The sequence below is a fragment of the Zingiber officinale genome, chromosome 1A, assembly GCF_018446385.1.
Source record: "Zingiber officinale cultivar Zhangliang chromosome 1A, Zo_v1.1, whole genome shotgun sequence".
NCBI classification, from domain to species: domain Eukaryota; kingdom Viridiplantae; phylum Streptophyta; class Magnoliopsida; order Zingiberales; family Zingiberaceae; genus Zingiber; species Zingiber officinale.
The window spans coordinates 180,013,760-180,085,484 of record NC_055987.1 but is presented as its reverse complement, the minus strand read 5'-3'; the positions used below and the strand labels follow the sequence as shown (position 1 = coordinate 180,085,484).

The 71,725-nt window shown below is 38.5% G+C and overlaps 5 protein-coding genes across 6 annotated transcripts; 1 reads left to right on the top strand and 4 right to left on the bottom strand.

Moving 5' to 3' along the window:
* Positions 1-9,530: 9,530 nt before the first annotated feature.
* LOC122038548 (protein FAF-like, chloroplastic) lies at positions 9,531-11,209 on the bottom strand. The gene is made up of 2 exons (XM_042598345.1): positions 10,942-11,209; positions 9,531-10,858 (listed from the first exon to the last, which is right to left on the bottom strand). Exon 2 carries the CDS (start codon positions 10,856-10,858, stop codon positions 9,641-9,643), a length of 1,218 nt encoding a protein of 405 aa, XP_042454279.1. The 5' UTR covers positions 10,942-11,209; the 3' UTR covers positions 9,531-9,640.
* Positions 11,210-26,249: 15,040 nt separating this feature from the next.
* LOC122038547 (DDRGK domain-containing protein 1-like) lies at positions 26,250-34,197 on the bottom strand. Its single transcript, XM_042598344.1, has 8 exons — positions 33,984-34,197; positions 32,243-32,330; positions 29,449-29,552; positions 29,260-29,361; positions 29,015-29,176; positions 28,128-28,184; positions 26,931-26,967; positions 26,250-26,572 (listed from the first exon to the last, which is right to left on the bottom strand). Exons 1-8 carry the CDS (start codon positions 34,110-34,112, stop codon positions 26,373-26,375), a joined length of 879 nt encoding a protein of 292 aa, XP_042454278.1. The 5' UTR covers positions 34,113-34,197; the 3' UTR covers positions 26,250-26,372.
* A 10,629-nt stretch (positions 34,198-44,826) lies between these two features.
* On the top strand, positions 44,827-47,758 carry LOC122038545 (protein NEOXANTHIN-DEFICIENT 1-like). Its single transcript, XM_042598341.1, has 11 exons — positions 44,827-44,936; positions 45,019-45,136; positions 45,224-45,307; positions 45,369-45,432; positions 45,556-45,602; positions 45,681-45,735; positions 45,842-45,880; positions 46,341-46,488; positions 46,875-46,923; positions 47,008-47,064; positions 47,227-47,758. Exons 2-11 carry the CDS (start codon positions 45,051-45,053, stop codon positions 47,477-47,479), a joined length of 882 nt encoding a protein of 293 aa, XP_042454275.1. The 5' UTR covers positions 44,827-44,936; positions 45,019-45,050; the 3' UTR covers positions 47,480-47,758.
* LOC122038546 (phospholipase A2-alpha-like) lies at positions 46,084-49,178 on the bottom strand. 2 transcript variants are annotated; one of them, XM_042598343.1, is made up of 5 exons: positions 48,882-49,178; positions 48,762-48,807; positions 48,498-48,620; positions 48,210-48,403; positions 46,084-46,244 (listed from the first exon to the last, which is right to left on the bottom strand). In XM_042598343.1, the coding sequence occupies exons 1-4, from the start codon at positions 49,011-49,013 to the stop codon at positions 48,228-48,230; spliced, it is 477 nt and encodes a 158-aa protein (XP_042454277.1). In that variant the 5' UTR covers positions 49,014-49,178; the 3' UTR covers positions 46,084-46,244; positions 48,210-48,227. The 2 variants fall into 2 exon arrangements, with proteins under 2 accessions (XP_042454277.1, XP_042454276.1); XM_042598342.1 differs by lacking the exon at positions 46,084-46,244 and having other exon boundaries at positions 48,091-48,403.
* A 1,860-nt stretch (positions 49,179-51,038) lies between these two features.
* LOC122038544 lies at positions 51,039-65,135 on the bottom strand. The gene is made up of 9 exons (XM_042598340.1): positions 64,777-65,135; positions 64,597-64,666; positions 55,750-55,817; positions 55,583-55,644; positions 52,237-52,318; positions 51,924-52,157; positions 51,566-51,694; positions 51,428-51,489; positions 51,039-51,323 (listed from the first exon to the last, which is right to left on the bottom strand). Exons 1-9 carry the CDS (start codon positions 64,912-64,914, stop codon positions 51,206-51,208), a joined length of 963 nt encoding a protein of 320 aa, XP_042454274.1. The 5' UTR covers positions 64,915-65,135; the 3' UTR covers positions 51,039-51,205.
* Positions 65,136-71,725: the final 6,590 nt, after the last annotated feature.

Below are 71,725 nucleotides of genomic sequence, written 5' to 3'. Positions count from 1 at the left end.
AATTATGATTTTAATAAAAAAAAATTATTTGATGGAAAATTTTAAAAAATTAATACTAAGAGATTTTATATTCTAGTAAAAAAAATTCAGAAATAATAGTAAGCATACGAACTTGGTTTTGCAAATTAATATTTCTAAACATGCATAATCGTTTATTTATTCTAAAAAAGATTTGGGACTCAAAATAAATTTTTATCTATGGAGATAATAAGAAATTTCTTTAGATATATTTTTGTGATATTTTTCTAATTTATCCCTTATGATAGTTAAGATAACAATTTAGACTTTTATAATTTTTTCAGACATTTTGATTAAGATATGCAGAATTTCTAGATTTGTTAATTTGGTCCTTTAATTTTTTATTTTCTTCCTTTAACTTATCATGCATTTCTAAAGGGTAAGTTTTTGCTAAGATTGTTTTTAATTCAAGAACTTCTCTTTTTAAGTTATTATTTTTTGATTTTAGCTTACATAGTGATCTAGTCATTGATGTAATATCGCTCTGAAGTCTGTTTCTTCCTCCTCACTGCAACTTTCTTTTGAGGAGCCTCCCCCTTCATCTATGCTCTCCTCCTCTTGGTGGCTTGCCATCAGTGCAAGCCAAGTGTACTCCAGATCAGATTTTGATGACGACTCATCCCAAGTCGCCTTCAAGGTTTTGCACTTTGTTGTACTTTGTCCCTTCTTATTGTCCTCTTCTTCATCTTTGGGTAATCCTCCTTGATGTGTCTCTCTTCGTTGTAGTTATAGTATCTTATCTTCCTTGTTTTTCTTTTCTTTTCCTACACTTGATTGAACTTATTAGTTTTAAAAAATTTCTTAAATTTTCTTACCAAATAAGTTGTTTCATCATCGTCCAGCGAGGTGTCAACATTTGATTCGTCCTTCTTGGCTTTTAGAGCAATGTTGTTAGATTTTTCTAATTCTTGAGAATCTACACAACGAGTCTCGTGAAGTTTAAGAGTTGGAAATAGAATTTCAAGAGTACATACCTCTAGGTCCTTAGAGATGTAGTAAGCATCTACTAAGGCTGACCACTCCTGAGTTCTTGGAAAAGCATTAAGTGCGTACCTTAAGGAGTCACGATTTATTACCTTTCCTTCAAGGTTGTTGAGTTGTGTGATCAGGTCTTTGATCCTTACATGGAGCTGGGCTACCTTCTCTTCCTTGTTTATCTGGAGGTTCATCAGTTGGCTTCGGAGGATGTCCCTCTTGTCCAGTTTGACTTCTGAAGTACCTTCATGAAGCTCCAGGAATTTCTCCTAGAGATCTTTGGCGGAGTCGTAGCTTCCAATACGGTTGACCTCCTGGGGCGAAAGAAAGCTAAGCAAATGGAACTATGCTTTTCCATTAGCCATGAAGTAGGCTTGCTCCTTCGTCTATGCGTACTCTTCTTTCTCGGCTCCATGCTGATCCATAGGTACTACAAAATCGTATTTTATAATTAATAGAATTTCGAAGTCAATTTTGAAGAATACCTCCATGCACTTCTTCTATGTTGTGAAGTCTCCCTCAAATTTCGACGGGAAGATGCTAGATCCGACCATTTCTTTTACTTTGGATGGCGGTTAGTCCTTCTAAAGCAAACTTGGTTCTGATACCACTTGTTAGGACTCATGTGACCGACAAAAAGAGGGTGAATTTCCTGTAAATTAAAAATGGGTCTTTCTCGATCTTTCAAACAAGATTAGTAGCACAATTAACTTAAAGCAATTTAACAACTAATAAAATAAAGAGACAGAGAAAGTTACTTAGTTACAACCTACGTGGTTGTTAATCCAAGACAAAAGAAAATACTAAAGATCTCCTTCGGTGAAGGCGGAGAAGACTCTTACACTCGTTGAATACTCAGAAAGTTACTAGGAAATGAATACTTGAGTTATTGAATATTTCCTAACTCTAGGGGTCTTTTTATAGCCCCTGAAAAATTCTATCTAAGCTTGGAAGGCGCCTTCAATAGGCTTGAAGGCGCCTCCAGCATGGCAAGTTTTATCCTTGCGAAGATAAACTCTATCTTCGCTAATGATTATTATTTGCCCAGTCGAAGACGCCTTGAAAGAGTTAAAGGCGCCTTCTATAAAAGTGTGAAGGTGCCTTCAAGGGATTGAAGGCACCTTCCACCAAAAAGGTGCGAGGGCACCTTCAACGCTGTTGAGGGCACCTCCAGCAGCTCCACAGCACTCCGTTTGCTTTTCCGCTGCTCTGATTGACTGGGTGATTTCGTCCGTCCGAAATTGGGTTCACCCGAACCCATCTTTCGACCTTCTCCTCGAGCAAGCTTCCGCTCTAATTTCTCGTCCCTCAGAAATGTCATGCGCTTCCTTATCGTCTGTCAGTGTACCCTTCCATAGCACCTCATCCCTCGAACGCACCGAGCCCGTCGACTCTCTCCCCATGTCGTCCTTCTCACTAGTTGCATCTTTCTCTCAACTTCTTATGCTCCTAAGTTCCTGCACACTTAGACACAATGTATCAAATAGACACATGACCTAACTTAATTCGGTTAACCACATCAAAACTACCTCGAGATACTAATAGTGTCTATTGGGGTTTCCTGCCTGCGATGGTAATCCTTCCATAAACGGGCCTTAAAGATATGAGGAAGGAAATGTTGGTGAAGGGATGTCTGTAGATGGTGCAGGCAAAAAAAAAACAAAAAACAAAATAAACAACTTAGGATATGACTTTGAAAGTTCTTTTGAAAACACAAGCCTTCAAGATCATCGAATAAAATAACATAAATATAAATATTCAGCTAAAGAAATAATAAAATAAAAACTAAGTAAAATATCATAACTCAAACTCAAGGGGCAACCTTGAGTTCATAATAGGGCAACTGTATCAATTTGGTAGTCTCTATCAAATTAAGTTCATAATGTCTTACATCTCATCTATGAAGGGTGTTAAGAATTCTACATACCTCTACATCTAATCCTATTAAATTTTGTTGACGGCCTTCTTTTTAATTCACCTACCAAGTATATTCATAGAACAACGGGTACATACTCGAAATCAACATCTGACACATTCGTCCCATCTGCCATTTTAGTTGTATACGTGCTTTGCAAAAGTAGAGTTAAGGACGTGAATGATGTGACTTTAATATGAGTAAGAGGAAGAGTCAAGAGGAATTGAGCCTCTATGGAAGATCATCATGTTAGAGATTCTTTGTCACTCTTTGAAGTTGTGGGGCTTAATAGATTCATTTCTCACTTTATGCAGAAAGCCTAATATTGCTATGTGCAAGTTAAGCAGAGTGAGAATTAAATGTAATTGATCACTTCTTAGTATTGCCATCTCCACTGACGTGCCCATTTCATTTGATGTATGGAGGAGAAACGGTAGTTTCAGTGGAGGTTGAAGTAGAGTCCAATCGGGTGCAGCTTTACGATCAGGGGAACATCGAGCGGAGACTCATGGAGCTCGACTTGGTGGACGAAGCGTGGGATAAGACAACCGTCTGGCTGATGGTATACAGGCAGTGAATGAGGCAAAACTATAACTGGAGGGTGATCCTAAGGTCATTTCAGGTCAACGACCTGGTGTGAAAATGAATAAAGTCGGTGGCGACGTCACTAAGCTGGAGGCTTCCTGGGGAGGACCTTTCAAAGTCGTTCAGAAGCTTCGCTTGGGATCCGTCTACCTATAGGATGAAGATGGGAGAAAGCTTAAGCGATCCTGGAGCGCGAACCATCTCGTGTGAGAGATGCGTGGTTAAATCCAAATGTACTTGTATAAGTGTTTATCTTGTGAATGTAGGAAGACAATGAATAAAAATTTGAAGTGTTCTATACTCTTGTGTCGTTCGGCCAAGTTAAAAGTCGAGCGACGACTATAAAGCCTAGTCTGCGTCAACAGTCGAGTGGTGACTATAAACTCTTATATACATCAATAGTCAAGCGGCAACTATAAACCCTTGTCTACATCAACAGTCGAGCGGCGACTATAAACCCTTGTTTTCGTCAGCAGTCGAGCGGCGACTATAAACCCTTGTCTTCGTCAGCAGTCGAGCGGCGACTATAAACCTTTTTCTACATTAACAGTCGAGTGACGACTATAAACCCTCATCTACACCTTCAACAGTTGAGCGACAACTATAAACCCTAGTCTACGTCAGCAGTTGAGTGACGACTATAAACTCTTGTTTTCGTCAGTAGTCGGAGCGACGACTATAAACTCTTATCTTCGTAACAGTCGAGCGACGACTATAAACTTTTATCTTCGTCAACAGTCGAGCGACAACTATAAACCCTCTTCTACGCCTTCAATAGCTGAGCAACGACTATAAACTCTCGTTTACGCATCAACAACCGAGTGACGGCTATAAACTCAACTCCACTACAAATAACAGTCGAGCAATGGCTCTAAAACTAAGGCGGCGATAAACAAGGCTGAGTGGCTTCTAAAGTCATAAAGTAAAGTTAATAGGTCATGTAGTGACCAAATCAGGGATGCATCGCTATGATATGGTCGTTCGGCTTATGCTAGAATGAGCATGTGAAAGTTTCTGAGAGTAGCTACACTAATGATCGGGAAAGCGGGGAGTTATACTTAGAAAATTTTCATGAAACGCTAAGTGGTATAAAGCCTCACCGGAGCTGAACAGTGATACATGAAGGAATGCTAGTAAAAATTAACAAAAGACAGATGCATCGAACGGGAGATCATGCATTGACACTTGAAATAGAAAATTTTGCTAAGTATTGTTGTCAATCATCCCGATCGGTATAGATGTCTTACTATCATGAAGCCAAGCGACCGACCCACCATCAAGCTTATGAGGGATGATCGAAGCGGTAGTTACACATTTAGGTTAGTAAATAAAGTAGAACGGCAATTTAGACCTCCGAGTCAGCGATAAACTTTGATGTTCATTACGTCCGAACGGCAGTTAAGAGATATGAGCCGACCAACATCTAAGCACAAAGAGTGTCCGATCGATGGAGGTCACCCGAGACACTACTCGTCCAGTCAGTCGGACTTGCAGCCTCCTTCGACTAAACTTGAGGAGAAGGATTGTGATGCGGTGATAAAAGGGGGCACACTAAGTACGGGTCAAAGGACGAAGATAGCAGTTGACGTGGAGGTTAAAGTCAAGGTGGTCAATGCTAGGATATCAAAGGGCTCACCTATGGTGGTCGAGCAGAGGTTGACTACAATGGTCGATAGGTGTGGGCAGTGTCTGATCAACAAGAGGCTTGTCCGAGCCGACCCCCTTTCAGCTCGGAACAATAGAGCAAGATCGTCAGACGCTCATTATAGATCGGCAGAATGCTAAGGTCACCGAAGCACTTATCCGAGCGGAAGGAGATAAGCTACTATATCCAGTTACCACAAGAAAGAATAGCTAAGGTCGACCGAACGGGCGAGTCCCAACCGAGCGGCTATCTCGCTCCGCCGAACAATATGATCATTGTCATATCTCTCAATATCCTTTTGAGAGATAGTATGACAGAAGCTTCTATTATCTTGTCAAGGATCGGATATGCATGCTCTGTTAAGGTATGATGTCAGAGGTACTTTCCTAACATATCTTTTCATAGGATAAATTGGAGAACGTACCCACGACCTATTGGAGAACGTGCCCACGTCTCGAGAAAAGTACGCACGTCACAAACGAGGTACTATATAAAGGGGGTTCATATACCGGCGGAGGTACACGTTATTCACTATTCATGTTTGTCTCTACTGTTACTCCATCTGTTTCCTCTTTTGGTGACTAACTTGAGTGCTGGAGGGCCAATGTCGAGACTCTTTCCCTGGCTCGACATTAACGTTTCTTGTGTTGCAGAGCAGAGCGGAGTCTATATCCAGTCAACATAACAGTCACATTCTCAGCTTGTCATCTCTAATTTTCAGACAAGATCATCGGTAAATATCTATTTTCACAAATATCCTTCGTTTTTTCTCCATGAATGATTAAACGATCTCAGATTAAGAGTTAAATACATAATCAAACTTGGCATAGATAATAGATCTTAATAATAAAATTATATTTTCATGTCGACCGTTTTTGATATCAAATTTTGAAATATTTTCTATGCAAATACACCTAATATTTTTAATGACAAAATTAGTTATACAATAAAATAAAAGGACAATTTTCTATATACAAACAACACATGTTAAGAGTGGTCTATTGTTGGTGAAAGTCAGCAAACAATAGGTGAGTACATTAATAGCCAAGCCAAGCAAGCAGTGAGAATTTAGAATTGAAGTTAAAGCCAAAGATCAACTTGGCATCCACACGATCTTCGTCTAGCCGAACACTGAAAACAGACATCGAGTAGAGATTTCCATTCTTCACTTAACAACCCTCAGGTGACTTCAAACCCCCCGAAACAGCGAGATAACATTCACAGGTAACTTTCCTACTGGCTCTCCCAATAAGAAAATTCGCCCTCTTAAAGGATGGAGACCAAATGGTCCCTCGCAGATTCTCGACGCCGAAACTTTCATCCCGAATCCCAATCATTGGCTGGAATATGAAGGAAACGGCAAGGATTGGAAATGAGCCGCCATCCTGCTCCAAACATGTCCAAGACACTGAGTTAAGCATCTCTCAATCCAATCAGCCAGCAATGCAGAAGGCAGGCGAACATTAACAATTAAAACTTTTTCGGTTCTTGTTTCATTTTGGAAACATTTACACTGAATTGGAGAATGGACTCCGACGTCAATCACACTCTCACAGTGTCCCGATTTGCACGAAGCAGAGCTGCGAGATCCGGAGCCATCATGGCACCCTTTTTGGCGCAAGCAAACAGGGGAGAGCCAGTGTCAGAGAATGGACCAGATTCCCCTTGTCCATGGACCATGCATGGCTGCTGCTTTATTCTCAACTTTCTATATCTGCGTCGAGCATATGGCACGAGTCGATGAGGAGGAATGAGGGCATTAATTAATCAAATCCCTGATGATGCTGAAGCTGAGTTGATTACTGGATCGCTCATTCTCGCTCCCCTGCTTTACCAAATGCCTTGTTCTTTCTCCTTTTCTCCTTTTCTCCTCTGCTTTTCAACTTTGTCGTCGCATCGCATCGCATCGCATTGATCAGTTCAACATCCAATACATCATTTTGTTCCTCATAGATTTACTAAATAGAGGAGTCGCTTCGTCATTACGCAATTCTTCCCATTTGTTTTCAAGCTTCAACCTCTTTAATTAGCCACTGTCTAATCTAGTTTAATTTAAAAGCGCAAAGGAATAAGTTAAAAGATTAAGAATGAGTATTTTGGTTTTATACAAAGTCAAACCATTGATTCCGTAACGCCTCCATTATGGTATAACTAATACTTTTATTTTTTCCAACAAGAAAATAATGGCTTTATTGGTTAAAAATGAAAAATAGTGGAAAAGAATTCGAGACAAGATTTCACCCTTTTGGCATAATGTTGCCCTCCTTTTTTACCTAAATATGGCATCCCTTCGTTTTGTTTTGTTCTCTAGAACATGCCATGATAGCATGGAACCTGAAATGATCAATCTGAGATTGATCAATCTGACTTAATAAAAAAAAATTTCGATTATCAAGATAAATCAAAAAAACGATCATAACCGGTGGCCCAGAAATTAAGTATCCTGTGATTACATATCTCATTTAAAAGAAAATTTTCTACAACTATATTGTAATTAAAAAATAAATTATGAATATCTGGATAACACTCTGTAATCCATGGAACTAAACAAACTTAGCTATCTTTTTATCATTATTTAAGCATAGGTAACCTTTTGACACATGATATTGCTTTTAGCATAAGAAGTGTTGCAAATGGATTCCGCAAAGTTAGTTATTTGATTAATACTATAATATCTCTATTGTCACACTAAATCATCATTCGAGTAGCAATTTGAATTTTACTTTTATATAAATTGTTCCTACCATTTAGTAAAATTATCACACCAATATTAATATAGAAACATATGTGCCACAAATCAAAGGTTCTCAACGAAAGACGATCATATAGAAAAACACTCAAGTTGTTACACACAGAAACACAATAAAAGATAATAAAGATGTATATTGTATATGTCTAGGTGGTCACATGATGACATATACATCATAAGAATTGTAGACAGCTTGAAATCAAACTCTAGGTAATTACTATTTTAAGAAGACGAACGCAGAGTTACTAGAGGGGTAACTATACCATTAATGGAAATGTTAGGTCTTCCTAAAGCTAGCTTCTTAGACATTCAACCTTCATAGGTTGGGCAAGTAGCAACAAATGAACAAAGAAATAATTATAAATTTGGGTCTATTTGCAAGATCTCTACCCTATCAAATTTGCCTTTAGTGAAATATATTTGAAAAACAGTTATTTAGTGAAATAATTTTGATTATTGTGATATCCAAGTAGACAAGGAAGAAAAAAAGTATCGTTGGTGCAATTTCTACGTTTAGCTCTTGATGTGGAGATAGAAGCTTACGTGGCAGTCAATGGTCACAATATAGGTCAAATTCAAAGCGTTCAGCATTAAGGTTTAAGGCTAATCCGCCATCCGTCGATCGGAAGGATGCCGTCCGACTGGAGGAAAATCAGTCCGAGCGGGTCACCCTTCCGGTTGGATACGGTCCCGACATCAGTTAGGCGAAGTAATAAAGAAGAAGACTAAATTCTTGAGGAAGAGAAAGCAAAGAAGAATACTCCATCCATTATTAAATATACATAGACCAAGACAAAAATATCTTCTATAGATAATTAATATAATTAAAAAGAGGAAGATGGAATGTCATCAAAAAAAAAAAAAGTATAAAAAAGACACGCCAGATATGAAGAAAGATAGAAAATTCTTGATCTTTAGTACTTACTTTTTCCTCTTCTGTTTCTTACTTAAGCGTCGGAGGGTCAACGACAAGACCCCTTTCATGGTCTTAGTTTTATTTTGCAGATAACGAGGTCTTTATCCCGTCAGCATAACTGTCACCTCCCCGACTTTTCAACTTTATATCTTCGTGTGTGTGTATATATATATATATATATATATATATTCTAGATTGTTTGCACCCCTCGGATTTGATATGATAGTAAATAGACGTAATGCAAATAAATGTTATATGTGCTTCTTGGATTTATCCAATAGTAATGGGAAACTCCATGGAAACTTGGGAAACTTCCATAGACCCTATAGATAAATGAAAGGTATAAATATTTGGACTTAAAGCCCCTGTGCTTGGTACGATGGTAAACAGATGGTAAATGAAAGGATAAATTTTCTAAGCAATGAGAGTTGGATTCCAATATAGCATGAATTATTCGTGGTGCTAGGTCGTCCCTATCATTTTATGATTAATAAAAAATTTCTATAGACCCGGCAGATGAACGGAGAGTAAATATATCTTAACAGCTGGGTTTGTTTGCAACTATTCCGTCGGACACAGCGCACGAGAGAGGAAATGAAGAAGTGTTTGGAACACAAATTGATTTTTTATTAGTAATATAATTTAAAATTTCCATTAAATGCGAAAATAACAGAGTGGACGAGTCGTATATGTCACTCTCCTCCCCACTCACTCCATTTCAAACGCATTAATACTAATTAATTACTTATTAGACCGACAAATACTAGGTAATGATGCCATACTTATATCAAACTTAATTACGTAGATTAATGTCAGATAGTTGGCAGCTGACTGAGATCAAGAGGTTGCGGCAATGCAACAGGGCTCCCAGAAGAAGAGTGGCCGCCGGAGCTGGCTGCACCGCCTCATGCTGCGCAGCATTGCGTCGCGGTTTCCCCGCTTGGACGTGAAGAGCAGGGTGTTATCCATCTGCGCATCGCCGGGCACCGGCCTCGCCCCGTCCTTCATGAGCTCGTTGCGGGCGCTGAGGGTGGAGGCTGCCACCACCGCGGCAGCGGCGGTGGCTGTCGTCGGCCGCTTAGGCGAGCTTTGCGGTTGGATGAGATCGGCGGCAGTGTTGTTGGCCTCTTCGTCGGGTGTGCCGCTGACGAACTTATTGATGACGAGCGAAGAGCGGAGGACCTTCTTGGTTTTGCTGCTGCTCTGTTGCTGCGGTTGTGTGCTCACTTTGACCTCCACCATGGTTCCTCTGTCCACTACTTCCACTTCCTCTTCTTCTTCTTCTTCATCGTCTTCTTCTTCTTCGTCTTCGTCTTCCTCCTCCTCCTCCTCTTCCTCCTCTGGTTCCACTTCTTTTTCTAGTTCAAACTCAGCAAACTCCACCGCTCTGTTTTCTTCAATTTGATCACTCGATCTCGCACCATCGACGGAGGCATCCACGAAGCAGAGGACTAGACGGCCACCCTCACGCTGCGCGTGGAGGTAATTCCGGGATGGCACGGCCACAGCCTCGACCACAAGACGACCGTCGCGGCGGTGGGGTCTCATGTGGAGGCACGGACCATCACGGCGGGAGATGGATGGAAGCGGCGGCGGGAAAGACCTCGGAAGCGACCTCAGACGAACAGAGGAACAATGGTAGTTCACCTCCGTCATCTCCTTCGCTCGGCGTCGTACGAACAGACCATCCTCTATTTCTTCCACGAGCGTGACCTTCTCCTCCACATATTCATACTTCTTGCTCTCTTCGTCTCCCTCCATCTCGACACAGTCAAACTCATGGTCGGAGAGCTCGTCGGAGCCGGTCTCTGACCCGAGTCTCTCGGTGCATATCTGAAGGCTCTTCAGGCTCATCGAGCTGGAGGATCGGCGCACCAGGTGGTGAACGTAAGGCTCGTCCACCGGCACATCGGCCGCCTTCTCCGACTCAACTGCGTTCCCTACGTTCAATTGCGCTGGCCGCTCATCGTATGCGTCGTTATTGAATTTGTCCACTGCCGTTCGCAGGTACTTCTCAAAGTGATGAAAGGGAGTTTGCTTCACAGCCACCGTCATCTTTAATTATACATTCAAAGTCACAATCGTTAATCCAGTACTAAAAATTAAGCAAGAGAAAATTTTGAGATAAATCGAATTACATTTAAATTTAAACAAGACTGAAAGTAATTAGCTCTCGGTTGCAAGGAACAGATAGGAGGTGTTCTTCTCCATCGGTCCACCAGCAAACCCTCTTCTCCAAGAGAGCTCTCAAAAGCAGCAAGTCAGCTGGCTCGAGATCTTTCCCGGAGGAAGAGAGGTTTACTGATGATGAATGAGGAGAGGAGAGGTGGGTATTTGTAGACGAAGGAAAGCCATGCTTTTCCCTCTGCTCCGGCCTCACTCTTGCGCTGCTTTGGAAGCTTTTTGGCCGCCCAGGGCTCCACCATCACTCTCTCGATCCTTTTTCCCGTCTTTATATATAGATAAATATTGCTCCATTTAATTTATCCCCGCCTTTTCTTTCTCCATCACTCGTCGTTAATTCTTAGTCCGGCCACTAGACTAAACTGAACGAATGTATGCTTAAAGAAGCTTCCAAAGTGTTCCTTCACTGGGAAATGCACACTCACTCCATTTTCATGCTGCAATTAAATAACTAAGTTTGGGGTACTTAAAAAAAGAGGAGTAGAGGATTCCTCTCTCCGTCAGCAATTCCTTTTCATCTCCCTGTCTAGGGATCCAAATAACTCGTAGATCACTCCTTTTATTCAGCCATCTCTCGGTGGAGGCCCTCCCCCTGAGCAAAATAGATGCCATTCTTTACGGCAAAAGCGACGCTTTAATTTAATTGTCCACACGGAAGCACTGCGCGGTGGTAGCAATGTGCAGTACTGCCGCATTAGGCTCGACGAGCCAAGTCGAGCCACGTGGGGCGTAACCGGGAGGGCATGTCGTCGTCAAGAGAGTCACTGGAATATTAGCCAGCGTGAAGAGATGAAGGCCGTGGGATGAGGAGGGAGGGCATCGCATCGGGCGGTGCTAGTTTGGAATAATCCTCTGCCCTTTTGGTCGGTAAGTGGATAAAGAAGGATAATTTTGATGATAAGAAGAAGCAAAATGGTGAGAAGGAAAAGAGAGGGCATTCTATTCTATCGATTATATTGAAGTGGTCATGGTTTGATCAATAGTATATTTCAATAAACAAAGACGAATAATCTAATAATAGAGCTAATAACCCTAATTAGTTAACGAGGATGAAAACGGGGGTCGGGAAAGTCTGTTTAGGCAACCCCGTTTAGGTGAGGAAATGTTTTTATTTTCTTTTGTTTTCTCTTTTCTTTTATTCTTCTCCGTTTTCTTTTTCTCCCACGTGCCAAGCCGTTCCCCGATCGTTGCCCATCCTTCTTCTCCTCTCACCGACGGTTCCACCTTCTCCTCTTCATCTTCTTCCTCTGCACCGCACCTCCGCCGGCCACCAGGTTTGACCCAGTGCCGCCGTTGCTTGTGCCCTAGCGCCGGCCTACCCCTCTTCGGAGCACCGGCACGCGAGCTTCATTCCAGCGGTGCCCTAGCACTTGATCCGCCGCCATTCTCCCTACTCAAGCCGTGATTTCGGCTACGAGGCCGAGCGTCGGTGCCTAGGTGTCGCCTTCTTCCCACACAGAGTATCGCCGGCCACGAGGAAGACCTAGATCCGAAGCACCTGTTCACCGGCCACGATTTCCTCTGCCCTAGCGCTGATCTGGTTCCGCGGCTACCAACCGATCGCCGGCGAGGGTGGACATTTAAGGCTCAGGGGGTAAGCTAGCTTCAACCAAACCTCCTTCTCTTGATTTTCTTCGACTTGGTGCCTAACCCTAGTGTTGATTCATTTTTTCTCTCTTTGGTTGATGATGGTAGCAGTAATCTTGGAGAAGGATTGTTTGATTTCAGCGACCACAACACTATGGGCTGGACTTTTACATCGCTAGATTTGGGATCAGCATCTGTAATTGAAGAGGGAGAGTGTGGTGATTCCGGCAGGTGAGGTTGTGCCTTGTGGTTTTGGATTAGTGGGGTATCCGGTTGTTTGATCACCAGTTGAGGTGTTTTCTTGGTTTCCCAGCAGCAGTTACACTATCCTGCAATACCCTACCTGGATGTGGATCAGTATTAGAGGCTGTGAGATTGAGGTAAGATACTAAATTGAGTTAGATAGGTTTGATTCTTTTATATAGTTGATTGCGCTTAAATTTATTTGTTTAGATTAATCTAAGGGGATGGTTAGGGTTAAAGCAAATAACCCTAATTACTGTGAATTATCGAGTGCTGGATTTATTTTAGGAATCAACGGGCACACTGGTTTACTTCGGCACATTTTTCCAGCAGCATCTCCTGTCTAACAGCAACCTTTTTGGGGCATGGATTTAGGTAAGTTATGATGGATTCATGTTTAGCTTAACCTAATGTGATTATGGAAGGCTTAATCTATTGTAGTTGTGATGAATTAAGTACAGTTGATTTATGTTGGATTAGATTTGATCCTTGAATTTATTAGAGATGATCATATTGCTAATTGTAAGTAGATCAGCGAAAGGAAATGATTGGGTTGATTGAGGATTTTTGATTAAGGAGAATAATTCAAGTTAATCATTAATTAGGATTAATTAATGATTGATCGATTAGGGGTTTTTCCTAATTAAGTTGGGTTGGATTTAGCTAGTTGTTGTTTATAAAATTAGCTAAATTATATATCACGTTATCTGCAGGACTTTGATTCGAGACGGTGTCTCGACGAGGGATCTATTTCGGATTGGACCTTTCTATTGGAGGTGGGTACCTTGACTTATCTTTTTGATATGTCTTGTTGATATGTCTAGTAGGTCATAGCTTTTAGTAATAATTATGTTCGTCATTGTTTCGGTATGCCACTTTTGGATACCTGTAACATGCTTGTTTGCTCACCTGATATGCATTTTATGCTAGTACCCACATGATTATATATATATATATATATGCTCAGAGAAGTAGTGACATACCATGCTTGTTATGTTCAGGACCTAGGTTTTTGATATCCTATCTGACCTGTGTACTTTAGATATTCGTATTTGACCATCGATATTATGATACTCATTTTATGTATATGGATATGGTTATGCTGATCAGTTTATTGTCATGCTTAGTGTCATGCATCATGATTGCATGCTGCGCGATTGTCGGCTCCACTATGGTTGAGCACATCGTCAGTTACATGTACTGCACACACCACCACTCATGGGTTAGTGGTATATCAGACAAGTGTGTGGCGGTTCTACTGTTTGGCTCCGTTGGTCTGAGGACTCAGCGTGGTAGCCGGCAGACAGTTCCGCTCTGTTTAGCTCCGCTGGCATTTAGTGTAGCAGCGTGGTAGCTGGCAGACTGTGGACTCTGTTTGGCTCCGTTGGTCAGGTGACTCAGCGTGGTAGCCGGCAGAGATACCTCCCCGTCATCATGTACCGGGAGATGAGAGCATTGAGCTCCCCCATTTATGATTTGGAGTCAGATGACAGGAGTACTCCGACAGCATCCCGTCCACTCAGTCACTCATCAGGTATGGTGATGGTAGAGTGCACGGTTGTCACAGCCCTACCCACTCGGTCTCACCATTGTGTGTGAGATGACTGACTGGCGTCAGGGGTGACCAGGACATCATTTATGCATTTACTGCTTGTGTTTGCTGCACTTATATGCTGCATTTGGATAGATGCATATGTTTGACATGCATACAGGATTTATGACACTTCCGGTCTGACGACCTGATTATTCTGATAGGTGGCCCTGGTGAGTACAGTACTCTTCAGCCTTTTCTATTATGCATTATCTTCTTTTGTTCAGGAGACTGTACTCCATAGTTATTACTATTTGTTATAGTTTATTATACATGTCAACTAGGTATCTGCTGAGTTGTTGAACTCACCCCTGTGGACACTATCTTTTTCAGGTACTAGGTTATTTATGGAGACGCTTGGAGTATCCTGGCTGCCCGTCCCCACGTCACATCAGAAGACCTGTCTCTGCCTTTGTTTATTATTATTTTTGGTATATGTATTTGTGTACTTAGCTTTGTGTTCTGGTTTTGTGTTCGGAGTGTTGTTTTGGTTGTGTGGTGTATGCCTAGCCAGCTAGCAGTGTTTTATTTGGTTTTGTATGGGCTTGTATTTTATGTTTATCCGCTGTATTGGTTTTGTTTCAGCCGTGTAGGCTGATGATATATATATAACTGCGTGGTTATGTGTATATTCCAGCTGCCTGTGGCTAATGTATATTATGCCTGTAGAAATGCTTCAGATTGTTACCCGTACAGGGGAGGTGTTGCCGAAATTTCTTCGGACAGGGACTCCTCTGGGGCGTGATAATTTAGTGGTATCAGAGCAGGTTTACGATACTTGCTATGTGTTCTGGATTTTTGAGATTTATCTGATATCAATTTATTTGGTATCAGAGATCGACTTACGAGTCTTATTTTCCCTGTATTTCGGATTTTGTGTTTTGATCTTCTCGATATGACTTTTCGGGTTTTGGGACCTGGCAACAGCAGGACATCTCCAAGCTATAGGAGATATGTTTGTATATGTTATCCTACCTTGTTGATTAGTTTATGCCCTGTTCACTATTACAGTCTATGACATGTATTAGTATTCTTTATTAGTACCTATCTAGTTGATATAGCATATATTTTATGTGTTAGGTAAATCACTAATTATGGTAGACTTTGATAGAGATTAAGGGTTACAGTTTCTAGTGATTTTTCATATCATACACCAGTAGTTTTTAGTTTCTGTTATTACTAGTTGGTTAACAGATGGAGGCACATACCTGCCTTTGCTATTATTAGCTGTGTAGTGGATAGTATCTATATCTTTATGTTGATCTAGCTAATAGTATACCATGTTATCTTAGTTAATTTCATCCGTAGATAATAGATTTACTCTTGTTAGATCGGTCAGTAGAAGATAGATTGACGTTTGTCGACTTGGGTAGTCGTGATCGATTTACCTTAGATGCTTGTAGAGACTTTATTTATTCTTGATTAGTTAGTAGATGACCGATTAGTTTTGTTGATCCGATCAGTAGGGGATTGACCTACTTTACTTTTAGATGTTTGAATCTTGGGTTATTCGTGCTTAGTTAGATATCTTGAGCACATCGAGTACCTAGCTTATACTGACGTGGGAAAGGATTGAATTAGCCATATACTATTGACGATTTGGTCAGTCGATAGAGGATCGATGTATCCTATTCCATGAGTACTTTAATTTTAGACTGTATGTACCTAATTGGATAACTTAGAAGGTGGCATAGGGTTTGTGTGGTAGATTGGATTAAATATGCTGATTATGCATATCTATGAAGTGAACATATGATTGTTATGAGTTGAAGGAGTTCTATGATGGATAGTTTATTTGTAGATAGTGTGGGTATTCCCATCTAGATATGGTTATTGTAGGTTCCTTGTGGATTATAGCTATTTAGTTAGCTGTACGTGCCTGATTGACATATTGGAGGTATTTTATCAATTTAAATCTGTGTCGTGGTATGTGCACATGGGCGTGAGTGTCATGTTGGAAGTATCTTGTCGACTACATCGGTGTTGTGATATGAGCATGTGTGTTCAGTGTAAGTTTCGAGGTATCTTGTGGATTATATTTGGTTTATGGGTACACTTGTGTTTATTATGAATTGTTGGAAGTATTACGTTGATTATACTCTTGGCATATGTGTATATATGTCATGTGAGTGTTGTTTGAGGAGTATTGTTGATTTTACCTACGATGATATATGCACACGGGTTCGGTATGCATTGTTGGAGGTATCGTGATGATTTATACTTATGTTGTGATTATGTTGGGTGTGTACTAATTGGAGGATTATGTCGATCATACATATGTTGTATGTGCATGTGTGCCAGGTGTATGGTGGGTAGCATCATGATGATTCTACTTATGTTGAATGCGGAATGTGGAGTGTCTGTATTATGTCATTTGTTGGATTACCCTGTAAACTCATATTCTTATAAGTGGGTGACTCACTACGATGTTGATAGAGTTGACGATGAGTTTGATGTGATTGCTGGATTGTTATACCTTTGGCTGGCCACAGTGATATGTGGTTGAGTAATCTCGTGCAGCCTTTAGTTGGATAGTTAGGTGCCTTGAACATATTTTGAATTATTGTGGTGGAGCGTTACTCCCACTTATTACAGATTGTTTGTGGTAGAGCGTTGCTCCCACATATGTGGTATTTCGTGTGATGGAGCGTTGCTCTCACACTAGAGTATCTATTCCTTGATGATTTATGTTGTTGGTAATTAGATTTTCGACTTATTATCAGAGATCTTATGGTTAGGAATGTCTGTGATACAGACATTTTGTGTCTTGATTTTACCATTAGGGCTTGGGAAGCCTTAGATGTTTTCAGAGACTTGATGATTTTAGTATTTCCAGGATATTTGGATCGGTTTCCATTGTCTTTGTTGACGATGTTGTGATCTATTTCGGATCCACGGTGAGTCACGCACATCATCTTTGCATAGTTCTAGAGATGTTTCGATGGAAACGTCTAGATGTGAAGATCAGTAGTGCGTATTTTGGTTGTCTTCTGTGAGATGTTTGAGACACACGGTCACCAGTAGGAGTATACCGTGGTTCCACAGGAGATCGAGGTTGTTACCGTTGGGAGTAGACGGAGTCTATAGAAGAGGCTCGCAACTTCCTTCGTTTGGCTCGATATTTCCGGAGATACATTGAGGGTTTCTCACGGATTGCTATGCTACTTACACGCCTGACCAAGAAAGGCGTGAAGTTCACTTGGACTGAGGATTGCGAGACCAGCTTCCAGGAGCTGAAGCGGAGATTAGTGTCAGCTACGATTTTTGGTTTTACCTTCTGGAGAGGACGAATTCGTGCTCTATACCGACGCATCTCTATAGGGTTTGTGCGCTGTTTTGCTGCAGCACGACAGGGTAGTCTCTTACTTCTCGGCAGTTGAAGGAACATGAGGAGAACTACCCAGTACATGACTTGTCGTTGATCGCCATTATTTTTGCCTTGATGATTTGGCGACATTATTTATATGGCGTTACATTTGAGATTCTCACTGACCATAAGAGTCTCAAATATCTGTTTACTTAGAAGGAACTTAATCTCCGACAGAGGAGATGGATGGAGTTCCTGAAGGATTATGATTGTACCATTAGCTATCACCCAGGGAGAGTTAATGTGGTTGTCGATGCGCTTAGCAGGAAGTCCGGAGGGACTTTAGCTTGCCACCGAGTTGTGGTCACAGACTTGATTTAAGGTTCCTCCGATTTCGGCCTTGAGGGGTAAGGACAGACAGAGCAGGGTACTCTGGTTACCATGGTTGCTCAGTCGTTGATCAGGACGAGATTACGAGAGCCCTAGGCTGCTGATCAGTGTTTGTAGTTTATTGGCAGTCAGATAGCTTCCGAACAGCAGACCGAGTTTACTCGAGACGAGGAGGGTGTTATATATTTCCGAGGCAGATTATGCGTACCTCAGTCTCATCCGGTCTTACAGGAGCTAATTCAGGAGGCTCACTGCTCTCGATTTGCGATCCATCCAGGCGAGACCCGCATGTATCGAGATTTGAGACGTTCCTACTGGTGGAACGGTATGAAGAAAGACATTGCGAAATTTGTAGCTAGATGTCTTGTTTGTCAGCAGGTGAAGGCTGAGCATCAGAGACCTGCAGGATTACTTCAGCGGCTTCCTATTCCTGAGTGGAAGTGGGATCACATTACCATGGACTTTGTGGTGAGTTTGCCGAGAACATGACGAGGCCATGACGAGGCCATGACGCGATTTGGGTAATCGTTGACCAATTAACCAAATCCGCGCATTTCTTAGCGATCCAAAAGACTGATTCCCTGGATCGATTAACAGATCTGTATTGCCGGGAGATTATCAGATTACATGGTGTTCCGTTGAGTATCATTTCGGATAGAGATCCATGGTTTACGTCACGTTTCTGGCAGAGTCTGCAATAGGCCTTGGGTACACAGCTCTCTTTCAGTACAGCTTTCCATCCACAGACAGATGGACAGTCAGAGCGGACCATTCAGACTTTAGAGGACCTACTGAGGTCATGTGTTATTGATTTCAGAGGCAGTTGGGAGGACCATCTGCCGTTAGTAGAGTTTGCCTATAACAACAGCTTTCATTCGGCTATCCAGATGGCACCGTTTGAGGCGTTATATGGTAGACCTTGTCGGACACCCGTCCTTTGGGATGAGGTTGGAGAGGCCCAGTTGTTGGGACCTCATAGGGTTCAGCAGGATGCAGAGTTGGTCCGTACTATCAGACGGAGGATGTCAGAGGCGCAGGACCGCCAGAAGAGTTATGCTGATTGGAGACGCAGACCACTAGAGTTCTCTGTTGGCGACCATGTATTTCTGCGAGTTTCACCCATGAAAGGGGTGAAGAGATTTGACCTTAGAGGTAAGCTAGCTCCGCGATACATTGGTCCTTTCGAGATCTTGGAGAGGATCGGAGAGGTAGCTTACCGGCTAGCACTACCACCGTCCCTGGCAGGTGTCCACGATGTATTCCACGTATCTATGCTGCGGAGATACGTACCTGACCCGACGCATGTGCTGACAGATATTCCAGTTCCAGTTCAGCCTGACATTATTTATGAGGAAATTCCGGTACGGATTTTGGACCGGAAAGAGCGTCATTTACGGAACAAGACTGTCCGGCTGGTTAAAGTCGGATGGCAGCATCATACGGACGAGGAGGCTACTTGAGAGCTCGAGGATACTATCCGAGCTCGATATCCCCATCTTTTCACTTGAGATATGTGATTTAATTTACCGTTCAGCATTTATACTTTCTATATCTGTTGTTAGTACTTGTTAATGGTAGATAACGAAATTTGGGGACCAAATTTTTATTAATTGGGAAGAATGTAAAATACCAGAAAATAAAGAATAATAATACAGGAATTTACCGAAATTTTTGGAAATTTTTCGGGAATTTTTCGGAGCTCGTACGGATGAGTTAACGAGGATGAAAACGGGGGTCGGGAAAGCCTGTTTAGGCAACCCCGTTTAGGTGAGGAAATGTTTTTATTTTCTTTTGTTTTCTCTTTTCTTTTATTCTTCTCCGTTTTCTTTTTCTCCCGCGTGCCAAGCTGTTCCCCGATCGTTGCCCATCCTTCTTCTCCTCTCACCGATGGTACCACCTTCTCCTCTTCATCTTCTTCCTCTGCACCGCACCTCCGCCGGCCACCAGGTTTGACCCAGTGCCGCCATTGCTTGTGCCCTAGCGCCGGCCTACCCCTCTTCGGAGCACCGACACGCGAGCTTCATTCCAGCGGTGCCCTAGCACTTGATCCGCCGCCATTCTCCCTACTCGAGCCGTGATTTCGGCTACGAGGCCGAGCGCCGGTGCCTAGGTGTTGCCTTCTTCCCACACAGAGTATTGCCGGCCACGAGGAAGACCTAGATCCGAAGCACCTGTTCACCGGCCACGATTTCCTCTGCCCTAGCGCTGATCTTGTTCCGCGGCTACCAACCGATCGCCGGCGAGGGTGGACATTTAAGGCTCAGGGGGTAAGCTAGCTTCAACCAAACCTCCTTCTCTTGATTTTCTTCGACTTGGTGCCTAACCCTAGTGCTGATTCATTTTTTCTCTCTTTGGTTGATGATGGTAGCAGTAATCTTGGAGAAGGGCTGTTTGATTTCAACGACCACAACAATGTGGGCTAGACTTTTACATCGCTAGATTTGGGATCAGCATCTGTAATTGAAGAGGACGAGTGTGTTGATTCCGGCAGGTGAGGTTATGCCTTGTGGTTTTGGATTAGTGGGGTATCCGGTTGTTTGATCACCAGCTGAGGTGTTTTCTTGGTTTCCGAGCAGCAGTTACACTATCCTGCAATACCCTACCTGGCTGTGGATCAGTATTAGAGGCTGTGAGATTGAGGTAAGATACTAAATTGAGTTAGATAGGTTTGATTCTTTATACAGTTGATTGCGCTTAAATTTATTTGTTTAGATTAATCTAAGGGGATGGTTAGGGTTAAAGCAAATAACCCTAATTACTGCGAATTATCGAGTGCTGGATTTATTTTAGGAATCAACGGGCACACTGGTTTACTTCGGCACATTTTTCCAGCAACATCTCCTGTCCGACAGCAACCTTTTTGGGGCATGGATTTAGGTAAGTTATGATGGATTCATGTTTAGCTTAACCTAATGTGATTATGGAAGGCTTAATCTATTGTAGTTGTGATGAATTAAGTACAGTTGATTTATGTTGGATTAGATTTGATCCTTGGATTTATTAGAGATGATCATATTGCTAATTGTAAGTAGATCAGCGAAAGGAAATGATTGGGTTGATTGAGTATTTTTTATTAAGGAGAATAATTCAAGTTAATCATTAATTAGGATTAATTAATGATGGATCGATTAGGGGTTTTTCCTAATTAAGTTGGGTTGGATATAGCTAGTTGTTGTTTATAAAATTAGCTAAATTGTATATCACGTTATCTGCAGGACTTTGATTCGAGACGGTGTCTCGACGAGGGATCTATTTCGGATTGGACCTTTCTATTAAAGGCGGGTACCTTGACTTATCTTTTTGATATGTCTTGTTGATATGTCTAGTAGGTCATAGCTTTTAGTAATAATTTTGTTCGTCATTGTTTCGGTATGTCACTTTTGGATACCTGTAACATGCTTGTTTGCTCACCTGATATGCATTTTATGCTAGTACCCACATGATTATATATATATATATATGCTCAGAGAAGTAGTGACATACCATGCTTGTTATGTTCAGGACCTAAGTTTTTGATATCCTATCGGACTTGTGTACTTTAGATATTCGTATTTGACCATCGATATTATGATACTCATTTTTATGTATATGGATATGGTTATGCTGATCAGTTTATTGCCATGCTTAGTGTCATGCATCATGATTGCATGCTGCGCGATTGTCGGCTCCACTATGGTTGAGCACATCGTCAGTTACATGTACTGCACACACCACCACTCATGGGTTAGTGGTATATCGGACAGGTGTGTGGCGGTTCCGCTGTTTGGCTCCATTGGTCTGAGGACTCAGCGTGGTAGCCGACAGACAGTTCCGCTCTGTTCGGCTCCGCTGGCATTTAGTGTAGGAGCGTGGTAGCCGACAGACGGTGGACTCTGTTTGGCTCCGTTGGTCAGGTGACTCAGCGTGGTAGCCGACAGAGATACCTCCCCATCATCGTGTACCGGGAGATGAGAGCATTGAGCTCCCCCATTTATGATTTGGGGTCAGAGGACAGGAGTACTCCGACAGCATCCCGTCCACTCAGTCACTCATCAGGTATGGTGATGGTAGAGTGCACGGTTGTCACAGCCCTACCCACTCGATCTCACCATTGTGTGTGAGATGACTGACTGGCGTCAGGGGTGACCAGGACGCATCATTGGCATCATATACATTTATGCATTTATTACTTGTGTTTGCTGCACTTATATGCTGATTTGGATGGATGCATATGTTTGACATGCATACAGGATTTATGACACTTCCGGTCTGACGACCTGATTATTCTGATAGGTGGCCCTGGTGAGTACAGTACTCCTCAGCCTTTTCTATTATGCATTACCTTCTTTTGTTCAGGAGACTGTACTCCATAGTTATTACTATTTGTTATAGTTTACTATACATGTCAACTAGGTATCTGCTAAGTTGTTAAACTCACCCCCGTGGACACTATCTTTTTCAGGTACTAGGTTATTTATGGAGACGCTTGGAGTATCCTGGCTGCCGGCTCCCACGTCACATCAGAAGACCTGTCTCTGCCTTTGTTTATTATTATTTTTGGTATATGTATTTGTGTACTTAGCTTTGTGTTCTGGTTTTGTGTTCGGAGTGTTGTTTTGGTTGTGTGGTGTAAGCCTAGCCGGCTAGCAGTGTTTTATTTGGTTTTGTATGGGCTTGTATTTTATGTTTATCCGCTGTATTGGTTTTGTTTCAGCCGTGTAGGCTGATGATATATATATAACTGCGTGGTTGTGTGTATATTCCAGCCGCCTGTGCCTGATGTATATTATGCCTGTAGAAATGCTTCAGATTGTCACCCGTACAGGGGAGGTGCTGCCGAAATTTCTTCGGACAGGGACTCCTCTAGGACGTGACATACGTAGTCAACATTTTACTTTCAAACTACTATAGTTGAAGTATCGTCTATACTCCTACAACTTCATTGTGGGAATACCAAAATTCTGTTTGAAGTCTATTGCCATTGATTGGAATGTAAGGCTCCTCCACCTGCACATCAGCCTCCTACTCCGACTCGACTGCGTTCCATACGTTCAACTGCACTGGCCACTCACCGTATGTGGCGTCGTTGAATTTGTCCACTGCCGTACTTCTCATAGTGTTGAAAGGTAGTTTGCTTCACAGTTACCGCCATCTTTAATTACATTATAAGAAACAAACTTTAATCCACTATTCTCGGTTGCATTAAAACCAGACTAAAATTAGCTCTTGGAATTGCAAGGAAGAGAGGAGTGTTCTTCTAGGTCTACTAGTGATGCAGCGGAGAAATCGACCCTGTTCGCGACCACGTCAAGGGAAGATTTTTTTCAGACTGAAGTGTCAATACCTGAGACTAAAGTGTCAAAATCTGAATGATAGCATATGATATATATAAATAATATTACAAGTGAAAATAAGAAAATACATAAATTAAGAAAATAATAAAACTTCCTAATAATAATTATTCTCTAATAGCTAGAAAATAAATAATTATTTTCTAATAATAATTATTTCCTAATAACTAGGAAACAAATAACTATTTACTTATAATAATTATTTTCTAATACACCCTCTCAAGATGGTGTCCCAGAAATAACATTAATCTTATTACAAATAGCAAACAGCCGAGGTCGAGAAAGCGACTTGGTAAGTGCATCAGTCAACTAATCCTCAGCAGAAATATAAGTAACTAGTAGTTCGGAGATCCAAATTATCAGTGAAAAGCATAGCAAGTGTGGTAATCGAAAGAAACCGATCTATCAAAAGTGACTTAATCCATTGGATCTCAGATGTCGTAGAGGCAATGGTGTGATATTCACTCTCAGTCGAAGAGCACGCAACTGTGCCTTGTTTGGAAGATGAATCAGAAGTATTTGTGAGAGACAGCCGACGAGTGATGTCGTCAATGGCAACCATTGTAGAAGGCGACCGATGAGTATTCTTTTAGAGTGAAATCCACCAGTGCGATCAACGAAACGACGATTTGTTAAACTTTGCCTTTGATGAAAGAAGACAACAACTAGAATGAGACGAAGTGTTGTTGTTTGATTAAGGCTGGAATCTGACTTGTCATCGGAAAAAGAGCAACAGAGAGAGAAGGCTGCATTTTGATGGCTGCATATGCTGGAGTAGATGTAAAAAATCTGCTATTGAACTAAACTTGAAAAACAAAACTTGCTATCTGGCCTATCAGAAGATGGCTAAAACAATACTCATGAAGGAAAGACCACTATAATGCTGCTGCTACTTAAAAAAACAAACAAACAAAGGAGAGGAGGAAGAGAAGGACTTAAGAAAAAAGATAATAATATTGCTCTTATTACGAGAAAAAACAAGAAGAGAGAGAAAAGAGGAAGAATTAAACCTCACTATAATGGACTTTTTGAAAGTAGAAAACAAAATTATTATACGGTGGAAAAGAGGAAGTCAAAAAAGAATTTTTTTTTTTTTAGGACAAAAAAAAATATAAGAAAGGAAAATATGTAGGGGTGAGCATTCGGTCAAAACCGAACCAATCGAACCGAATAGATCGAAAACCGAATAAACCGAATTTTTTTTCAACCAACCGAACCGACCGAATTTCCTTATGAAACCGAACCGATAAGATATCGGTTAATTCGGGTTTCGACCGAATTGACCGAATTAACCGAATTTTAAAACCCTATTCGGTTTTACCTTTTAAAAAAAGATTTTATTTAATTAATTATATTTTAAAATAAAAATTAATTAAAATAATACTCTTATTCGGTTTAACCAAATTACAAAATTCAAAACCGAAACCAAACCGAATTAATCGAAAACCGAACCGAATTTTCAAAAAAAAAATCGAAAACCGAATTAACCGAACCGAATTTCTAAATTCGGTTAGTTCAGTTCGGTTAATTCAGTTTTTCCGAATTTTTGCTCACCCCTAAAATTAGGGGAGAAAGAAGATTCTAAGAAAACTAAAGAGATCACAGATGCGGCCAGACAGAAAGTCCGAGAAAAGGCGACACCGATGAAAGATGTGTCATAGGATGGACTTGAACTCGTGAAGGAGAAAACGAAGGAAGCGATGGAGTCGCTAAATTTGTAGGGAAAGGGGGACTGCTAATACAAGGACGTCGGTGGCGGAGGGACAGCAAGAACTTTTTTTTTATGGCGATAAGGCCGATGGTGGACTGCCTTTGGACTATATGACGCCTCCTCTGGTCGCAGCAATAGGTGAACAATAGAAAAGACGCGACAATGGAAATCCCGTTGGCATCAGTGGCAGAGAAAGGAGAAAAATCTAAGGGTTTTTTTTTGAACCGTGAGAAAAGGAAACGCGGAAGAGAGGAGAAAAAAAAAATAAAAAAAAATTGTTGTTAAATTTATCGTGACGATAGAATCCACACACATATTATTAATAATAACATATGATATATATAAATACCATTACAAGTAAAAATAAGAAAATACATAAATTAAGAAAACAATAAGTATTTTCTAATAATAATTATTCTATAATAACTAAAAAATAAATAATTATTTTCTAATAATAATTATTTTCTAATAATTAGAAAATAAATACCTATTTACTTATAATAATTATTTCCTAATAGGGTGCTTTCAGGGCAGTGGAAAACATGACGTTATCTTTGATCATATAATGCACAGATTTGTTGATTCTCTAAATTCCCCTCCTAGAGTAATGCTTTGTTCCTTACATGATGAGAGTCTCATACTTCCTTTAATTTATATGAGCAGCCTCTATGTCCTCCGTTTTAGAAAGTTACAACTTCTGTCATCAGAGATGGTGCAAATATCTGCTAAAGGATGGGTACAACTTTATATGGGTCTTTATACAAACCTGAGGTTAAAAGGTAAACTCCAGGAGATATGTGGTTTGAATTTTGTGTTCACAAGAAATGAATTTTCCGTGACTTCATGGTTAACCAACAAAGTGACCGCTGTTACTTATCGAATATGATACAAGATGCTTGGCTTGAAGCTTCAAACTACGTTGTCGAACCCGCATCAACCAGCAACCCACTTCTCCAAGAGAGCGCTCACAAGCAGCAAGGTTGGCTTGAGATCTTCCACGGAGAAAAGGGTCATTGATGAGGAACGAGGAAAGTGGTGGGTATTTGTAGACGAAGGAAAGCCATGCTCCTCGCTCTTGCGCTGCTTTGGAAGCTTTTCGGCCATTTAAATTAAAATTATCGACTATCACATACTTAGTATTTTATCAAGTTTATAATTATTCCAACAACATAAAATTAGCAAACCAAATTTGATCTGGCAAATTTCATGCCCTCACAAAGTTTAACCTACGCCACAGATATTCCATCCGTCACATGGTCATTTAATTGAGGCTTAGGCTCCAAATCAATGAATTGATTGGATTTACTAGCAAGATGTGAGATGCTGACTCTTCCTTGCCGCTTGATGTAATCTGCCACAGTTTTCATCTCCTCGGGTGATATGTAGATATACTTACCACGGTCATCCATCACGCCCGATAACCTCCCTATTCATGCAAGAAAAAATATGTCCACAGCAGGAAAAACAAAAGTTAGTCATAGATTCATCAAATAATATAAAATATTAGAAAGGGTAATATACAGTGCTGGAGATGTGAGTTCCTCTAATAATATAACATTATAGAAAGGGTAATATATAGTGCTGGAGATGTGAGCTCTCCGGCATGTATTACAAACAATGAGAACGTAGGGTGGAATGATAAGATAACTCCCTCTCCACGGTTCCCATTTCAACATTTGGATGGATCATTTTTGCCAAAAAAAAAAACATTGTTTTAAGAGATGGAATTATGTATTATACTTGCACACAAATTAAAAGAGAGGGAGAGGTGGATGAAAACATACCCGTGTTCTCCAACGAGATTATGCGGTTGATGCAATCCTACAGAAGTATCATACAATTAGATATCTAGAAGAAAAAAAAGAAGTAACCATGTAAACAATCAAAGCTGAAAAATAAGCATCTCAGCAATGCTCTCAAGCAACTATAGCATAGGAGAGCAAACCCTCGAGCATAATCAAAATTAAATCAATCAAATAAGAAAATGAATGAATGTGGTAGGAATGCATCATGGGTTTTTAATGATATATGACAAGAAGAATCCTTTGCTTACATATAATCGGCAGATCGTACCTGACATGTAGAAGCCATTTGAATTCAATACCTCAATTGTGTTTTCACCATTAACACAGGTATCAAAAACAATCAAGGCAACTCAGCGGTATAACTTCTGACCACTATACTAATAGAACCAAGTCACTAGGCACACTGCGCTTATCCCAGATAACTATATAATTATCGCAAAAGGTGGAATCCATCCCCAACAATCCCATATGGCCGGCCCCACGACCATTTGTAAAGAGATAAATCGGAAAGCTACAATTGGCCATTGTCGGGAGGGCATTTTTCTAGGCTTTGCCAATATTCGACCCATTGCCCATTGTAGCTATATCTATCCTGCAGTAGCCAACTCAACTATGACCCAGGGGCCAGATAACTATATCGTGTTTCTATGTATTCGTGCTGTGTGTCATTTAGTCAATGAGTTAAACAGTTTGAATTACTGTCCCTGTATTGGATCTTTGCATTTGTCAACCTATCAACTGAGTCAGTGGCACATACCAAACAACTAATTAACATGAAAAAAACATTAACCTAACGCACCAAAGTAGTCATTTCAAAAACCATGGGTCAAGGCCATGATGTAGGTTCAACTCAATCTCGTAAAGGCCAAATCTAACTCTGTGATGATAGTGCCTTGCTGAATCCTGGAATTACACAAATATATATATTGACACTTATAGACCTAACGACCTTGATATAGAATTTCTACAAGATTGTGACAGTTGCAAACTCCAGTGATCAAGTAATATCATAATATCAGGCACGAAATAGACCACTCTTTACATTGCCAAAGAAAAAGGAAAAGGAGGGAGAGAGAGAGAGAGAGAGAGAGAGAGAGAGAGAGAGCAATCAGTAAACATGCAGTTTTGGGGGGTCCGGTTCCATAACATAAAATTATATTCTTTTAGGAGATATACCTGGGTTCGCAGCTTGAATTCTGCAGCAAGGTCTTCTAGAGGTACACATTTCTGGTTCTGAAACGGTATAAAACAATATTAAAATACCATTTCACCAGTGTAAAAGACTTGCAATTCTTACAAAACCCCATTAATCGCCTTGAATGTTTTGAATATCTAGTATATCCAAGCAATAGAAATTGCATATCTAAGCAATACGAACTGAATAAAGAAATCAACAACAAATACCATATCAAATCTTGCTATAATTGCTCATTTTTTATCAGAAGTCTGTGAACTTTTCGATGCGAACATAACAAACAATAAATCTACAAGCACAAGCAAATCCATTGATTACAAAGACCATATATCCATGATGAGTGTTCTCTCACGATAACTTCCCAACAGTCTAGTAACAATTTTATTCCTAGCATATGTGTGAACCCTTAAAGCGACCTTAATTTCTTTCAGTAAGCTTCACACTTGTACTTGGGAGAAGAACAAAAACTAGTTAAATGGCCACATTAACACTAACTACCCAACTTTGTCAACACCATTGCATTTATAGATACAGATTGCTTTTATTTGAAATTTCGTTTTATTAGTTTTGGGAGTCTTACAAAATTTCTTCACCTTGGTATTACATAGTAGAAAGCCAAGCTAAAAAGGGCTAAGAAGATGCATTGAGCGTATTTTCCTTGTTGTAACTAGGGATTCCATATAATTATGATATTAAAAGGCTAGCCTGTGATGTGAATGTTGTGTTTGCTTTTCATATTAATTAAACAGCAACTCAGATTGTGAAAGACATCTCTACATGAGGACAAAAGCAATCCAAATAATTTCTTAGTTATAACACAATGTAATGAAATTAGACAAGAGACAACATTCAATTATGAAATGCTTACCATGATGTATTCTACAAAAGTAGAAAGCAAACTTTGGTTGTCGTCTTGCATCACATTCTCAGTTGTACCCTCAGCATCAACAGAAAATTCTCCTTTCCACTTTTCAAACTCCAAAACTGCAATTTCTTCCTCTTTAGCTCTCCAAGCCATGGCTTCTTCTTCCTGTATCAATTTATCTGCTTCATAACAGGGGTAAAATGTTCCCCTTGACAAAATGATTAAAAAAAAAATTCAAAGACATCAACCATCAAGCGTTCTTGTGCTTCACGCTCTTCGTCCTTCCTCCTCTGCATTTCAGCATAACGATCTTGCTTCTTTTGTCTTGATTCACGCCCGACATCCTCAGCCTGATACAGTAGATAAATTTGAAAAGGAACACTTAGGCTTGAATCTGAGAAATAAAAATGCAAGCAAATATATGAACAGTAGTTCACTTGTCGTTGTGCTTCCCGCTCTTGTTTCTTCTTTTCTTTTTTCTTTGATGCTTTATTGACATGATCAGCTTCCAGAATCTCTTCATCACTTTGAACAAGAACTTCTGAAGATAAAACTATTTAGCACATTTCTAATTTATTCCCAAAAAAACTAAGACTGGAAGTTCAGTAAAAAGCTTACAGTTTAGGTGCAGCTAAAATTTAAACTTTCAACAGAGTGGATTGTCATTAAAATACAACACTCTTGAGTATATTTTGTACTTTCACCAGAATTAATGTGTAAAATACAAGATTCATGTAGCAGATAACTTTTGTCGACAGTGCCAAACTTTTAACATATTTTTCATGTGGCACATTACTTCTGAAGTGGCACAAAAGAACAGACACAATCAACTAATTTCATTGTGTGAAATTTATCTAATAATTGTAGTAAGAAAATAGAGATAAGATTAAGCCATTAGTAAATACAGAGTACTTGGCCTATATTGTGGGTAATTACGTTTCAGCAAAGTACCAAGTAACAGTCATAATCAGGAAGCTACCATACTTAGCTCTTTAGACTATCACCTAGCCAAAATGAAGAACATTTACCCTCACATTGTCTTCTCTATCTTGTTCACTGGGCCTCTGCTGGCAGTAAGTACAATGGTGAAGGAAAAATAATAGGTGATTATCCCACAAAATGACAGACTTCTGGAAGTTATGAAGTAAATGATGTTAAAAAGGTAATTACCACTATTCAGAATAAAAAAAATATACAATGTATTGGCCAACCAAGCCACCCATGGAGAAAAATAACCTTATAAGCCTACCGTGTAGGTAGTAACCACGTTTAGTTGAAGTACAATCTTACTAATGAACCGAGTTACATCAAATAATTGAGACATTGAAGATATAACTGATCAACAAGATTTAGTATAATTATGAATTAAGCCTACGATGCTACCCACTTCAACAACCATCAGTTGAAGAATTCAGGTATTAACTGATTGATTTGGGATTTTATAACACACAAAACCAGCTATGTCACCGGATTATTATAGTTACATGACTAACATCAAGTGAGGGTGAAAACTCTTCACTTTCGCTTAGTATCCCTGATGGGATAACTCCATGCAAAAATTTTGTGGAAGACATTACATAAAAACAAAGCTAATAGCTTGTAGTTTGAGCCGAACTTAGTATTACAAACAAATGTTGCCAATTAGGGCAACCAATTGAATAGTTATGTTGCAGATTTCACAGAAAGGTGGTAGGATTATTGGTAATACTCTATGTAGCACGGATACTCCGAAATATTTTTTTTCAGATACGGATACAATACGCAAAGTACCCTAGCCATCCACTTGTGACAATTAGTGGCAGTATTTAGGCTATAGTAAAAGTTCATCTTTTGTGTTAAGGACAGCATTGTAAAATCTGATCCCATTAAGCACCAGCCTATAATAATTTCAATCTAGACTTCATGTAACAAATTGGCTTAATGACTATAAAATCAAGATGCTAGTTATTTAATATGATAACTAATAGAGAAATAAAAAAAAATAAAGGATTTTATATTTGATATGTGTTTACTTATAAAGCTTATTGTGGAATCCGAAAAAGTTATTGCAACAAAGAAAAATCTAGGAATTTAATCAATTTGATAAAGAACATGGATGAAATGTCGTTACTAGATTAAATCCAGCAGGAGAGTAACAAGACTTCTTTATACTTGATTATTTATATCAAGGGTTTCTATTCTCATCATATTACATCAGTACAAGTTCTACAACCATATCATACTCAAAACAAATTCTCCTAGTACCTATATTGAGTTAGAGCATCCACATCAGCTACCCTATCCAAAGATTTTACCCTAAATTTTGAATAGAATAACTAAAAACCCTCTGCATCAGTTACTCTATCCATTTCCTAAATTTAGATTTGATGAATAGTGATTCTCTAAATTTAGGGAATGAAACCTCTACCCTAAAAATAAAATAATATTTCTTTTTAATCTCTCTCCTTCCACTCAATCTCTCTCCTTCCACTCATTCCATATATATAATAATAAAAAATAGAAGAAAGAGAAGAAAATAATAAAAAAATTAAGGATGATAGAAATTTTAGGGTATTTGATGTAGTGTATAGTGAAAAGTAATTATCTAAATTTAATAAAGTGGGTCATTTATCCTAAATTTTAGATATAGTAATAGAGAAACTGATATGGATGCTCTTAGAGAGTATAATAGATCAAACTAATAAAGTGGGTCATTTATCCTAAATTTTAGATATAGTAATAGAGAAACTGATATGGATGCTCTTAGAGAGTATAATAGATCAAACTAAAAATTAAATTGTTTTGAAATCTTCATAAAACAAGATTTTTAGGAAAAATAGAACTTAAATTGAATATATTGGAGCACTGATGAAGCCGTCAACTTAGTGGCCCCTTCAGGACGACCCCACACTCTCTGGGGGGAGGGCATTTTGCCCTAATGCAGCGACCCTTTGCATGGGGGAGGTCAGACACCCAGCGAGGCATTTTGCACTAGTTGAGAATTGACCCCAAGGCCAATTGGAGCAACCACCCATGCAGGAACCAACTGCGCCAACCCATGGGGGCAACTAAAATTGAATATATGAAATATAATTGGATAGTGAAAAGATGAAACATCAGAATATTTAATGCTCCCAAAGATAACTTATTAAACAATAACACAGTTGCTTATTTTACTAAAATAAATAGTAAAAGGACCCCATATTGGAGAATGATAATTGCAATAATTTCGTGTGGAGGGGTGGAGAGTACCTTCACTGGTGGAAGCAAAAGATGAGCTGGCAGCAGAAGGCCTGCGACGCATGCGGCGAGCACCTGAAGGACGAACAACTCTTTCAGCCTATATAATGTAAATAATATCAGAGGGATTTTTTTCTCTTAAGAAAAAGTAATCCAATTTAAAATCAAGCATTAAAATTGTACATTAAACATGAAATATTTTTAAGGATTTAGGAGGGCAGGGAAAAAAAATTCCATTCAGCACTATGCTAGAAAAGCATATGATAGTTCTCCAAAGCACGTGAACTGGTACTGAAACTGATTCAACAACCATCAAATAAGGATCATTTATCCACGAGTCGAATTAAACACAATAACATCTACTTAGCAAGGCTATAAGATAAAGAGCTCATAATGTTGGGCATGTAAAGATTGTGGCTGATTAGTTGAACGATCAAGCATTAGGAAACTTCCTCAAGACATTCTTGATTTGTCAACCCTTTTTTAAGACAACTTTAAGGGGGCAAAGCCTATTGTTTAGCTTGTGACATTGAATAATTCAGGTATCACAATGTACACACCAAGGATAGAATGGCGAACCATATAATTTTTGAAGGAATTCAGGGATCTTATTTGATACTGAAGAATGAGCACATAATAGCTAGAATATATAAAAGAGTGCATTGAAATTTAATGATTGAATGAGACCCTTGAAGATCTTGTGGGGGCAATCTCGCACAAGTATTAAGTTCTGCTAAATATTGTTAAGAAATAATAAACCTACCTTAAACACACAAAAGATAAAAAAAAATCATTTCTGTGGCAGGAGGAGATTCAACTACATATTCAAAAATTTAAGTGCTCTGGAAGACAACCCTGAGGTGATCAATCTGATTAAGATATTTAGACAAAAATTTCTCAGTGACTAATATCTAGTCGAAAACTCTGCCATTGTTTTTATTAGGAAAAGATTATCTCTTACATATGCTAAGGTAGTGAGGAACCACCATGCATCAGTTTACAGCCACATAAGATGGTTAAGCAATTGCATACATTTCTGCAGGAAGGGAACACACAGAATATACTTATAGACATATAAGGCTAACGAATCCCTAGTTTGCTAAACAGTTAAAGTTCAATTCAAAACTGATTTGATTAAATCAATTTTATCCATATAGAAAAGAGACGTTAATTATCTAGAGCAAGTAATTTTTGTATGCGTTGCTTAGATTGTTTCATCTGAATTAGTATTATGTTATATTGATCACTTAGGTTTATTCACAACATTTTGTATATGAAATGATTAATTGTTTGTCCCAAACGCTTAACCAGTGCCGGCACACTCCTACAATCATCTAGACTCGTGCGAAACCATTCCCTAAAACAAAGAAAGCAGTCATACTCAAAAGTTTACTACAATTTTTTTTTTTTTAAAAAATGTAGAGATATAGTCTTGTTTCATATCTGTTCCGATCTTTAAATCTGTCCACAATTTCTTAAATATTCCATACCCAATTTTACCAGATCAACCCTATTATCTCTTTAATTATACAAATATTACATTAAAAAAAATTAAAAAAAAACTATACGCATGGCACAGCAACCAGCTACGATTTTCCCCTAAAAAATCCGCTTCTAGCAAATGATTATTCCACGAAATCAAAGGACATGAAAGATAAAAGAATGTTTACCCAAAAGCGTTGATAAGAAAACCCTAAACCATAGAACAGAAAAGATCGAAATGAAAAAGAAAAAAAAAGATGGGAATAATCGCCTGAAGGGGTTGAGGATCGTCTTCGTGGTCGTGAGGTATCCGCGCAATCTGACGACTCCTCCACCAAAGGAGTGGGAAGAGAACGAACACGAGAAGCATCGATAGAATCCCTACAAACATCCCCTCCATCTCTCCCTCTCGCTCGCTCGCTCGCTCCTCTTGCTGCAATCTTGACAAAAGGGAAAATTGAGACAGATTTTCTCGTTTCTTTAACAATGACTAGGTGGCCTGGTTATTACTGGACACCTGGGCTTTTAAAAAAAAGACTAGGCCTGTTAACAATACTTACATGCGAATGAGTCAAGTCCTGCATTCGATCAAAACTCGATTCGAGCTCAAGTTGACTTAATTAAAAATCGAATCAAATTCGAGCTTAATTATTATTAACTCGATCACTCGTCGAGTCAAATGAATCAATAATAATATATATTTTTATAATATATAATTTATTTATTAAATATATAAAAAAAAATCGAATTTGAGTTTGAGTCCATAATTATTGAGCTCAAGTTCAGCACTTCATGCTCGAGTAAACACGAGTTCAAGTCATGTCAATATAAATTGAGCAAACTCGGCCCGTCTCATTTACCCTAGTTACATCTTAATTATATTTATTATTTGTAGCTAATTATGAGATATTTGTTAAATTAAGTATGTCATTTCTCGTTTCTTTTTTTAGGTAAATCACCTTAAAATTCTTATATAAAGTTTCAATTTTCTTGTCAGTCCCTATGTTTTAACTCTTAATTTATACCAATTCATTTAATTTACTATATGTATATAATCTTATAAAATTATATCCAATTAAATTACATATATACTTAATTTCAAATATTTTGTACGTAATAAAATAAATTATGTATCTACATATACCACATACCACATATTCATATATAAATAATATTTATCGATCTATTATATAGTGTTCAATTGAATAGAAGATATATTAAATTTTAATTTAAATGATGTTAAATTTAAAAAAAATTATATTTCACTATGGACCATTTGTACCTATATTTTATCACGTACTTAAAAAATGTGTGCATTGAAATGATGTTGAATTTAGAAAGAATTATACTTCATTATGGACTTCTTATATCTATATTTTATCATGTACCTAAAAATTATATGTATAGATTGTCATGCCCCAGAGGAGTCTCTGTCCGAAGAAATTTCAGCAGCACCTCCCCTGTACGGGTGACAATCTGAAGCATTTCTACAGACATGATATACATCAGCCACAGGCGGCTGGAAGATACACACAACCACGCAGTTATATATATATATATATATATATATATATATATATATATATATATATATATATATATATATCATCATCAGCCCACTCGGCTGGAACAAAACCAACACAACGGAAAATGACAAAAAAACAAACCAAAACACAAAAACTGCTAGCCGGCTAGGCTTACACCACACAACAACACAAAACACTCCAGGCATAACACCGGAATACAAAGTCAAATACACAAATTCCGTATATCAAAACAACATAAATACAAGTGGAGACAGATCTTCTGAGGTGATGTAAGGACCAGCAGACAAGATACTCCAAGCGACACCGAAACCAACCTGGTACCTGAAAAAGATAGTGTCCACGGGGGTGAGTTCAACAACTCAGCAGATACCTAGTTGACATATATAGTAAACTATAACAAATAGTAATAACTATGGAGTACAGTCTCCTGAACAAAAGAAGGTAATGCATAATAGAAAAGGGCTGAAGAGTACTATACTCGCCAGGGCCACCTATCAGAATAATCAGGTCGTCAGACCGGAAGTGTCATAAATCCTGTATGCATGTCAAACATATGCATCCATCCAAATGCAGATACAAGTGCAGCAAACATAAGCAGTAAATGCATAAATGCGTATGATGCCAATGATGCGTCCTGGTCACCCCTGACGCCAGTCAGTCATCTCACACACAATGGTGAGACCGAGTAGGTAGGGCTGTGACAACCGTGCACTCTACCATCACTACACCTGATGAGTGACTGAGTGGACGGAATGCTGTCGGAGTACTCCTGTCCTCTGACCCCAAATCATAAATGGGGGAGCTCAATGCTCTCATCTCCCGGTACACGATGACGAAGAGGTATCTCTGCCGGCTACCACGCTGAGTCACCTGACCAACGGAGCCAAACAGAGTCCACCGTCTGTCGGCTACCACGCTGCTACACTAAATGCCAGCGGAGCCCAACAGAGGGGAACTGTCTGCCGGCTACCACGCTGAGTCACCTAATCAACGGAGCCAAACAGCAGAACCGCCACACACCTACTTGATATACCACTAACCCATGAGTGGTGGTGTGTGCAGTACATGTAACTGGCGATGGGCTCAACCATAGTGGAGCCGACAATCGCGCAGCATGCAATCATGATGCATGACACTAAGCATAGCAAAAACTGATCAACATAACTATATCCATATATATAAAATGAGTACCGTAATATCGATGGTCACATACCAAGATCTAAAGTACACAGGTTGGATAGAATATAAAAAAAAACCTAGGTCCTGAACATAACAAGCATGGTATGTCACTACCTCTCTGAGCATATATATATAATCATGTGGGTACTAGTATAAAATGCATAACAGGTGAGCAAACAAGCATGTAACAGGTATCCAGAAGTGACATACCGAAACAATGACGAACATAATTATTACTAAAAGCTATGACCTACTAGACATATCAACAAGACATATCAAAAAGATAAGTCAAGATATCCGCCTCGAATAGAAAGGATCGTATCCGGTCCAAATCCGTTGTCGAGATACTCATCTCCCGTTAAAGTCCTGTGTCACCAATATATACATTTTTATTTAACTAATATTCTCTGAACAGCTAAATATAATTCCCACTACGTATTTAGAGTAAAGTTCTTATCTTATTTCCATCATCCTACCTATAAGAATTAATCTACATATGATCATCAAACTATAATACGTATCCAAATTCCTATACCATACCTCAAGCTCAGTCGTTGTTGAACATAGAACACGATGAGCTGATTGCTGGCTGGAAACAAGGTATACCACAGCAAGACCTCCTTGCTGCAAATTTCCCCACAGCGCACAACCCTGCAGAACCGAACCTCACTGCTGGAATCACTGTTGGATTCAAACGGATCATACAACAATCCCAACTCACCTTGCTATTTTGTTCAAATCCGGCAGCAAGAGGAAATCTAGGGCACGGGAACCGAAAATCTCCAGCGATGGCGGCGTTACTCCGTGCGACAAGGACCATGAATTGGAAACTAGGGCACGCTCCTTTGATTCTTGGGCACAACAGAGAGGAAGAGAAGAGAAGTCTTCGGCGTCGGCGGTTGTGAACCCAAAATTAGGGCACGGAATTGACCGAATATGGCAGCGGTGGCTTAGCTAGAGCAGAGGAAACCGCGGCTCGGCCGGCGGTCGCTGGAGGGGAGAAGGAGGGGGGAATCTGTGGCGGAAGAGGAGTGGCGTCGGCTGTGGAATCTCCACGACGAGGGGTGACGGTCGGCACTAGGACTGAGGAGAAATTGGACGGTGACACTGCTTCTCGGCACAAGACAACGGCGTCAGGATCGCTCCGACGAGGGGCGGCTATCGGCAGAGGAGAGTGGCGCGATCGAAGAAGAGAGAAGGAGAAGAAAGAGGGAGGAGATGTGGCGCGGGTGGAGAAGAGAAGGGATCGGCGATGTGGAACCGCTCGGCACACGGGCAGAAATAAAAGAAAACAAAAACCAAAGAAAAAGAAAAACAAAAACAAAAAGGAAAAGAAATCAAACTTTTCCTCGCTCAAATAGAGTAACCTAAATAGGCTTTCCCGAAGCTCAAATTTTATCCCCATAAACTTGTTCATACGAGCTTCGAAAAATTTCTGAAAAATTTCTAAAAATTCCGTAAAATTCCCTTATCAATATTCGCCATTTTTCGGTATTTTACATTCTCCCTCACTAATAAAAATTTTGGTCCCCAAATTTTGTTATCTACCATCAGCAAGTACTAACAACAGATATAAAGTATAAATGCTGAACGGTAAATTAAATCACATACCTCAAGTGAAAAGATGGGGGTATCGAGCTCGGATAGTATCCTCGAGCTCCCAACTATCCTCCTCGTCCGTAGGATGCTGTCATCCGACTTAAACCAGCCGAATAGTCTTGTTCCGCAACTGACGCTCTTTCCGGTCCAGAATCCGTACCGGAACCTCCTCATAGTGACGTCAGGCTAAAAAAGAACTGAGATATCTGTCAGCACATGCGTCGGGTCCGGTACGTATCTTCTCAGCATAGATACGTGAAATAGATCGTGAACTCCTGCCAGAAACGGTGGTGGTAGTGCTAAACGATAAGCTACCGCTCCAACCCTTTCCAAGATCTGGAAAGGTCTAATGTATCGCGGAGCTAACTTACCTCTGAGGCCAAATCTCTTCACCCTTTTTCGTGGGTGAAACTCGCAGAAAACACTTGGTTGCATGTAGAGAACTCAAAGGGTCTGCGTATCCGATCAGCATAACCCTTCTAGCGGTCCTGCGACTCTGACATCCTCCATCTGATAGTACGGACCAACTCTGCCTCATGCTGAGCTCTATGAGGTCCCAGCCACTGGGCCTCCCTAACCTCATCCCAGAGGGTGGGTGTCCAACAAGACCTACCATACAACGCATCAAACGGTGCCATCTGGATATCTGAATGAAAGATGTCGTTGTAGATGAATTCTACCAATGGCAAGTGGTCCTCCAACTGCCTCTAAAATCCAATACACAAGACCTCAACAAGTACTCTAGAGTCATAATGGTCCGCTCTGGTTGTCCATCTATCTACAGATGGACAACTGGAGTTGAGTGCCCAAGGCCTGCTGCAGACTCTGCAAGAATCGAGACGTGAACCGGGGTCTCTATCCGAAATAATAGTCAAGGGACACCATGAAACCTGATGATCTCTCGGCAATATAGATCTGTCAATCAATCCAGGGAATCAGTCTTCCGGATCGCTAAAAAGTGTGCAGATTTGGTAAATCGATCAACGATTACCCAAATCGCGTCATGACATCGTCGTGTCCTAGGCAGATCCACCACAAAGTCCATGGTAATGTGTTCCCACTTCCACTCAAGAATAGAGATCCGCTAAAATAATCTGACAGGTATCTGGTGCTCTGTCTTCATCTGCTAACAGACAAGACCTCTCGCTACAAATTCTGCGATGTCTTTCTTCATACCGTTCCACCTATAGGCACGCCTCAAATCTCGATACATGCGGGTCCCGTGTGAACTCGGTCTGCTAACCGGAAGCTATCTGGCTGCCTAAAAATTGCAAATGTTGATCACCGGTCTGGGCCTCCTGAATCCTCATCCTGATCAAGGATTGAGCAACCAAGGTAACCAGCATACCCTGCTCTGTCTGTCCCTTCTCCTCAAGGCCTAACTCGGAGAAGTCCTAAATCAAATCTGTGACCACAACTCGGTGGTAAGCTAGAGTCCCTCTGGACTTCCGGCTAAGTGCATCGGCTACCACATTAGCTTTTCCCCGGGTGGTAGTTAATGGTACAATCGTATTCCTTCAGAAATTCCATCCATCTCCTCAGTCAGAGATTAAGTTCCTTTCTAAGTAAAAAGTTATTTGAGACTCTTATAATAAGTGAGAATCTCAACTGTAATACCATAAAGGTGATGTTGTCAAATCTTTAAGGCAAAAATAATGACGGCCAGCTACAAATCATGTACTGGGTAGTTCTTCTCATACTCCTTCAACTGCCGAGAAGTAGGAGACTACCCTGCCGTGCTGCATCAAAACAGCGCTCAAATCCTGTAGAGATGCATCGGTATAGCGCACGAATCCGTCCTCTCCAGAAGGTAAAACCAAAATCGGAGCCGACACTAGTCTCCGCTTCAGCTCCTGGAAGCTGGTCTCGTAACCCTCGAACCACGTAAACTTCACGCCTTTCTTGGTCAGGTGTATCAGTGACATAGCTATTCGCGAGAAACCCTCTTCAAACCGTCTTTAATATCAAGCCAAACAAAGGAAGTTGCGAGGCTCTTCTATAGACTCCGTCTACTCCCAACGGTAACAACTTCGATCTCCTGTGGAACCACGGTATACTCCTACTGGTGACCGTGCGTCTCAACATCTCAAAGAAAACAACCAAAACACGCACTACTGATCTTCACATATAGACGTTTCCGTCCAAACATCTCTAAAACTATGCAAAGATGGTGTACATGACTCACCTCGGATCCGAAATAGATCACAACATCATCAATAAGACAATGAAAACCAATCCAAACATCCTCAAAATACCAGAATCATCGAGTCCCTGAAAACATCTAAGGCACTATAAGCCTATATGGCAAAACCAAGACACATAACATCCGTATCACAGACATTCCTATCCATAAGATCTCTGATAATAAGTCGGAAATCTAATCACCAACAACATAAATCACCAAGGAATAGATCATCTAGTGTGAGAGCAACGCTCCATCACAGAAAACACCACATATGTGGGAGCAACACTCTACCACAAGAAATCCTCAATATGTGGGAGCAAGGCTCCACCACAAATAATCCGTAATATGTATCTGCAATAAATATGGGAGCAATGCTCCGCTACAAGCAATCCGCAATATGTGGGAGCAACGCTCCATCATAACAATCCATAATAGGTGTGGAAGCAATACTCCACCATAAACAATACATAAGTGCCCGAGGCACCCAACTATCCTGCTAGAGACTGCACAAGATCTCTCTACCACAGATCACTGTGGGTAGCCTAGGGTATAACAACCTAGTAAGCAAATCAAATCCATAGTCAACTCTATCATCATCCTAGTGGGTCAGTCATCCACTAATAGGAGAATCATCATGTTGCTACCAATCATACACTTGGCACACGTGCACACACAATATATGTATAATCGACATAATCCTCCAACTAATACACACCAAACATACACACAACTCAGGTATATCGAGTATGATACCTCCAACAATACACACCGAACACGTGTGCATAATCAACGTAGTATAATCAACAATACACCTCCAATAATACTCACCTAACACATACTAAATGAGTATAATCACTTTTATACTTCCAATAAAGTTTAATTGACACAAGTGTATCCACAAATCAAATATAATCAACAAGATATCTCGAATATTACATCGAACACATCTGCATCTACCATAACACCGGTGTAGTCGACAAGATACTTCCAACATGACACTCACACCCATGTGCACATACCACGACACAGATTTAAATTGATAAAATACCTCCAATATGTCAATCAGGCACGTACAACTAACTAAATAGCTATAATCCACAAGGAACCTACAATAACCATATCTAGATGGGAATACCCACACTATCTACAAATAAACTATCCATCATAGAACTCCTTCAACTCATAACAATCATATGTTCACTTCATAGATATGCATAATCAGCATATTTAATCCAATCTACCACACAAACCCTATGCCACTTTCTAAGTTATCCAATTAGGTACATACAGTCTAAAATTAAAGTACTCATGGAATAGGATACATCGATCCTCTATCGACTGACCAAATCGTCAATAGTATATGGCTAATTCAATCCTTTCCCACGTCAGTATAAGCTAGGTACTCGATGTGCTCAAGATATCCAACTAAGCACGAATAACCCAAGATTCAACATCTAAAAGTAAAGTAGGTCAATCCCCTACTGATCGGATCAACAAAACTAATCGGTCATCTACTAACTAATCAAGAATAAATAAAGTCTCTACAAGCATCTAAGGTAAATCGATCACGACTACCCAAGTCGACAAACGTCAATCTATCTTCTACTAACCGATCTAACAAGAGTAAATCAATTATCTACGGATGAAATTAACTAAGATAACATGATATACTACTGGCTAGGTCAACATAAAGATATAGATACTATCCACTACCCAGCTAATAATAGCAGAGGTAGGTATGTGCCTCCATCTGCTAACCAACTAGTAATAACAGAAACTAAAAACTACTGGTGTATGATATGAAAAATCACTAGAAACTATAACCCTTAATCTCTATCAAAGTCTACCATAATCAGTGATTTACCTAACACATAAAATATATGTTATATCAACTAGATAGGTACTAATAAAGAATACTAATACATGTCATAGACTGTAATAGTGAACAGGGCATAAACTAATCAAAAAGGTAGGATAACATATATCAACATACCTCCTATAGCTTGGAGATGTCCTGCAGCTGCCAGGTCCCAAAACTCGAAAAGTCACATCGAGAAGATCAAAACACGAAATCCAAAACACGGAATATAAAACTCGTAAATCGTGCTCTGATACCAAATAAATTGGTATCAGATAAATCTCGAAAATCCAAAACACATAGCAAGTATCGTATACCTGCTCTGATACCACTAAATTGTCACTCCCTAGAGGAGTCTCTGTCCGAAGAAATTTCGGCAGCACCTCCCCTGTACGGGTGACAATCTGAAGCATTTCTACAAGCATGATATACATCAGACACAGGCGGCTGGAATATACACACAACCACGCAGTTATATATATATATATATATATATATATATCATCAGCCCACTCGGCTGGAACAAAACCAACACAACGGAAAATGACAAAAAAACAAACCAATACAAACCAAAACACAAAAACTGCTAGCCGGCTAGGCTTACACCACACAACAACACAAAACACTCCAGGCATAACACCGGAATACAAAGCCAAATACACAAATTCCGTATATCAAAACAACATAAATACAAGCGGAGACAGATCTTCTGAGGTGACGTAAGGACCAGCAGACAGGATACTCCAAGCGACACCAAAACCAACCTGGTACCTGAAAAAGATAGTGTCCACGGGGGTGAGTTCAACAACTCAGCAGATACCTAGTTGACATGTATAGTAAACTATAACAAATAGTAACAACTATGGAGTACAATCAATATATATAAAGTGAGTACCGTATATATAAAATGAGTACCGTATATATAAAATGAGTACCGTAATATCGATGGTCACATACCAAGATCTAAAGTACACAGGTCGGATAGAATATAAAAAAAAACCTAGGTCCTGAACATAACAAGCATGGTATGTCACTACCTCTCTGAGCATATATATATAATCATGTGGGTACTAATATAAAATGCATAACAGGTGAGCAAACGAGCATGTAACAGGTATCCAGAAGTGACATACCGAAACAATGACGAACATAATTATTACTAAAAGCTATGATCTACTAGACATATCAACAACACATATCAAAAAGATAAGTCAAGGTACCCGCCTCGAATAGAAAGGATCGTATCCGGTCCAAATCCGTTGTCGAGATACTCATCTCCCGTTAAAGTCCTGTGTCACCAATATATACATTTTTATTTAGCTAATATTCTCTGAACAGCTAAATATAATTCCCACTACGTATTTAGAGTAAAGTTCTAATCTTATTTCCATCATCCTACCTATAAGAATTAATCTATATATGATCATCAAACTACAATACGTATCCAAATTCCTACACCATACCTCAAGCTCAGTCGTTGTTGAACATAGAACACGATGAGCTGATTGCTGGCTGGAAACAAGGTATACCACAGCAAGACCTCCTTGCTGCAAATTTCCCCACAGCGTACAACCCTGTAGAACCGAACCTCACTGCTGGAATCACTGTTGGATTCAAACGGATCATACAACAATCCCAACTCACCTTGCTATTTTGTTCAGATCCGGCAGCAAGAGGAAATCTAGGGCACGAGAACCGAAAATCTCCAGCGATGGCGGCGTTACTCCGTGCGACAAGGACCATGAATTGGAAACTAGGGCACGCTCCTTTGATTCTTGGGCACAACAGAGAGGAAGAGAAGTCTTCGGCGTCGACGGTTGTGAACCCAAAATTAGGGCACGGAATTGGCCGAATATGGCGGGGGTGGCTTAGCTAGAGCAGAGGAAACCGCGGCTCGGCCGGCGGTCGCTGGAGGGGAGAAGGAGGGGGGAATCTGTGGTGGAAGAGGAGTGGCGTCGGCTGTGGAATCTCCACGACGAGGGGCGACGGCCGGCACTAGGACTGAGGAGAAATTGGACGGCGACACTGCTTCTCGGCACAAGACAGCAGCATCAGGATCGCTCCGACGAGGGGCGGCTATCGGCAGAGGAGAGTGGCGCGATCGAAGAAGAGAAGGGATCGGCGATGTGGAACCGCTCGGCACATGGGCAGAAATAAAAGAAAACAAAAACCAAAGAAAAAGAAAAACAAAAAAAAAAAAAAAAGAAATCAAACTTTTCCTCGCTCAAATAGAGTAACCTAAATAGGCTTTCCCAAAGCTCAAATTTTATCCCCATAAACTTGTTCATACGAGTTCCGAAAAATTCCTGAAAAATTTCTAAAAATTCCGGAAAATTCCCTTATCAACATTCGCCATTGTTTCGGTATTTTACATAGATAGTGTATTAAATTTGAATTTAAATGGTGTTAAATTTTAAAAAAATTATACCTTTCTTAAATTTTTTATATCTATATTTTATAATAGTCCCTTAAAATATGTATACATAATTAGATAAATTAGTATAGATTAGAGGGTTAAAATAAATATTCTTTACTATAGGGACGGACAGGGATGGTGAAATTTTCCGGGGGAGTTGTGGGCAATTTAGCCTTCGTTTTTTAGTTTTTGCTCTTAATTAATCTCCACAGCATTGGTGGGGGCTGGCATCCAATCCGACGGAATAAGATAAGGACATTAAACACCCAATCACAAGATGCCACGTCTCACCAAAGGTACGGCACCACGTACAACGTTTAAGCGGCTGCTTTTTTCTAAACCCTTGGAACCTGCTGCTGTTTTGCTTCTCTCAAGCGCCCACCGAATCCGTTTTGGAATCAACCAACCGATTCGATGCGCCAGTCGCTCTTCACCAACGAGTATTCATTCAAATCTCGACCAAAGTTTTCATTTTGGAAAGCTTTCTGCTATTTCTCAGTGGTTTCTTTCACTCTCTTTTAGGTTTTCCTGATTGATGATGTTTGGGGCCATTAATGGAGGAATCAAGAGCAGGTTCTTCCTCTTCTTCTTCTTCTCCTTCAGGGTATGCCCTGGGGCCGCCATGGTTGTTTAGGGGAAGGTGACGCTTTTGTTACCTTTACTTGTTTCTTTCAACAATCTTTGTTTTCTTGTCCGCGGATTGTTTACAATTGTGTGGTTTTACTAGAGCATTGTATCAGTTACATTTGGTTAAAGCAGAGATTGTTCGGGCGTTCATCCCCAAGGAGTTTAAGCTGGTTGAAGCATTTGGGTAAGGATGTGAACAATATATATTCTTTGTAGGACGTCTGAAGTCTTCTGTTTGTTTGTAGATATACACTTGGGGGGCTGTTTCTGGCTCACTATGATGAGAGCCCAGCTGGAGTTTTTGATGAGGTTTCTTCTCTTCACTTCCTGTAAAAGTTTGGCTTTTTCTATGGAAGATTAGATTCTGATAGATTAGAATAGTGTTCTTGTACTTAGAGTGCCACTGATATATCAGATTTATGATATCTGCAGCTCGTTGTACTTGCTGGTATTGTGTGGAATCCTCCAACATCATGCGCGTATTGATTTTTTTTGTTTTCCAGTTTTTGTTGAAGTTTCTGTTGCTATGAAGTATACCGAATTTCTTATACTGTCAGGTGGGCTTCTAGAGTGCTTGTGAACAGCCATGAGGCTTGCAGACATGGTAGAAAGGTAGTAAACACTATGCATCTTTATTTATTTATTTATTTATTCTGTAACTTGTTTTTCATTAAGTTTTTTAGTTGGTTATGCCACTTCGGCTCTTTCAAATTTGCAGGAAATAGGTCTCCCAAGCCATGTTGCTATTTTCTCCAAGGTACATCACTGTCACTTGGTTACCTCAATGGTTTTCTTATTTGGTTCTTTCGGAATTAAAGCCTTGAGACTTCTATACAGTGTTGTCAATCCAACAATCTAAGGCATTCTTGAAGCCAGGGAAAGATGGGAAACTTAAATTACTATATATATATTTTTTCTCTCTGTGACTACCTTGCTGGAAAAACTTGCATGTTACCATACTTGAGCTAGTTGAATACGATGCAGTTTTTTTTTTCTTCAAAAGAAAAAATACAAATCAAATTGTTCCTGTATGTTTGTCTTTCTCGCTACCGAACTGATGGAAAGACTTGAGTCTAGAGTGAAACCAAAAAAGGGAAACACAAGTTGGGGCTCTTAATCACCTGCACCAAAAAATAACTGGGTTAGCTCAATGTCTGCTTGTTTCAGCATTGCTATAGTTTTGGTTTCTGATTTATTTGCATGTTTCTATTCAACAGAAAAACAGAAAAGCTTTAGAGCAACCATTAAATAAGAGCCAAATAAGTTCTATTCATCCAAAACTGGAAGACGATAAAGAGATTCAAGTACATGAGATGGAGGATACTTCCCAAATATCCATTTGTAACATCAGTTTACCTATTGCGGGTGAGTTAACAAAATAATGCTTGTGTTTTAATTTTAATTTTTTGCTCCAAGTTTGATCCTTTATTTTCACATTGTCATGACAGATGCTCATTGTAGATGCTTTAATCATGTAGATGTTGTCAATAAGTCCTATCAATTTGCCTCTCAAGGGGCAAGATTCTCAAAATGATACAAGACATTCAAATATTCATATTGATAATATGTTACATTAAGTTTAATGGAGGATAAGAGGACTAACCTAGATGCCCTAAGTTAAGCATGCATTCTTAATAGTTGAATGTACATAACTATTATTTACTAAAGAAATGTGTGGTATCATGGTATGTGGTTTCCATTTCACAAACTTAAATTCACATGTCATGCAATGACTAGAAAATTCCAAGCAGGTTACAGCTGGATGGGTCCAAAGATCAAGATATCACTACCAAGTTTTAGGTCAGTTTTCTATGATTATCAAAGCTTGGATGGTAAATATCGATTAACTCATGCATAACTTCTTGATTGTCCGTGGGAATTTAGTGGCCAGACAGTATACAACCCTAATCTTCTTAAGTACTCCTGCCAAGTTGAATGCAGGTATGGGCACGAATGTACTTGTTCTTCTCTTGGTCAACTACTAATAGAGCTAAATGAAACTTCAGATTTAGAAATTGCCATTCTTGAAAGACTAGAATTGGGCTATGGAAACTCTAAAGAGTAGTTGAATCTGATTTCAACTCTACTGAGAATCCTGTGCAGGGTGAGAGCTGTGGAGGCTGCTAAAATATCGAGACTAATGATTGCTAAAGCTACTATTACTGAACCTGAAAACTCATTTGACAATTTTAAAGCAAAAGAGAAAAAATATGGGGACAGATTAGCCACTGAAGATGTTGGACGTGACCAAAGCATTGAGGTGTTACTGTCTAAGCCTGTAATGGCTCTGGAATTCAATTTTCTGAAAATGCAAGTTGAAGCTCCCATAATCATCCATTCAGAATCTCGAACCTAGAAGAACAAGAGGAAAACTCAAAGTTTGTGTCTTTTCTTTTGCTGAATGAGAAGGGGCAAGGTTACTAGATCTATTCATTGAAACCGTGTTTGTTTATGTTTGCTCTCACTCAGTCGGTGTGTCAGAAGCTAATTCCTGTCAAGGATTGAGTTTGATTTGTCTGAAAAGTTTTGTATCTTGAAGTTTCGCAATCTAGTGTGAGTCAACTTGGCCCGTCTCATTGTATGATTAGTCAATGTTGGAGTGCAGAGAATAAACATATATAACTTTTTATCGCTATTTCTTTCATGAAGAGGACAAGGGATAAAGGAAAGGGAAGGGAGCTGGGAAATAGGAAGGAAGAAAATATGAAGTTTGCTTGGATGGGAAAAAAAACTGCAGAATTTTTTTTTCATGTTGATCTTCTACTTAATTAAGCTCTAGTTTTCATTCTCAAAACATCTTTGTCAAAATGCTTTTCTATGTTTTGTCTGTTCTTTGCAAAATAACACCTGAAATATACCATTACCTTAGCATTTTCTGTTAATCAAAAACTTTCAAAGATGTTCTGTGAACAATGCTACTTTTTCAGAGCATTTTGAGGATAGCTTTAAGATACCAAACACCAAGGATGGGCAGTCACAAAGTTAAATTACTTCAACAACAATTACACCATATTTTGTAGTATGAACTCGGCAAATTCCACGTTCATGCATTTAAGTGACACCTAAAGACACTGAACTCCCCTCACCTGCCATGGCTGATGGCTCTATGGCTTGTGGAGGACTCTACCGGCTAATAAGGCGGCCTCAATGACCAGTGTCATGACATCCATCACCTCCTCCACCATGCACTTGTTACCCCTAGACGTCCCCTTCCCCGACCCCTTCACCGTCTCGATGCAATTCAGGAAGTTCTCGTTGCATTCCTGACTCAAGTAGTCATCTGCACATCAAATTATCCATGCATACATATATATAACACCAGGGAACTACCAGATCAACCACGTCGAGTTAAAATCAAAATGACGATCGAGTACTTTTACGCTGCACGCAGGCGTCGTGGACCATGCAACAGGCGTCGAGGGCGTCGCATGGCTTTTCGCCAGGGCAGCCGCTGTATAAGATGCCGCAGTACTTGCCGTATCTCAAGAAGGGAGGAACTGAAATAAATAAATCACAGTTCACAGTTGAAATATATATATATATATATATATATATATATATATATATATATATATATATATATATATATATAAGAAATAATAGTTCGATGTTGAATTCTTGATGTAAAGTTAAGTTACCGGTGCAGTGAGAAGACTCGCACTTTCTGCTGCATTGCTCTTTGCTCTAGAAGAAAACAGAGCAAGGGGAACAGTTAGTTAAGAAAGAGGAGATGTTGAAAGAGATGGAATGATTCAGACCGCAGAAAGGCCGCCAGGGTTGACGGACTGGACGCCGATGTTGAGGCCGTCGGCCGGCGAGGAAGAGAAGAGCAATGACAGTGCCAGAAATAGATTCAGAAACAACAAGACTAGTGCTCTGCTTCCTGCCATGGCCTGAGATGTGAGATCGATGCTCCAACTCACGGGGAGAAGAAGAAAGCAGAATGGTACTTGGAGAAGAAAGGAAGAAGAAGAAGAAGAGGAGAAGGGGTCGATCTCTGAATTCTGTGGGAGCTTTGGATTTGGTGAGGCGTGGGCGAGTGTGAAATGAGGGACAGTGAGAGTGTGCGCTGGAGTTTTTGTCCGATGTGTCCCGTGACTTCACCAACTGCCGCCTTGTTCCGAACCGGGCCCTCGACGATATCAATCTAATTAAGACTCGCTTAATCAATCTTGACAATTTGGCACGTAGTTTTGACCAAAAGACTTAAGGACATAACACGTGAATATTTGATAATTAAGGTCGTGGATATATTTTCTTAGCCTCATTATCGAGTTGGTAAGATAATAAATTATTATATAAGAACGGATAGGAGTAATAATATTTTAGGAATAAAATTTCTTTATAGTAAACCCTTTGTAGAAATTTAAGCTCCATCCTATCACTATCATATCACAAATTAAAATTTTACTCCTAAAAAAATCTCTCTCTAATATTATACATCTCTCCAATAATTTTATTATGATAATCTAGACTATAATATTATCACTCAGACATTCATGATTTAATAAAACGTGCAACCAACGAATACTAGACTTCTGGGTTATCCGTCTCATGTCGGGATAGTTACCTTGATGGTTAATCAATGAGATTAATTGGAGAACATAAATCCCCTTTACAATTTTTTCAAAAAATATAAACTCAGTATTAAGATTTTAGTATCGATTTATAAAAAAAATTATAAATTTTACCCATACAATGGGGGCCTTATCCATACAGTGAAGATGATATTTATAATCGGAAATTTATAGTATAAATCCTATACTATAAATCTATTATAGATGCCCTTAGAAAGATATTCAATACTCATGATTTATTTTCTTCATCGGCCACCTTTTACAACCTAGATTATTATTATTTTTTAGGGGACGTTTGGTTCGTGTAAGGGAATGGAAAAGGATATGAGAATGATTACAAATATTAATGAAATGAGAATAATACTCATACCCCTCATATTACTCAGGAATGACTCATTCCTTTATTTAGAGGAATGAATCCGTAGGTCATACCTTCATTTTCCCAAACCAAGCACAAATTTTATTCTATTCCTATTCCAAACCCCCCAAACAAACAGCCCCTTAATACATCCTTAGCACAATGGAAGCCTAGAGGCATCAGATAGTCAATTTGGACATTTTAAATTCATTAATATTTCTTTGCCAAAATGCTTTGACGACTATATATAGATGGCTCAAATGGATCATTTGAGGTTATGGATAGATTTTTATAGTATCTCAGTGTGTGTCAAGGGGCTTATCAAGGTTTTTTTTTTTTTTTTACATATGATCTTAAACTAATCAAATTGGCCATGTGATGTCATAAATGAATTCTTTAATTAAAGACTCCCAAAGCAATGAGAGTCTCAAATTGCTAATTTGGATATTTTACTACCACCAAATTTTTTATTCAAAAGACATTAATATCCTTAAAAGAGTAAAGAAAATGATGGCTAAAATGCAAAAATCATATTCATGACACTCCTAGAGATGTAATAATATCTGTATGATATGATTTTGATCTTGATGGCATTTTAACTAAAATATTTTGATGATCTTCGAATGGTCGTTTTTGTTTATTAATGAGTTCTAGCATCACTTATAGATTCTACACCAATCTAGGAATACAACTATGTTGATTATTAGCTTGATTAATAGGGGGGAAAAAAAGGATAAAAACATACCATGAAATGCATGAAGGTTTCTATATGTAGATGTGCCAGTCACATGACAAAGATACTGTACATTACGTGAAGATTAGGATCCCTGCATTCTACCAACAGTGATATCTGAACAAAGATGCTTATAAACTCAAGTATTTTCCATTTAACTATATAAAAATAATATATTGAACATGTGTATTTATACTACTATTTGTATCCATTAATTGTTGATATCTTATAAATTTTAAAAGTTTAATTATCACATCACAAATTGAGATATCTATATAATAAACAAACTTGAACACTATCAAATTTAGTTTTAGGATCGACCTTGTAACAATCTTTCTTAATAAAATGGAACAATAGAGGTATTTCTCTACGATGATCATTCTATGAGAAATTAATGCTACATAAGAGCTTTTGCTAAGTAGATATTTCCTGTGCAAGGCTTCGGCTATAGAGAGGCAACTCGAAGAGAAACGCAACCTTGAACCATGCAGGGAGATTTCCATACACAAAAGGTGGTAACGGAATTAGTGGGCTGGAAGATACACAAGCAGCTTAATTTAGTCTCTACTTTTTCCACCTCCCAATTGCGATAGGAAAAAAAGAAATGAAACCAGAGGTAAAGCAACAAGAACTGACCTTGTTGTGTCTTTGTAGTGTCGGTATTCTGATACACTCTTATATCGTTTATCAGCAGAAGCCTGTTTCAACGAGTGAGTTAGAATAAACATAGTAACAGCGAACATGCCTGTCAAGGTTATGTTTATAATTGCCAACCTCAAGAAGAGGAATGCCGCTGACAAAAAGAAGTAAGAGAGTGAGGAAGATGGGTCCAAGCACCACGAGCCATTCTGCACCCTTCAAAACTGGAGTGGAAGCCACAAATATTCCCCACCAAAGGAAAATCTGCATTGAACAAAGCAATATTCAATTATGTTCTTCTTTATCCACTGCCAATTCGTCATATGTTGAACTGCACCGAGTGATGTGTACAGCTAAATTCAGCACACATCAAGATATCTCAGTGAATTGTTTGGATGACAATGCCTTCTTTGTGTTGGCTAGGTAGCAATAACTAGAGTATGGTATGAAAATGGAAAAGGATGAGAAAGAATGAGATCGAAATATCAATGACCTCGCCAAAGTAATTTGGATGGCGAGAATATTTCCAAACCCCGACAGCGCACCACTTTCCCTTGTTTGCAGGAGAGTTCTTAAATTGCAACTTCTGCTGATCAGCAATTGCTTCAATAGAGATGCCTACGATCCACATTATCCATCCAATGACATCTCGAGCCTCAACAGATGGGTTCCTCTTGCTAGCATTCACAATAGTAAGTGGCAAGCTTACAGTCCAAACCCAGACAGCCTGAGAAAACATACAATTTCGTTTTAAGTCCTAAGAAGTCGCATTATTGATATGCAAAGCATATGTTGTTGCTTGAAACCTGGAATATCCAGAAAACAGCTAACTTTCCCAAGTTATTACGCATTTCATCAAAGCGCCTGTCCTCCCCCCATTGCAGAATTCTAATTGAAAGACAAGAAAAGAACAAAGTACCATGTATTCTTATAATGATAAGAATCTTGATAGCCAACGAATCCATATAAGAATGTTTAGTGACTAGAAGTTTTGGATAGAATTTAGACACATATATAACTATGCTCTATGAAAGAATAAACTAGTTCAATAACAAAACTTCAATGAAATTCAAAAACAAAATATTGCAATATCAATAGAAGAACAATATATTTAGATCAGTTGGTGTGATTGGGTCAGGTCTAATATTGCCATCTCTAGTAGCTCTGGGTGCTGATTTGTATAAGATCTGGAATTAGGCTAGTAGGAGAGTGTATGAAGGTCTGTGGGAAATTATTAAGAGGCGCTGGAATGACAAGAGTGAGGGAAAGATTTTAATGTGGGTGTAAAAATCAACAGTTTTGGCAAACTAATTAGCAGTTTGGACTACAAGAGTAGCAGGAGTATTGCAGGCGGATTTGTGGTAGCTCTTTAGAAGCCTAGGAAGATTAAAGCTAAAGAGAGTTGTTGAGGTTTGACTGAACAAGGGAGTAGGAAGATTAGAAGCTTGAACTTGGCTATTGCTTTCTTCCATAATCAGGTGAAAGCAACGAGAACAAAGAATGAGGCAGCAGAGATTTGGGAAAACCATGTTGTTAATAGGGAGAATAAGGCTATTTATAATGCTTTTGCAGATTGGTATCAGAAGTTATGGAAGGTTAAGTTTGCTATTTATCAGTATATTGCTAATATTGCCTAGGTGGATGGGAAAGGCTATCTTCTGTGCAGGCTAATAGTCTAGTTAGATGTTGCTCTTATGAAGGCGTAGGTTATACACAGGATAGTTTGAGAAGGGACAAAAGCCCTGAACCACGTGCTGAGATTTTTGTTTATTCTTAGAAAACTGTTATGGGGCTTGTGAATGGATATCAAAACTTCTTAAGGATGGGGTTTATGCATAGGTTGTTGTGCTACTCAGGTAAAACTAGAATAATTTTTTATTCATCAAAAAATGTGCATTGTAGCCATCAAAAATTTTAGGCCTATCTCACTTTATAATGTAAATTATACATTTATGACCAAGGAAGACTTAGTTAGCAATGATAAAACATTATAAAATTTATTTAAATATAGATGATCATATAGTAGAGAATAGAGCCCAACGATAGAGAAGGATCATATAGTCAACCTCACCTAATGGGATAAGGCTTGGTTGTTGTTGTTGTAGTAGTTGTATATAGTTATGACTAAGATTTGTTAATGAATGAAACCTAATCAGGAAGTTTCTCCTACAGGAAAGAGTATCCATGAAAACCTTCTCGTGGTTAATGAAATGATGCATTCTTATTGCTGATTTCAGAGTGCAAATTCCTATGTTATTGTCAAAATTAGAAAAGGCGTTTAATAGAGTTTCTTGGAACACAGTCATTGCTAAAATGAGGCTTATGGATTTTCTTGAGAAGTTAATTCAATGGTTTAAAAAGCATGTTTGGCTTCATATTTTGTTGTAAGGTGAATAATAACATTCTTTTCTATGGAATTCAGAAATAGTATTGTTATCAGGAAAGGAGATCCTTGGTCTCATTTATTTCTCAACATAGAAATTACTAGCAGGGTTGCTTGATCATAATGTCGCTCAGAAAATATTCCTTGTAAAGTAGGGGGTTGAAATATCCACTATGATGTTTTGTGATGATTATTGATTAATTGTAAGGCTGATAAGAAGATACTAGTAATGCGAAAGAAGTTTGCCTTATTTGAATGACATGACTGATTGGAAATCAAGTACTAAGAGGAAGATATGGTGTCACACATCCTTGGGGAGAAGTGTGAAGTGGGAGTTCATCTTGTGCTTTCAGGAATATTCAGAGGGGTATACTGGAGCGAAGCGCTTGTGTGATTATACAGATTATAGAAGTGGGAGTAATAAACATTACGAATGATTCTTGGATTAGCTCTATTCATATCAACTGTGGCCAGCATATGTCAATGTGCAGAACCCAAGGAAATATAAGCTGGTTCAAGAGCTCATACGAGGAAAATTGAATGGGAATTGTTTATATTCTATTATGTTCACACTTCTTGGTCAGTAAGTTCTTAACAATATAAATTTCTGATGTGTGAAGATACTTGGGTGTGCCAATATGGTGCTACTGATGAGTTGGCTAAGGTAGCTAAATATTTTATGAGGGAGACAAACTTTTAAATTATGGAGGACTAAACTCAGCTGAAATGAAAGATTCTATGAACTATTAATATATCACTAAGGGCAAAGAATTTTGTAAAGATTATAGCTTGGGGATGCTGCCGACATCAGGTTATTTTCCATCAATTTTGAATGTTTCAACTGAGATATGTTATGTTTGTGCAAAAGATAGAATGGTTTTAAGAATATTAATCTCCTTTTGGAAAAGAACTGTGGACTCTAGTAAAAAAGTTAAGGGGGTAAAAGTTTTGTTACATGGGAGATTATTTAGCTGGGAAGTGATTTGTTGAGGGGTCTTCTCGGGATAAAGAACAATCCAATGAGGTGAAGCCTTTTATTGCCGCTACAATTTGATACTTGGGGAGGAATAGAAATAATGGCAGGTTTGAGGATTGACCTCCGTGCTCAAGAATTAGTTTGCAATGTGGAATCTGATACGATTTAATTAAGACCAATGCCTAAGTGTAAGGATGTGATGTCAAAAAGAGTTTCAAGTGAGCTTCATGAAGCAACAATTGTTAATATTGGAAGGAATGATATATTTTGTGATGTTGCTTGAAAGACTGATAGGGAGTATGCAACAATTTATTTGCGCTGGTCAGGAATTAATTATTATAGAGGAGTAATTGTTGTGAAGGGGCTTCTTCCACATTATAAGGGAATTGGCTACTAAGGAAGGTTTACTTTACTATTTATAGATCAATTTAGCCAAAGGGTAGTAATCAACTCTAAACCTTCTGTTGATCTTGTAAGAGACTATTGAGCGTATTTGATCAACAAAACACATTGTAGGCTACATTTGTGAACATAGCTGTCATTAAATTTTACCAAGGAAGGTTAAGGGTTCTTGATTGCAGAATGATTCAATTCCTAGTTTTCTTTAAAAATAAAATAAAAAGGAGAAACAAGTTAAAAGAATGACCTTCACTAGTAAAAATTTATGTTCAGCACTAACAATATAATCTCAATCTTGAATCTCAGGATGAACATTGTGGTCAACAAAGAAAAGACCTATTATTTAATATATCTGGATAATGCTTGAAGAAAGAAACTGCATGATGTAGAATACCTCATCAGTAAGAACAATGCTAGGCGGAGGCCCCAAAGCGATACAAGAATAGTCAGCACAATCTGGTAAGTAGAACAATATGTAATGTGGGATGCTGATATATACTTTTAAAGAATAACTTATGGGACAAAATTCACCAAGTAATGTGGTTCAGGAGAAAAAGATACCTGTCTGAAATGCCATGATCCTTTCACTATTAGTGTTAATAATGCAAGTATAATAAAATTTGTGCTACCTGTATTGACAAAAGACATGAGGTTGATTTAAAAATTCAAGCAGACAATACATCAACAATTAGAAAGGTATTACTAAAACTGGAATTTTGAATGTAACAGTGAAGCCTAACCCATTTCAATAGAAAATTCAAATTCCAAAAAAAAAAGGAACAGATTTTGGCGTCCAGATAAGGCCAGCAAGTATCATATGGTGCTCTCAGTAAATAAAGAATAGCAGATTCCTCCTATTTCAGCAGATAGAAGCTCAACTGCAAAGAAGGAGAAAAAAGAAGGGAAAAAAAAGAAAGAATGAGAAGGAGAGGAGAATAGTAATAAATGGGAAGATAGTTTTACTTCTTTCTTTCCAGTTGTTTACTAAGGAAGATAAATATGTGTTTTATATATCTTTGTGTTTTCATTCAATCAATCGTCTATCAGTTTCTATTGAACTAGTTGTTTATCAGCAAATCTACTAGATCATTGAATTGTTCTATCACATTTGATGCTACTTCTGTTTCCATTCAACATTCGAGTAGGCAAGCTAATTGGTGTTAGGGATGAATCTCATGGGTTGTATTAGTTATATGTACCTCTACTGTCTTTGACCCTCTTTGCTACATCTTCATCCCTCGAGATTTACAGCCATATTAATCATCCCTCTCTCCAAAACTCAGAGGCAAATGGATCCCAATCTATCAAGTCTTCAAGCACTTGTAAATTAGCTAAACATACTAGATCATCTTTGTTAAATTTATATATAACTGCGTGGTTGTGTGTATATTCCAGCCGCTTGTGGCTGATGTATATTTTGTATGTAGAATTGCTTCAGATTGTCACCCGTACAGGGGAAGTGTTGCCAAAATTTCTTCGGACAGGGACTCCCTCGGGGCGTGACAATCTTTCCCTATCAATGTTCATATGTGTGCTTTAAGTTCAAATATTTTATCACCTTCATCGATGAATATTCTGAAATCACCTAAAATTTTCTAACGGAAAGTTCATTATAATCGTTTCCTTCTTTTGTTGTATTTTTCTCCTTTTATCCTAAAATTAAAAACTAATTTGATAACAAAGTGGCTGGGCTGTGACACTATTAGGGAATATTTGTCGCATTTTTTTTGCCATATCTATTACTGCGGATCAACTTTGGGTCTACGTCAGCAGCACTCCGAGCGCCCAGACTAGGTACTGGCACCCGAACCGTGATAAATTTTAATCACCGCACCGTTGCGTAGCCGTTACGGGCAGATAAGGCGCACAGCTAGGAGCGCCCGGAGCGAGTCCAGGCGCCCGGAGTAGCCACATCAGCAAACGACTATTTTCGACCAATGGGCTATAAGTAGAGCCCTAGTCTTCTTCATTTGAACACAACACTTGTACTCGAATTATTCTTTTCTATCTTCATTGTTCTGTGTTTTCAACGCTTATAAGAGGCTTCTCCGCCTACGACGAAAGGAGATTTTTAGTATGCTTCATTAACAACCTCCCTGGTTGTAACCAAGTAAAATCCGGTAGCCTCTTTTCATTTCTATGCAATTTATTTCTGTTTTTCTAACAAGTGTTTTTTTAATCTAATGTCGAAAGAATCGAGAAGGGTATATTTCTTTTTCAGACAATTCGCCCCCCCTCTTGTCGACCACACGGGACCAACAACACAGACTTATGGTATTGATTATTTGAGACATTCTCTCTTACTGCTCGCCCGAATTTTATTAGAGTTCTATTCTCCTTGGTTGTCAATCAATCTTGACTAACAACTAGATGTGAAGAATGCTTTTCTTTATGGCGACTAGCATGAGACCATGTTTATGGAGCAACCTCTAGGGTATCTTGTTAGGGGGAGAATGCTACTATGGTTTGCAGGCTTAAAAAGACTATTTATGGTCTTAAACAAGGCCCCAGAGGCCGGTTTGAGAAATTCAATAATATAATCAGTGTTGTTGGCTTCAAACAATGCAAATTGGATCATTCTATGTTTCTACGACAGAGCACAAATGGGATTATCATTTTTATTGTTTATGTTGATGATATCTTAATTTCTGACAGTGATATATGTGGGATAGACAAAGTTAAGAAGTATTTACAACAACACTTTGTGACGAGGGATATGGGGCGTCCTAAGTATTTCTTGGGAATTGAAATTACTCACAACAAATCTGGAGTTTCATTATGTCAACGAAAGTATGCTACAGATTTACTCAAAGAAACTAGATTGCTTGGAACAAAATTGGTTGATACACCTATGGATATTAATTCAAGTGTTTAGGATGATACTAGAAAGTTCTTTGAGGATAAGGCAAAATATAGACGGCTTATTGGGAAACTCGTCTATTTAATAGCAACGAAACCTGACATATCCTTTACAGTTGGAATAGTTAGTCGTTTATGGATAAGTTAAAGCAAGTTCAGTGGGATGTCGTGTTGTATTATTTAAATCAAGTCAAAATTAAGATAGAATATGTCCGTATTTAATGGATATGCTTTGAATCAAGTCAAAATCTAGATGTATAATTTAAGGATCCATGGCATGATTTTAGGATCAGATTAGTTTCTCCTACTGCTATATAAAGGCATGTATAGCCTATGCTTGTGACCATATTTTAGATTTATTAGCAATTTGAAATAAATTGATTCTCAATTTTTGTCTCTTCCTCATCTAAATTGTTGCTATCGAGTGTTCTCTTTTGTCTCTTCTTCATCTAAACGCTATCAAAGTGGTATCAAAGCCAAGTTACCTTCTAACTCATTTTTTTAATAGTAAAATATGACAAACAACTTTAATGTTGTTTGGTCTAGTCCCAAATTAGATGGGAAGCTCGATTATAATTATTGGCAGATAATGATGTCTACACATTTGAAAGCTCAAAATCTTTAAAGCTCTATTGATCCAAGTCTTTCAGAAGGAGACGTTGCAATCTCTCAATGTTGAGATCAACTTGTGTTGGAACAAATTCATCAAGGAGTAGATTATTCAATTTTTGGCATGATAGCAAATGCTAAGACGGCAAAGGTGGCGTGGGACATCTTAAAATTGTCATACAAAGGAGTTGATTGAGCACAAAAATCAAAGTTGCAATCGCTAACAGAAACAGTCGAGCAATATTTTTCACGTCTTACTGATCTTGTCAATAAAATGAGATTATATGGAGATAAAATTGGAGATAATGCCGTAGTTGAGAAGATTCTTCGAACCATACCATTGAAGTATGATCATGTGGTGGCCTCAATTCAAGAATCACATGATATTGAACCGCTGACAATTGCAAAATTAAAAAGTATGATAGAAAGTCATATTGGCAGGATCGAAGCAAAGACGGAAACACCAGCAAATGAAGAAGCTTTAAAGAGTCATGTTTACTCTTAACACGACTGACTCTAGTCAAAGAGGAGGAGGATTCAATAGAGGTCGTGGAAGAGGAAGAGGATATAAAGGAAGAGGACGAGGTAATTACTCAAATCAATGAAGAATTGGAGATAATGTCAAGCAAGATAAGTTTCTTGCTCATTGCTATAATTGTGGAAAATATGGGCAAAAAATTGCAGATTGTAGATATAAGAAATTTAACAATCGTGGCAACCAGGCAAATATTGCTGGAAATTATGGTGAGAACACTAATGAATCTGAAACTTTACTATTGGCCAGTAACAGTTTACCTACAGATGAGAACGTATGATTTTCGAATACTGGATGTAGTAACCATATGTGTGGAAGAAAAGAGTTATTCTTGGAGTTAGATGAATCAATTCAGTCAGAGGTTACTTTTGGAAATAAGACAAAAGTACCAATTTTGGGAAAAGGTAAAATTTATATTCAATTAAAAGATGGTTCTCAAAATTTTATATCTGATGTCTTTTATGTTCCTGAACTTCACCAAAACTTATTATGGGACAATTATCAGAAAAGGGTTATAAAATATGCATTGCTCAGGGGTATTGCCCCATAACAGATGGAAAAGGGAAATTGATAGAAAAAGTAAAGATGTCTCAAAATCGATTATTTCCTTTGAAAATTCAGCATAAATTTCTTTCTTTCTTTAATTCTGGGATTTTGGATGATAATTGGTTGTGGCAGATGTGTTTTGGGCACTTTCATTTTCTGGGTTAAATTATTTAGCAAGAAAGAAGCTTGTTTTTGAGTTACATGATATTATGAAGCCTATTCATGTTTGTGAGACTTGCATAATTGGCAAGAAGCATAGAGAACCTTTTCCTATAGAAAAGTCATGGAGAGCCAAAAACAGTTAGAACTTGTTCATTCAGATTTGTGCACGGTTGAAGTTCCATCACTTGGAGGTAATAATTATTTTATTACTTTTATTGATGATTTGAGTTGGAAAACTTGGGTTTATCTTCTACATCAAAAGTTAGAAGCATGTGATATTTTCAAGCAATTTAAGTTATTTGTTGAAAAACAAAGTGGGCATGAAATCAAAATCTTAAGAATTGATAGAGGGACAGAATATATTGTTTGTGATGATTTTTTAAAGAAGCATAGTATTCAACATCAAATGACAGCTAGATACACTCCACAACAAAATGGGGTGGCTGAGAGAAAAAATAAAACTGTTATGGACATGGTAAGATGTATGTTGAAATCAAAAAATCTGCCTAAGCATTTCTGGGCAGAAGTTGTATCTTGTGCTATGTATGTCTTGAATAGGTGCCCAACAAGAAGTGTTCAAGATAAGACACCTGAGGAAGCTTGGAGTGGAAGAAAGTCAACTGTCAAATATCTCAAGATCTTTGGTTGTTTGGCATATGCACATGTACCAGATAAGTTGAGGAAGAAACTTGATGATAAAGGTGAGAAATATATCTTTATTGGCTACAGTAATACATCAAAGGCTTATAAGCTATATAATCCTAAAACTAAGAAAGTTAGTATAAGTCGTGATGTGATTTTTGATGAACATGGTAGTTGGAATTGGTCTATTGAAAAAGAAAAGTCAATGGTTATTCCTGATATTCCCAATGACTTTTTGGATGAGCAGCCTACTCAAAATAATATTCAAGTTTCTGAACAATCTGAAGCACCAACTAGGAGATCACAAGCGCCAATTACCAGCTCGCTTACAAGATTACATATTAAGTAATGATAATGACCTGTCTGATGAGGAAATTGTTCAGTTTGTTCTTTTTGCAAATTGTGATCCTATATCTTTTAAGGATGCTGCAAAAAAGACTCATTGGTTAAAGGCAATGGATGAGGAAATTCAGGCCATTGAAACTAATGATACTTGGGAATTGACTGAATTACCTCCAAGAAAAGAACCAGTTGAAATAAAATGGGTGTACAAGACAAAGTATAAGTCAAATGGTGAAATTGACCATTTTAAAGCAAGGTTAGTTGCAAAAGGTTACAAGCAAAAAGCAGGCATTAATTACTTTTGAGTTTTTTTTCACCTGTGAGTAGACTTGATATAGTTCGCATGCTTATTTCACTTACTGCTCAAAATAATTGAAAACTGCATCAAATGGATGTGAAATCTGCTTTTCTAAATGGCTTCTTGGAAGAAGAAATATATGTTGAACAACCTTCAGGATACGTAAAGAAAGGGGAAGATAATAAAGTTTACAAGTTAAAGAAAGCTTTATATGGTTTAAAACAAGTACCGAGAGCATGATATAGTTGTATTGATTCTTACTTTACTGAAAATGGTTTTTTGAGATGTCCTTATGAGCATGCTTTATATGTTAAACATACTAAATCTGGTGATACACTCATAGTCTGTCTTTATGTTGATGACCTGATCTTCACCGAAAATAACTTAAAGTTAATCACAGAATTCAGGGAGGCTTTGGTTAGTAAATTTGAAATGACAGATATAGGCTTAATGAGTTATTTCCTAGGACTTGAAGTTATTCAGATGGATGATGGGATTTTTGTCTCACAAAAGAAATATTCTTTTGATATTTTGAAAAGGTTTAGAATGGAGTGCTCAAAACTGGTTCCTACTCTCGTGATTGAAAAGATAAAGTTGTCCAAAGATGAAAATGGTAAGAGTATGAATATTACAGCTTATAAAAGCTTGATTGGGAGTTTAAGATATTTGGTTGCTAGGAGGCTAGATATTTCTTTTGAAGTTGGGGGACTTAGCAGGTTTATGGAGAAACCAAAAGAGTCATATTGGGCTGTAGCAAAGCGAATTCTCAGATATGTCAAAGGTACAATTAATGATGGAATCTTGTATTTTACTAATAAAATTGTGAAACTTGTTGGATTTATAGATAGTGGAAATGTTGAGACCAGAAAGAGTACATCAGGATATGCTTTTCATCTAGGTTCAGCTATATTTTCTTGGTCTTCTAAAAAACAGCAAGTGGTAGTACTTTCAACAACACATGCAGAATATATAGCAACAACAAATTATGCTACACAAGCAATTTGGCTAAGAAAAATTTTAGATTTTCTTCACACAAACAAGATGGCCCTATGATAATTTTATGTGATAACAAGTCAACAATTGCATTATCTAAGAATCCTGCCTTTCATGGTCGCAGCAAGCATATAGATATCAAGTATCATAAAATTAGAGAATGGGTTAAAGAAAAACAAATCAACATTGAGTATTGTCCTAGTGAATGTCAAGTTGCAGACATCTTTACAAAATCAATGAAGACAGAGACTTTTCTCAAGTTGAAGAAGGCAATTGGGATGGCTAACATTTGTGACTTGGTTTAAGGGAAACTATGTTGTATTATTTAAATCAATTCAAAATTAAGATAGAATCTGTCCGTATTTAATGGATATGTTTTGAATCAAAGTCAAAATCTAGATGCATAATTTAAGGATCCATGGCATGATTTTAGGATCAGATTAGTTTCTCCTACTGCTATATAAAGGCATGCATAGCCTATGCTTGTAACCATGTTTTAGATTTATTAGCAATTTGAAATAACTTGATTCTCAATTTTTGTCTTTTCCTCATCTAAGTTGCTGCTATCGAGTGTTCTCTTTTGTCTCTTCTTCATCTAAACGCTATCATGCCGCTATTAGGATTCTTAAGTACATTAAGAAATCTCTAGGAAAAGGAAAAGGGTTGTCATTTAAGAGAAATGGACACCTAAAGATCGAAGTTTATTCTGATGTCGATTATGCTAGATCTAAGACTGACAGATGGTCTACTTTTGGGTATTGCACTTATACAGGGAGAAATCTAATAACATGGCATAGTAAGAAACAAATGTTATTGCCAGATCAATTGCCGAAGCCGAGTACAGAGCCATGACTCACACTGTAACCAAGATGTTATGGCTGAAGAATTTGCTTGAAGAATTTGCTTGAAGAATTAGGGTTTACCTACAATTAACGACTACCAATGTAATGTGATAATCAAGCAGTTATTCACATTGTAAGTAACCCAATTTTTCATGAAAGGACTAAGCATATTGAGGTTGACTCTCACTTTATTCATGAGTATGTAATGAGTCCGAAAATTGTCACGCCATTCACATCATCATCCGACCAAGTTATCAATGTCTTCACTAAAGCATTAGGAGGAAAACGATTCTCAGAACTTTGTGACACCCTAGATATGATTGACATATATGCTCCAGCTTGAGGGGGAGTGTTTAATACTTCCAAAGATTCCCTTAATTGTAGGGATTATAATTGATTTAGATTAGCTTGATTATAGGGATTAAGATTGATTGTAATTAATGATTGATAGACATACCATAATTATATGATCCTCTTTCCCTTCTTATATATATAAATACCTATATGTAAGCAGATTAGGTTATTGAAATATATTATCTCTTTCTCTTTTATATATATTATTATTATTATTATTATTATTATTATTATTATTATTGTACTATTTGCCATATAGGGTATATTTATGGCTTCTCATTGTGTGATTTTACAAATTTTACTAATATAATGACTTTAATTTATCCCAAGAACATATTCAATAGTTATAATAGTTATGTATACAAGTTATTTGACCCTTTGACTAGCCTAGGTCAATCCATATCGAGTCAAGCATGGTTAGGTTACTTCTTGATCTTGGCCAAAACTATATATAAAAAAAGTACTTATTCTTATATGTGTGACACAATTACATAATTTGTTGAATTAAATTTGAAAGAAAAGGATAGGCAAGGAGGGGTATTTATGAGAGATTTTTTTTTTTTAAAAAAAACATATTTGGATTATTTTATTTTTAAAATACCCCTATAATTTTATTATTTGATAAGCATTTTGACTATTTAAAGTGTAGAAGGACATTAGGTTTGAGCTTGAGTCATATGTAGCATAAGGCTAAATTCAGTTGACCTATATTGCATCCCTAGATTCGAATTGTTTTAAGCCCCATGCTCGACCCAACCCAAGCCCATCCCGGTCTGGCCCATCCCAAAATCAGAGTCGGTCAAACATGAAAATGAGCTAACCACACCCCTCAACTCGGGCATACCTAGCTTGTTTATAGTAGAGTCACACTAGGTATGTCCCAATTCATGCTAGATCGGCTTAGGCGTGTGAGGGTTAACCCTATTGCCAACTCATGCAAGGGACAGCAACCCTCTTCTGACGGAAGGCTAAACTCTTGATCATGCATTGGTTTTGTCTTCATTGTTTCTTTTGTGAAAACCTAAGAACTAAGTAGCATCAAAATTTCTTAATAATTACAGAACCAAAATAGTTGGACAGCTATATGTCCCTTATTTAACTACAGTTAAATCATAGCGGGATATCCAGGAACATATCTTAGCTACCTTATTGGATGAAAATGGTTAAGCAACAAATTGAAGAATCGAACAAGAAAGACAGTGGCAATATCAAAAAGCAGTATTCACCTGCAAAATCTGTAACTTTATCGAATTTGAGGAGCGCCGTAATGACGAAGAACACAAACTGATAGGCAACCTGACATATTCCAGTAGGCAAATCAAGACAGAGAAGTTGAGAACACCCCTAAAACCCATCCCCAGGTAAAGAAAGAGAGGATGACGCAAACAAAGATAAGGGAGGTTTACAGTGACGATGGCGGTTAGCGCCAAGAAATGGGAATCGAGGACGGTGCCCATCTCGCCGAGTGCGAAGGAGTTGCTGTACTCCTCCTCCCACAGCAACTGCGCCAAAGAGCCCAACGACTGCGACCAGTACCGCTGCATCGCCCTCCGCTGCTCTCCTCCTCTTCTATGTGATCGACGGCGTGTTAATAGTCAGCCTTGCGATTTGCGATTGTGAGACGAACAGCGTGGCCGACCGACCTCCTTGAGCTCAAAATCTATCAGCGAGAGGCATGACTTATTAATCGATCAATCAAAGCAGTGGCTTCCGCCACAAGTTGTGGAAAAAGGAGCATCTATCCAGTTAACATAGAGCATACAAGCAAGGGCCAATAAAATCGAAGTCAGTTAAGACGTGGTACGATGATTAGCACGTTTAATCGTATTAATACCTGTATCAATGATTAGTAATTATTTATAATTTTTTTATTAATTTATATATTAATTTAGGGACAAATTGATAAAACTAAACCTCTCTTCTTAAAAAATAAATAAATAAATAAACAGGGAAAGCGCTGTTAAATGAAGAGGCAGTGGAATCAACTAATTATTAAATTCCTTTTTGAAAAAAATTAAAAGTGGTCTGCATCATTGTCTTTGTCTTTTCCCTTTCCCTTTAATTTTTTTTTTTACTCCATTGAAAAGAATGCCCCTAAAATAGGGAGGTTTTTTTCGCGCCCCCACCCCATGTTTTTTTTTACCTTTATACCCTTTTCTTTATTCTCTCATCCACGTTTGTTTTAATTTTGTTTCTTTTTTTATTGGTTTTGTTTTTTAACCTTTTTTTTATTTTTTTTTATCAATTTCATTATTTTTGAATAATTTTTTTTATTATATGTTTGTAAATTTTTTGTTTATTTATAAAAATTTTAAGAATTATTATTTATAAAAATTTTAAAAATATGGATCAAAATAATATATATATATATATATATATATATATATATATATATATATGAAACTAACAAAAATATTAACAATTAATAGTAAACATATTTATAATTTATGAATAATTTTTTTTCAAATGAAGAGTACATATAATAATATACAAAAAAAATATACGAAAATATATAAAAATAGAAATTTTAATCAATATTGTTTCCAAATTCTACTCCCCACGTATTTGGTGTGTTGGGACCTTAACGTCCGCTAGAGGGGGGTGAATAGCGTCTCACTCAAATCGATCGCTTCTTCCTACACTTGTTAGTTACGCAGCGGAAATACAAACAAACAAGTAGAAAGCTAATCTAAATACAAGACAAGAAATATAAATCAAGCTACACGATCATTTAACGTGATTCGGAGATTAGGGCTCCTATTCCACAGTTGTCCGTAAGGTGGACGATCCCGATCCGTCAGTGGATGACTCCCCGACAAACTCTAGCTAGCTCACATAGCTCCTTGTGGATGGAGAAACCTCACCACAACTCTCACAAGAACACTTAAGACGCTAGGGCACAGGTAGACTACTAATAGGGGTTAACCACCTCTATTTCGTCAACCTCAACCAAGCTCCCAAGTCTCGGTTATATATGTCACAGGTTGGAAAATCCCGCCTACCAGTCGACTGCCAAAACCATTAGTCGACTGTCCTCTGTGGAAATTCGACCGTTACGGCCCAACGGCTCGATACCAGCCCTCTATTCGCTCCCAGTCGACTGCACCAGTCGACTGATGAAACCACCAATCGACTGCTACAATACTGCTACAGTATGCCACATTACTGCTACAGTACCCCCTAATCATAGAATTTAACCCCCGAGTACATTCACTCAGCACTCGTCCTCGCCCGACCAACTTAGACCTAGCCTTCTAGCCTCCTCCATCAGCCTTGCGTCCCTCGGATGTCTCTCCATCATTCACGTCTTGCCTTCTAGAGCTTCCATCGGCCTTGTCATTGTTGTCGCGTCTTCCTTTGCCAAGAGGTCACGCCTCCGGGACTTTATCCATTGCTAAGTCACACCTGGACTTACATTGCCAAGACTACATGCTTGGATTTACACCGCCAAGACTCATCCTTGGACTTTCCTCCTTTGCCAAGATCACACTTGGACTTGTTGTACCTGTATCCTGCACACTCACAATGCATATCAAATACAAGAATAAACCTAACTTAAATCTTTGCCCAAATATCAAAATTTAGGGTGCCCAGATTGCTCCAATATGGTGGTGTACTTATTACTTCATACCACAAATGAACACGTGTCCTATAACGAGTGACTCATCCTTTAGCTTCGTACGATAAATATTGTCACCACCACGTTGGAATTAGTGGTACAGGATAATGAGGGTGTAAGACAATTTGCACGAAATGATTGCCAACATGGGCAATAGCTATTTCTCGACGCTCTTGGTTTAGAACTAGAGGAGTTCTTAATGGCAAGTAGGTAAAACAACTCCCAACATTCTCACCAAATGTATGTAGTACAAGATTATACCTTGATGTAATGATAATTCCCAATGGCATAGAGTCCATCCAATACATTTCTGGTGCCCACGCCTCGAACCAATTTAATGAGAATAATAGATTGGCTACCAAATTTCGATTTGGATAAAGTTGATCATATAGATCCTTATTTTGTTGAATCTCTTCTATAAACTCGAATCATACTTGAAAGCAACCTTCTTCACCATACCCAACTAGTGCAGCTATTGCCCTGAATCCACAATGACCGTCAGGTTGAACATCAATAGTGTGAGAAATATAACGCTGCAGAGGCACAGGTAATTTCTCAATATAAGTATCATGGATGGGTGGAAGTAGAGAGTGATAATGAGTCATTTGAGTATTAGGAACCTTCGATCCCCTTCCACGTCTTCCTCTCCCTCGACATGTTGCAGTCAGTTGAGAAACCCTAAATCCTGAAGTGGATGCATCTGCAAAAGAAGGTATGCACATCTACTTTGCTCATCTCTACTTGTAGGTCGACTTTTATGTTATGTGTTGTACAAAGGGGCTTAAACTATACTTTGAGATGGATCAATCATATCAAAAAGCTTGTCTATCATATGCTCTCGCATATGTGGTCATGTGGATTCATCTCATCTAATATCTCAACAACGTGGGATGTCTTGTTGGGTCATGTTCCCTCGTCATTAAACTAATGCACGTGCATAGACAATCTCCTTCAATGAGCGTTGATACTCTATAGCAGAATTAGAATGAAAAAGTAACGGTAATGTGCAAGATCGTGCTTGCATGACAATCTATATACAATTTTGATAGAATAATTACATCTGCCGACTAGCTGGTGAGATGCTTCCTCGATGCATTTTATCTAACCAGAAATCAACTCTATTGCCTTTAATGAAATCTAACACGTTATTTAACTGAAAATATCATCATGTGAATGTTGATGGTATGGAATGTTGAGAGATCTCTCAAACGACTTCTTAATATTCCCGAATTGAATTCTCAACGTCTTATGTATTTTTCCAAAAGATGTTTGTAGGGATGATATGGTATTACCCAAATATAACTTCAGTCTCGCATGTGCAAACTCTGCCCTGTAATAAAAAAATGCATTGTATTTTAATAATGAAAAGAATTGAAATAGTACAATAATGAACAAAATTAAAATAATAAAGCTATAAAGTGACTATACCTTTGACTTGAATTACTCCTGAGGTGCATACATGTATTAACCTATGCTGAAACAAACTGCTCTTTATAAGGGTGTAACTATGTATTCTAGAGGTAATTTAGAACACCCTCGAATCGTTGATACTCCTCGCACATGACATCTCACTTCTGCTGGTAAGATCACTGTGTCGATGAATTAATGAGTGAGTGTCATGACACACAAAAACGTTGTCACTCTAGACCAAGCATAGGGGCGCATTTCTTCATTATGCACTGGTTATGTGTCAAATACAAAGGATGTGACATGCATTGAGAAAACATATTTCAATGGCATTAATAAGCGTCAAATCCTGATCTGAAACAAACACCAATGGCAACGATGTCTTCTTTTCAACCATCCATTTTTTTTTAAGGTATCTAATGTTGTTATACCCTCTCATTAGTAAGATATGCGAACATAAGTGAGTAAGTTCGCATTGTGGATGTGATACACACAATCTTTAATAGTGGTATCTGATACTCATTGGTCTTGTATGTGGCATTAATGATCAACACAGACGAAAAGTTAACAGACAGCTCTAGACTTTGGATGAACCCAAAGAATATCTGTGATTTTATTGGTGTCTGAATTTGTACGGTAATTATGAAGGTATTCTTTCTTGATTAATTGCTCCAAAATATACTGAATACAATTAAGGTCACCCCGTTTAGCAAATTTGTTTGTGAAAATGACATTGTAAATGCTTTTGATCACCGTAGTATTTGACATGTCTCTTTCCTTCAAAATACTAAGAATTTCATGAGGTGTTGTGATGTTGGCCATGTCGAGCACAAATTTTTTCTCTATTGGTTTTAACCTACATGGGTACTCATGACTATTAATATATTCTGTTGATTGATGATTATGAAAACCACAGATAACCCTTAAACCCCACATCACGCCATCTAGAATTATTGGTATACCTCACAACTCAAATAGGCATTCATATTTTTTTAATCACGGTATTATTTTAAGGATTGCCCATCAACTAGATATCGTGGTGTTTTGTACTTTCCACCTCTTTCACACATAAGACGGCACTTTGGCAACTTGTCACCTTTTAAATTAGCAGAATTTTTAATAACTACTACAAAATATTTTCAGACCAACTATCTTCGCCCAATTTATCATATCTTCTCTACTTTCAAATATCTATATAAAAAAATATAACAAAGATATATAAGTATGACATTATCAAATTCTAACATAATTTCTCTACTTATAAAATAAATAACGAATATACATAAAACAACAATAATAACTAACCTAATCTCTGGTAAATTTGGCTGTATAATCGCAACTATTGTTGGAGATACTCTCTCCATTAGGAACATCATTCTCAATTGACCAACTATCTAAAAATAAATCCAAATAGTTATCCATAATTTCCTTCTATGAATTACAAAAAGTAATTGCTAAGGAAATAGCTATGTTCTAGAAAGAGAGAAGGAGAGGCTAAGAGGGAGATAGCAGTGGAAGGAGGTGTGACTGAAGAGTTATTGAAAATAAAGTGTGAGAGAAGGATTTAAAGGGGGAGGTTCTAACATGTGTCAAGAGTTGAAGGGTGGATAATTTAAGAAGAGGGGAGGTTATAACATGTGTTAAGGGTTGGAAGGGATAATTTAAAAGGAGAGGGGTGTTTTGACATGTGTCAAGGATTGGAAGGTGGGTAATTTAAAGAGAGTGAGAAGTTCTGACATTGTCAAGGGTAGAAAGGGGGTAATTCAAAGGAAGAAGAGGTTCTGACATGTGTTAAGGGTTGGAGGGGGCAGTTTAAAGGGAGAGTGGTGTTTTGACTTGTGTTAAGGGTTAGAGGGTGGGTAATTTGAAGGGAGGAGAGGTTCTGACATATGTCAAGGGTCGAAGAGGTGTAATTTAAAGGGAGGAGGGTGTTTTGACAGGTGTTAAGGGTTGGAGGGTGGGTAATTTAAAGAGAGTGAGAGGTTCTGATATGTGTCATGTGTCAAGAGTTGGAGGAGGGTAAGTTAAAGAGAGAGGAGGTTTTGACATGTGTTAGGGGTTGAATGGGAGTAATTTAAAGGGAAGGGTGCAACGGCCCGATTTTCCCTATTTCGAGTTCCAAATGTCCATAAAAATATTTGGAAATGCTTTTAAAATATTCTAGAAATTTTTAGAGTATTTTTACATAATTTTTGGAGGTCGTTTAGCATGTTTACAAAAAGAAAGAAGTTTTGACAAAAAATCATTGAAGGTGAAATTCGAACCCAAGACCTCCGGTCGAACCCGACCTAACTGGACGCATCCGACCAGCCGAGCTACGCTCGTTTTGTTAACCTAAGGGGAAGAGAAACATATTTAAGGAGTAGTTAATAATAAAGTCGGGGTTTTAAAAGAAAACCTAGGTTTTCCTCCTCTGCGGCCGAACCCTTTCTTCCCCTCTCCTTCGCGTGCGGCAACTGTGCGGGCAGAAAACACACCGAGGCGACGGCACTAGGTTTCCTTTCTCCGGCGGCCGGCGAGCTCTCTCCTCCACGAATCCTTCACCAAGCCGAACTTCTCTCAGCAAGGTCAGCGCGGGCACAAGAAGAAGCCGCAAGTCTTCAAGCTTTGAAACCCTAGAATCTCTTCCACCCTTCGGTTGTAAGTCCAAGAACCGGTTGTAAGTACTACTCACCTGCGGTGGGATTGTTTCGGAATTTCCTGTTCTTTTTAGTTCCGAATTTTTCTGTGAAGGTAGTGGAATTAGGGTTTGCTGCCATGTGTTGCTTGTTCGGTTTCCTCCTTGCTTGTTGAGATGCCATTCTCGGATTTTGCTATTATACAGAAACATATGCTCAATTCTGTTAAGATTGGCTGTACCGAGTTGATAAACTAGAGTTGCTGTGCAGTTCGGGTTGTGCACGAGGAATGTGCTGTGCAGTTCGGTTTGGGTGTGTTTGATTTGGTTTTGGAGATTTAGAAATCCTCACAATGAGGTGAAGTTCTTCTTTTAAAGTAAGACCAAGGTCTTTAGTATAGATTTGGTTTCGGTTTTGTAATGCAGGTGATTTCCTGGACAGATTCGTAGCAGATGAAAAACAATGGATTTTTCATTGGGTTTTATTCTAGTTTTCTACCATATATGCTAGTTCCTAGATTAGTTCTTGCAAGCATTAGTAGACAATCTAAGTTCTGCATTTTATTATAATTTCCTTCCTTGCTTCCAGGTCATGTTGTACAGGATCGAGGTTGATTCAATTAGTTTTCTTTTGCTCTATTTGATAGCATGATTAGTAAGATCAAATTAGTCTTCCTTTGCTCTACTTTGTAGCATGATTAGTAAGATTAGA

What these genes read in the sequence shown, in the direction of transcription:
- LOC122038548 (XM_042598345.1), bottom strand. Translation starts at nt 10,858, where the DNA reads ATGACGGTGGCTGTGAAGCAAACTCCCTTTCATCACTTTGAGAAGTAC.
- LOC122038547 (XM_042598344.1), bottom strand. Translation starts at nt 34,112, where the DNA reads ATGGAGGGGATGTTTGTAGGGATTCTATCGATGCTTCTCGTGTTCGTT. An exon ending in ACGATCCTCAACCCCTTCAG is followed by an intron (nt 32,331 to 33,983) that starts GCGATTATTCCC and finishes TACATTATATAG; the next exon opens with GCTGAAAGAGTTGTTCGTCC. An exon ending in TTTTGCTTCCACCAGTGAAG is followed by an intron (nt 29,553 to 32,242) that starts GTACTCTCCACC and finishes TTTTATCTTCAG; the next exon opens with AAGTTCTTGTTCAAAGTGAT.
- LOC122038545 (XM_042598341.1), top strand. Translation starts at nt 45,051, where the DNA reads ATGGAGGAATCAAGAGCAGGTTCTTCCTCTTCTTCTTCTTCTCCTTCA. An exon ending in AAGCTGGTTGAAGCATTTGG is followed by an intron (nt 45,308 to 45,368) that starts GTAAGGATGTGA and finishes GTTTGTTTGTAG; the next exon opens with ATATACACTTGGGGGGCTGT. An exon ending in TCCTGCCAAGTTGAATGCAG is followed by an intron (nt 47,065 to 47,226) that starts GTATGGGCACGA and finishes AATCCTGTGCAG; the next exon opens with GGTGAGAGCTGTGGAGGCTG.
- LOC122038546 (XM_042598343.1), bottom strand. Translation starts at nt 49,013, where the DNA reads ATGGCAGGAAGCAGAGCACTAGTCTTGTTGTTTCTGAATCTATTTCTG. An exon ending in CGAGTCTTCTCACTGCACCG is followed by an intron (nt 48,621 to 48,761) that starts GTAACTTAACTT and finishes TATTTATTTCAG; the next exon opens with TTCCTCCCTTCTTGAGATAC. An exon ending in CGCCTGCGTGCAGCGTAAAA is followed by an intron (nt 48,404 to 48,497) that starts GTACTCGATCGT and finishes TTTGATGTGCAG; the next exon opens with ATGACTACTTGAGTCAGGAA.
- LOC122038544 (XM_042598340.1), bottom strand. Translation starts at nt 64,914, where the DNA reads ATGCAGCGGTACTGGTCGCAGTCGTTGGGCTCTTTGGCGCAGTTGCTG. An exon ending in CGCTAACCGCCATCGTCACT is followed by an intron (nt 64,667 to 64,776) that starts GTAAACCTCCCT and finishes GGAATATGTCAG; the next exon opens with GTTGCCTATCAGTTTGTGTT. An exon ending in GCATTGTTCTTACTGATGAG is followed by an intron (nt 52,319 to 55,582) that starts GTATTCTACATC and finishes TCTTTCAATTAG; the next exon opens with AATTCTGCAATGGGGGGAGG.